Genomic DNA, 72089 nt, shown 5'->3' on the forward strand with positions numbered 1-72089 from the left:
TCTCAAAATATTCGACTCCTCCATTTTTTTACAGTCGTATGAAGAGAGAGAGAGAACGTATTTCCAAGAACGGCTGACTAAGTATGTGCCTAGTACGAAGGTCATTTCCTTAAGCCTCTTCCTTAAGCCTCTTCCTTTACCCTCTCAGTTCCTACATTTTTTCTCGTTTCATACACTTTTCAAATAATGAATGCTGATTGTTTTTACAGTTTTTGTGTTTGATCGCCACGACCATCATGAGTAAGAAACTTATTGTAATTTTAACTTCTTACGGATGGAAATTTAAGGTTTAATGTTCTGTCGACGAACAAGTCGTAAGATACAAAGCGTAAGTGTATAGTGAAGAGGTATGGCGAAGTAAATCTATTGAGTCATTTTCAAAGAAAGCATTTCGACTTTCGCTATAATTGATATCGGAAAATCACCAAACACTTAAACTTGGATTTATGGATGGAGATTTGAACTCCGTTCGCCCCGAGTGAGGGTACAGTGCTTTAACCACTGAGACACCTCTCTCGATAGGTTTATGTGCGGATAGCGATTTCCTTAACGGAATCCTTCTTTCACTCTTGTATTTAATACGCTAGTGACATTATCATCTCATCGTCATTGTTACAAGTACGAACTATGTAGAAGTTGTAATTATATTTTAGTAAATTAACTTTCCCAAAATGGCTCACTCCAGCCGTTCCAAATAAACGAAATTAAAATGTACGGTTTCTATGCCAAATAAACTGAACGTATCTAACCGCAGCTGAATGATAGAATCCTATGTTGAGATTTTCTTTAATTGAGAAGTGGGTCTTATCTTCCGTACGGTGTGTGATAAATCTGTGTTTGCTATTCCCAAACTTTCGTCGGCTGAGGATGTTGCTTGTTTTCTGTATTGATTCCTGTGGTTTATTTACGTTCACATGCTTGGATGGCTGCCAGAATTAGATCCGCTGTTTCTGAATGTGCTTCATGACAGATTAAAATTATGATCCGTACTCGAATGCCATTTAACATATACAGTGGATTACCTTTTCACATTTTTGCAGTACTAAGGCCGTTACAATGAATTGGAAGAATTTTGTATGGCATCATAAGATCGACTACCATGAAGAAAATCAGCTGCAAGGTATTTACCTATTGTACTTGTATGACCGTGTGCGAAAATTATTATAGACGGTTCACTTTCCTGGCGACCGCTAATTCATTGCTTTGCGGGTACGAGATTAACATCTCAGAATCTTGGGTGTTCATGATCAACTCTAAAAGGATAAGTGGACTGTCGAAAAATTGCTACTAATATTATCCTGGAACCTGTGTGAAGAGTTTGAATTGCGTTGTTAGAATATGGATGAAGTGTGGCCTACCAACTATAGTTGTTGCACTCCAGGCAACTGAAATGAAGCCTTTTTCATATTTATACTTCGTAAAGTGTAATGTTTGTTTGGTGTTTACTAATTATGCCCCTCTGTTGTACACATACGCTAGGTGTGCATTTATAACAGGCAGCAAATCATTAACTGGCCAAAATCAGTGTGTAGCGTGACAAAGTGATTTACATACACTTATGACATGGCTTTTCGTATTTTCGAATACATGTTGGTGTGTCGTAACGAGTTTTGTGTGTAAATACATGATGACTTTTTGAAGGCAGGAAGATTAGGGTTTAACGTCTTGTCGACGATTAGGTCATTAGAGACGGAGCACAGCCGCGCGGGATTGGCCGAGCGGTCACAGGCGCTGCAGTCATGGACTGTGCGGCTGGCCCCGGCGGAGGTTCGAGTACTCCCTCGGGCACGGGTGTGTGTATTTGTCCTTAGGGTAATTTAGGTTAAGTAGTGTGTAAGTTTAGGGATTGGTGACCTTAGCAGTTAAGTCCCATAAGATTTCACACATTTGAACATTTTTGACGGAGCACAAGCTCGCATTGATGACGAAAATTAATGGTCCTTTTCAAAGGAACCACGCCTGCCTTACGAAGATTTAGGAAACCGCGGAAAATCTATGTATGGATGTCCAGACGTTGATTTGAACCGCCGTCCTCCAGTGAGCCACGTCGCTTGGTATGACTTCGTGATACTGAAGCTAGTAGCATAATTTATTTAACAACAGTCCGATTGACTTAACGTGAAGATTTTTATCACCGAATGCTTCCGAACTGAATCTTTGGAAAGCTTTCAGATAACAACAAAATCGTCCACCCTTATGTTATGTATTTTAGACATTTAAGAAAGTTTAGTGCAAAAAGAAAAGAATTGATTTTTTATTGAAACTATGTGCTCGATTGGCTATGGCATAGAGAGGTAACCGATATTCATAAGGTTATCCGTAAATTTCTGTAGACTCAAGCGCTCAGCTGTAGAAGCGCCGTTGTTATTCATTCCATATATGTTACGGCACTGCGTAATGGCACATCGATTTAGAAAGCAGGTGTCGAGACTGAAGTCTGCTTCGTCCCAGACTCTTCCCGAAATACACTGATAGGGAAAAATAACAACACCGTAAAGTCATTACTGAAGAGTAGTTAAATTTCGGGAATACCTTCGTTTAAGTAACATATTTAAGTCATTTACATTACAAGATCACAGGTTAATGTAAGCGCGAGATAAGGCGTTGCAGATGTGAAATGCTGAACTGATGTAACTGTCAGAATGTTGAATGCAAGCATGCAAACTTGAAAGCATTGTGTTGTACAGGTGCCGGGTGTCAGTTTGTGGGACGGAGTTCCATGCCTGCTGCACTTGGTCGGTTAATACAGCGAAGATCAATACTGTTTGTGGTGTAACGAGTAGCAGGGGAAACTGGAATTGTGGCAAAACAACAAAAAAAAATCATCGAAAGATTACTTGATTAAACAGCGAATTTGAAAAGTTTGTTGTTACACTTCTGTTCCAATGACATCAAGAAGTGTGATCATGGGGGTGTCCTTGTTACTGATCACTATGGCCTCCATCACTCAAATATAACTGAGAGACAAATACAGATGTTTGCTGTCACATTTTAAATAGTTCTGCAGCGATATATGAAGTTTATATATAAGTTTGTACATATCTTAGGTCGGTTTAACTCGGAGTAATCTGCTTCCTGCTGCTACTGCTGAAGTCGTCGTCCCGGTCCATTTCATCTGCAAACTGGATCCAGTTACGTGAATTCCATGAAGTAACCCAGGTACCAAGTCGTTTTATAGTGGTTTGTTAATGACTAGCTGGGAGCCCTCCCCACATAACAGGCTACATAGTCATAAAACCATCGTAGTACAACAATTGGATTATTACACTGACGTGCAACACAGTGGTCGCGACTGTGAAATGTCTCCAACTGAACCTCCCCCGAGTCTTCTGCTCCCTCTATTTATGTGTTGTTAACAATGAAGTTAACGAAACTATCGTGCAAATTTATAAAATTAACAATTAAAAGTTCATTGTTATAGTGAATGACTACACACTAAACTTTTCGTATTTTAGGCCCAATTTGACGTATACAATTCAAAAGATATATTTGATATTGTAGAAAATAGTGAAAAACAATAATGCCAACCTAATGTTAGTTAATTATGGCTTAATGAGTGAATGCAAAATAATGCTAGCATATATTGGACGCACATGATATACAAGTAAACAAATGAAATAATACATTTTACGAAATTTAATGTATTATATGAAATCACTAATGTTGTACAGGTATATTACATACAATTGGAATTACGAAACTTTCAATAAATTGCCTCATCGGAGAGCATTTCACCAGGGTATCGAAAAAGGAATGTAAAACAAGGGGTTGTTTCATTTCAGTGGATGACGCTGGATCGGTCTATCCGATGACATGCCGTTGGATAGAAAGTTTTCTAACAGATAATGAGTAGTGTGTCGCCCTGAGCGGGGTTACTTCAACCGAAACAAGCGTAACTTAGGTGCGCCCCAGGGGAGCGTAATAGGTCCTCTGCTTTTTACGATTTACATAAACGATCTGGTTGATTGTATTGACAGCGGCCTTAGACTGTTTGCCGATGATGCTGCAGTCTACAGGAAAGTAGTGTCACACGAAAGTTATGAACAAATCAATGAGGATTTGCAGAAAATAAATGCGTGGTGTAATGACTGGCAGTTATCTCTCAATATTAGTAAGTGTAACCTACTGCGTATAACAAGACCAAAATACCCATTAATGTAAGAGTACAAAATAAATGCCCAGTCTTTGGAAGCGGTAACATCCGATAAGTATCTGGGTGTGACCATTCGAAATGATCTCAATTGGAATTAACAGCTTACACAAGTAACGGGCAAGGCGAACTCTAGATTGCGGCCGGCCGAAGTGGCCGTGCGGTTAAAGGCGCTGCAGCCTGGAACCGCGAGACCGCTACGGTCGCAGGTTCGAATCCTGCCTCGGGCATGGATGTTTGTGTGTCATTAGGTTAGTTAGGTTTAACTAGTTCTAAGTTCTAGGGGACTAATGACCTCAGCAGTTGAGTCCCATAGTGCTCAGAACCATTTGAACCATCTAGATTGCGGTTTATTGGTAGAATACTGAAGCGATGCAGTCCTTCAACAAAGGAAATTGCTTACAGTACGTTAGTTCGTCCAGTCTTAGAGTATTGTTCGTCTGTATGGGACCCTTACTAGTTGGGTCTGATTCAAGAGATTGAGAAGGTCCAAAGAAGAGCGGCAATATTCGTGACTGGTACATTTAGCCAGATAGACGACGCGCTATACGGAAGGGGCTGCCCACTAAATTCCGAAATCCGATCTTCGCCGAGGATGTAGAGCGTACATTATTACCACAACTTTCAAATCGAGCAATGATCATCATTCAGAGATAAGGGACATTAGAGCTCGTACTGAGGCGTTCACAGTCGTTTTTTCCCTCGTGCGATCCGCGAGTGGAACAGGGAGGGGGGAATATGACTTTGGCGCGAACTGTGTCCTCCGCCACACACCGCTTGGTAGCTAGCGGAGTATACATGTAGATGTAGATTTGTCGTCCGATGATTGTCCCATATGTGTTCGACTGAAGGTAGAAGCGGAGATCGATCAGACCAAGGCAACATGTCGACGCACTGTAGAGCGTGTTCGGCGATTGTTATCCCATTGGAAAACACCCCCTGGAATGCTGTTCATGCGTGGCAGCACAAGAAGTCGAATCACCAGACCGACGTACAGATTTGCAGTCAGGTTGCGTGGGATAATCACGAGAGTGCTCCTGCTATCATACGAAATCGCAGCCCAGACCATAACTGTGGTTTAGATCCAGTGGTGTAGCACGAAGACAGGTTGGTTTCAGGTCCTCAACTGGCCTCCTCCTAGCCAACATACGGCAATCACTGGCACAGCGGCAGAACAAGCTTTCATCATAAAACACAACAGAGCTCCACCCGGCCCTCCAGTGAGCTCTCGCTTGACATCACTGAAGTCGCAAATGGCGCTGGAATGCACGCCACAGGTCGTCTGTCTCGAACCTGTCCTTCAATTAGCCGGCCGGAGTGGCCGAGCGGTTCTAGGCACTACAGTCTGGAATCGCGCGACCGCTACGGTCGCAGGTTCGAATCCTGCCTCGGGCATGGATGTGTGTGATGTCGTTAGGTTAGTTACGTTTAAGTAGTTCTAAGTTCTAGGGGACTGATGACCTCAGATGTTAAGTCCCATAGTGCTCAGAGCCATTTGAACCGATCCGTTGTGTCACTGTGATGCTAACTGCCGCGCAAATTATTGCAGGTGCTGTACGATGCGCCAGCCATGCGCCTAACACGATGGTCTTTCCTCTCGTTAGTGCCAAATGGCAGTCCGGAGCCCGGTCCTCTTGCGACCGTACATTCTCGTGGCCGCCGCTGCCAGCAGTCACGTACAGTGGCTACATTCCTGCCAAGTCTTTTTGCTGTATCGTAGAAGGAACGTCCAGCTTCTCGTGGAACTATTCGTTGATAATGGCTTCCTTGTCGCCTTAAAGGCATTCTGACTAACATCAACTCATCACGTGCAATCTCAGACAACTAACGTTCACGAAGGTTACAGCGTGTATTTAAAGCAAACCTCGTTTGTATTCTCATCGGCCACTATCACCACTCTCATGCGATTTATCTTTCAGATGTAGAAACACGGCTACCAACTTTCATTTATGTCGCACAACTCCTCCTTGGTGTCGCGATTTTTTGCCGTCAGTCTATTTTTAGTTTTCCAATCATTTGCAAGAGAGTGTTGGGCCTTCAAATTGTCTATTTCCTGAAAGCTCCTGGCAGAGTAAAACTGTGTGTCGGACCTTAACTCGAACTCGGTACCTCTGCCTTTCGTGAGCAAATGCTCTGCCAACTGAGCTACCCAAGCACGACTCACGACCCGTCCTCACAGCTTTAATTCCGCCAGTACCTTGTCTCCTACCTTCCAAACTTGCCCGCGAAAGGCAAAGTCCCGAGTTCGAGTCTCGGTCCGGCACACAGTTTTAATCTGCCAGGAAGTTTCATATCAGCGCACACTCCGTTGCAGAGTAAAAATTTCATTCTGTCCATTTCCTGTATGAAAAAGAATACAAACACAACCAACATGCCGTATGCTCACAAAGAGAAATCACTGGTCGTGGAAACAATTCATTGTGGAGGTTAGAGCGGAACTGATGTATTTCCCGTCTTCGGATTCATGCGTATTTATTGTTGAACGGTGCTCACGATCGTTGTCATGAGCCCATACAGTTGTCTGCTCATTTTGCGATAAGCTAACCTGTTGCATGTCGCTCTCATGTTTCTCAGTGTCTTGCCGGTGTTCCTTGGCGCTCAAATCCTGACGCTATGGCAACTGACGTTTCCACTCAGGCGGAACGCAGCCTTATCACTGAACACTAATCTGGCACTGAATATGTCCTCTCGTAACAAGTTGTGCATTTCAGTGCGGGATGTACCGCGTTTTGGCTCGTCTGCTGGTCTCAAGGTACGGGCAAGCTGCAGTTGCAGGACTGACGATTTCGTAGATCACATAACTGGTACAGTGTGCTGTGGCAAAATTAATATTCGATCACCTTAGTTTAGATTGCACACGTATCGGATATTCTCCACTGTACCTGTTGACGTCCTAAGAATTTTTACGGGACGCAAACTCCCAGTGAATTACATTGCAACCAATGTGCGAACGCATTCTTTAAGCAGTAGACGCTTGTTGAATCGTGTTCTAAAGGAAGTCTGCACTGCTACAGCACATCATGTTTGATCTATCCTCCACCCCCCCCCCTCTTTACCCCCCCCCCCCCGCCCGCCAAAAAAAGTAGTCTCTTGCTGCATGGTTCTCGTGTTAGTAAACAATAAAACCACGCTTTCTGCGGCAAGTGCGTGAACTGGACAGACATGACGCTACCGGACAACAAAGCTACGAGGGTAGCAGAACAGTGTTAATCGTCTACACTATTACAGCCGTAATAAATCTGCTTTAATTTCCTATGTCTTTTTGAATAATCGGGTACGTTGCTGATGTTCCATATATGGTTTAAGGCGTCGAAAGTTTGTTTACGGCAAGCGGTAGTCTGTGAAAAAGGAGGGAGCGATAATTTTTCTGTGAGTTTCGTACCTCCCACCTCTTTATCTGCAGCGGTGTTGAAGAAATTGTTTTCTCCTAAAGTAACTACACATTCTTGCAACATTAGAGAGCTCTCGAAAAGATCACGTTATCGTAGTACTTGTTAATGTTAGAAGTGGTACTTTTTGTAAAAAAAGCCGGAAATGTCCAAAATGGCGGAATAGCGCCATGTCACTGCCGAGTTACTGGGAATGAAGCTTTTTCTCTAACGTTTTACCAGCGGTACAGATTTTCGACCTAAATGGTTCCCTTTTTGGAAAGGTATAACTTTAATCACTGTTGCTTAAATCTTTAAATAACGCGCGGAGTTGTGTCTTCGGCAGTCTGGCTACACTTGCGTGAATAATTAAGACTGTCAGCTTGGAGTAACGTGTTCACATAGTCATGGCTTTCTGGTATGATTCTCGGTCGTCTTTAGAGATGCCTATCAATTTGTCTATGTAGATCTGAAATAACTACGAAGACGAATTGAATCCCTCCCATCCCCCCCCCCCCCCCCCATCTCCCAACTGTCTTCCCCTCCCCCTCTCCTAACTACTACACGCCTGTCTGACGACAGCTGCTTTGCAGTGTCTATGACGATTCCCATACCAGGCTTCCTTGAATCTGTTTATTCAGTTGTCTTGGGTAGCCTCGTTTTCACATTTGTAAACTCTAACTAAAAGAAGGTATTATAAACAAATCGTACATGGCATTTGAGGCCTTTAGGTGGTAGTGGTGGTTGTGTTCGTGAGTATGTTTGAGGTTGTGGTTGTGCTGGTCATTGTGATTTTAAAGGGGTAAAATAATGACAGACGTTGGAGGATCGAGGATCGCGATTGGGTATTTTCAGACAGTAAAGCATTGGGCAGAATTGAATATTCCAGGCGATTAGAGTTCTTGGACTAGCAATGTGAGGCAAGTCTTTGGAAGCGCCTATTCACACAAGACCCCGCGGAGTTGCGCAGATTGCCTATACTCACTATCCCCCGTGTTCCTGCTGCATGTTGCACGGAACGGAAGGCAACTTGTGCGTGAGAGCGCATACCGTGGTACACGAACGCTGCCGATAAATGTTGAAGCGTCGACTCAAGTCTGTGCTGTCAAGTAGAAGACGTCCACAACTGCCACTTCGCAACTCCCGTAGCGCACTGACAAAGTAATTTCCAGAATAAAAAAGAAACAATAGGATAACTGGCTGGAAATAACGTGAGAGTGTTTCAACTGAACAGTAAAAACTGAAGCTGTATCTATTTTACGTCAGAAATAATTATCAGAACGGGAACAATACACCATTAAACGAAATACGCTGTACGTTAGAAAGAGTGTAGGATGCAGACGACGGTGGAGGAAATGAAGAAGAAAAACTGGGTTCTCAATGCTGCTGAGAAAGAGAAGTGGTGACGGCAGCGAGAATGTTCTGCTTCGTTAATTTCTGTTTCAGAACGTCCAGTAGGAATCGGTAATTATCCTTGTTAAATCTCAATTAATTGCGAAACGAGTATTCATCCTCTGAAAGGCGTTACTTTCGATAAAAGATCACGATTCACCTCTCCCCCTGTCTGCTTGTCCAGTTTTGTGAACCATAACGAACGTTTTCTTCTTTCCATATCGTTCACTGCCGTAGCGTATAATGCAGCGGCTGCAGCGAAAACAAGAATTCTTTCGTCACTCGACTTGCTATCTGCCTGTGCAGTACCGACGTGCCCTTCGTGGCGCGTCTGTTTTCCGGAAGAAACAGCTGCCTTCCCCACGGACGCGGTTGCCGCTACCGTGAATGACAGTACGCAGTTGTCTGTGATGTGTCTTAAGTGTTGTCCACTGTCGATAATTTGCGAATGGCTATCGGAGAGGGTGCATTACTCCTTACCCAGGGACTGGCAGTTATGCATTTAATGTATGGTAAAGCAGGGTTGTTGTTGTGGTCTTCAGTCCAGAGACTGGTTTGAAGTAGCTCTCCATGCTACTCTATCCTGTGCAAGCCCCTTCATCTCCCAGTACCTACTGCAACCTACATCCTTCTGAATCTGTTCATTGTATTCATCTCTTGGTCTCCGTCTACGATTTTTACCCTCCACGCTGCCCTCCAATACTAAATTGGTGATCCCTTCATGCCTCAGAACATGTCCTACCAACCGATCCCTTCTTCTAGTCAAGTTGTGCCACTTCTCCCCAATCCTATTCAATACCTCATTAGTTATGTGATCTACCCATCTAATCTTCAGCATTCTTCTGTAGCACCACATTTCGAAAGCTTCTATTCTCTTCTTGTCCAAACTATTTATCGTCCATGTTTCACTTCCATACATGGCTACACTCCATACAAATACTTTCAGAAACGACTTCCTGACACTTAAATCTATACTCGATGTTAACAAATTTCTCTTCTTCAGAAACGCTTTCCTTGCCATTGCCAGTCTACATTTTATATCCTCTCTACTTCGACCATCATCAGTTATTTTGCTCCCCAAATAGCAAAACTCCTTTACTATTTTAAGTGTCTCATTTCCTAATCTAATTCCCTCAGCTTCACCCGACTTAATTCGACTACATTCCATTATCCTCGTTTTGCTTTTGTTGATGTTCATCTTATACCCTCCTTTCAAGACACTATCCATTCCGTTCAACTGCTCTTCCAAGTCCTTTGCTGTCTCTGACAGAATTACAATGTCATCGGCGAACCTCAAAGTTTTTATTTCTTCTCCATGGATTTTAATACCTACTCCGAATTTTTCTTTTGTCTCCTTCACTGCTTGCTCAACATACAGATTGAATAACATCGGGGATAGACTACAACCCTGTCTCACTCCCTTCCCAACCACTGCTTCCCTTTCATATCCCTCGACTCTTATAAATGCCATCTGGTTTCGGTACAAATTGTAAATAGTCTTTCGCTCCCTGTATTTTACCCCTGCCACCTTCAGAATTTGAAAGAGAGTATTCCAGTCAACATTGTCAAAAGCTTTCTCTAAGTATACAAATTCTAGAAACGTAGGTTTGACTTTCCTTAATCTATTTTCTAAGATAAGGCGTAGGGTCAGTATTGCCTCACGTGTTCCAACATTTCTACGGAATCCAAACTGATCTTCCCTTGGTCGGCTTCTACCATTTTTTCCATTCGTCTGTAAAGAATTCGTGTCAGTATTTTGCAGTCTTGGCTTATTAAACTGAGTGGGCGATTGGGAGGTTAGGTGCTGTAGGCGGCGCAAAGGCAGTGGGCAGCGCCTGCTGCGGCTGCTGTGGGGACAGCGGCGTCAGCTCTGCGCGTGCCGCGACAGATAGGAGAGCGGGAGCCATGACTCGGCTGACACAGCGACTGCCTCACTGCTATGCAAAAACCGCGTTACGCAACCACCTGCTGCTTTCTCGGTACTTCTCAGTTTCCACTTAGTCGCGTAACAGCGAGGTTAGCCCACTAATGGGAAATGAACAGCGGGAAAACCCGAGTGACACAAATACCTTATGTAGAAAAAAAAGGTTGTCACCAACACAGTAACCTGAAGAAAAAATTAGTCACATCCTAGAGACATCAACCTCTACATCTACACTCGGCAAACCACCTGACGGTGTGCGGCGGAGGCTACTTTCTGGTACCACTGACTGATTCCCTCTTGCCGGCTGGTGTGGCCGAGCGGTTCTAAGCGCTTCAGTCCGCAACCGCGCTGCTGCTACGGTCGCCGGTTCGAATTTTGCCTCGGGCATGGATGTGTGCGATGTCATTAGGTTTAAGTAGTTCTAAGTCTAAAATGGTTCAAATGGCTCTGAGCACTATGGGACTCAACTGCTGAGGTTATTAGTCCCCTAGAACTTAGAACTAGTTAAACCTAACTAACCTAAGGACATCACAAATATCCATGCCCGAGGCAGGATTCGAACCTGCGACCGTAGCGGTCCTGCGGTTCCAGACTGCAGCGCCTTTAACCGCACGGCCACTTCGGCCGGCGGTTCTAAGTCTAGGGGCCTGATGATGATCTCAGATGTTAAGTCCCATAGTGCTCAGAGCCATTTGATACATTTGATTCGCTCTTCTCTCTTCCATTTGCGAATGGAGCGTGAAAAAGAATGATTGCGTTAGCCGTGATTTCTCGAGTTTCTTTGTTTTGCCCATACCACGGTACGTGTGTGGCAGGAAGTGGTATGTTGTCAGACACCTCATGGGACGTACCCTCTCGTAATTTCAATACTAAACCTCTCCGTGATTGTAACGAAACTTCTTTGTTACGTTACGTGGGGAGGCAGTGAAATTTTGGTGGGGCGAAATTTTTACCATCAAAAAGAGATTATTTGATTTAACCACAAAAACCTCAAAAATTATTCTTGTGTTCCATACACATTCCATACACATTCCAGAAACATGTGATCATGGGGGTGTTTCTTACTGATCACATTGGCCTCCACCACTCGAAGACTTACTTTGAGACAAATGTAAATGTTTACTGCTAGAACAGTTTCCAAAACATTACACTTTGATAATTAGTTCTGCAGTGACATATAGTTCAGTTGATTTCTTAGAAGTATCTTAGTTCGGTGTAACGCGGAGTAATCTGCTTCCTGCTGCCGCTGCTGTTGTTGCTGCTGAAATAGTCGTTGCCTCGGTCCATTTCATCTGCTAACTGGATCAAGTTTCGTGAATTCCATGAAATAAGCCAGGTACCAAATCGTTTTAAATTGGTTTATTTATGACAAACTGCACCACCTCTTCTTAGTGGGAGCCCACTCCACATAACAGGCTACATAGACACGATACTGTATTACAGCAATTAGATTATTGCACAGACGTACAATACAGTGGTTACGTCTCAAAACTCTGTCCAACTGACTTCTCTTGAGCCTTGTGCTCCTACTATTTATATGTTTCTTAACAATCAAGTCAACAAAACTACAGTGCAAATTTATTAAATTTACAATTAAAAGTTTAACAATTTTGTGAGTAACAATCCACAAAACCTTGCTAAATTTATGCTGACACAGGCGTATACAATAAAAAAAGACTTTTACATAGGATATACATCATATTATATAAAATACTGAAAGATAACAATGCTAACCTAAAGCTTCTGTGAAGTTAGGAAGGTAGGAGAGGAGGTACTGGCGGAAGTAAAGCTGTGAGGATGGGGCGTGAGTCGTGCTTGGGTAGCTCAGTTCGTAGAGCACTTCCCCGCGAAAGGCAAAGGTCCTGAGTTCGAGTCTCGGTCCGGCAGGTAGTTTCATGATCGAAGTCACTATTATAGAAATGGAAGTGGACGTAGATGAAAATTACATGGGAGGTATGATACTGTGACAAGAATTTGATAGATTACTGGAACACTTAAGTACTCGTAGAAACAAGGCCCCGTAAGTAGACGATTTTCGCTCAGAACTACTGACAGCCTGGGAGAGCTAGCCATGACGAAACTCTTTCCATCTGCTGTGCAAGATGTATGAGACAGACTTCAAGAACTATATAATACTTAAAATTCCAAGGAAAGCAGATGCTGACAGATGTGAATATTACCGAACTGTCATCTTAATAAATCTTGGTTGGAAATGGTAACACGGATTCTCTACAAAAGAATGGAAAAAACTGGTAGGAGTCGACCTCGGGAAAGGTCAGTTTCGATTCCGGAGAACTGTAGGAACCTGCGAGGCAGTATGAACCTACAACTTACCTTAAATATAGGTTGAAGAAAAGCAAGCCCACATTTATAGCATTTGTAGACTTATAGAAAGCTTTTGACAGTGTTAACTGGAATACACTCTTCGAAATTCTGAAGGGAGCAGGCGTAAAATACAGGGAGCGAAAGGGTATTTACAATTTGTACAGAAACCAGATGGCAGCTACAAGAGTCGAGCGGCATAAAAGGGAACCAATGGCTGAGAAGAGAATGAGACAAGGTTGTAGCCTGTCGCCAATGTTATTTAATCTGTACACTAAGCAAGCAGTAGAGGAAACCAAGGAAAAATTAGGAGCCGGAATTAAACTTCAGGGAGAATACATAAAAACCTTTGATGCCTGCCTACGACATGCAATTCTGTCAGACACACTAAAGGACTTGGAAAAGCAGTTGAACGGAGTGAACATTGTCTTGAAAGGAGGATATAAGATGAATATCAACAAAATCAAAACAAAGGTAATATAATGTAGTCGAATTAAATGAGGAGATGCTGAGGGAATTGGATTATGAAACGGATACTAAAAGTAGTAGAGAAGTTCTGTTACTTACGCAGCAAAATAACGGACGATGGCCGAAGTAGAGAGAACATAAAATGTAGACAAGCAATGGCAAGGAAATCGTTTCTGAAGAAAAGAAATTTGTTAATATCGAATATAGATCTAAGTGTGAGGAAGACTTTTGTGAAAGTATTTGGAAGTGAAACATGGACGAGTAACAGTTTACACAGGAAGAGAATAGAAACTTTGAAAGATGGTGCTGCAGAAGGATGCTGGAGATTTGGTGGGTAGCCCATTTAACTAATGAGAAGGTACTGAATAGAATTGGGGAGAAAAGATATGGGCAAGAAATTTGTGGCACAACTTGACAAGAAGAAGGGATCGCTTGCTAGGGCACATTCTATCAAGGCATCTCCAGTTTAGTGTTGGAGAGAAGAGGCGGGGGGGGGGGGGGTGATTAACATTTTGTCCAGTGAATACACCGTATTGAAATAAGTGTTTTACGTACTGTGTGCAGCAGGTAGCCTAGCCACCGCGACAGACTGCAGGCGTGAAGTATGATTTACAAATAGTGAAACCATAAATGTAACTGGCGGTTTTCGACGTACCGTACTATGCAACCACTACCGTATTAAGTCTACACCTGTGACTCAAAGAAGAAAAATTCTGAACAGACATTTAGGGCACATGTACAGAAACCCTCCACTGGAATAGGCTCAGTTTTATGTGCAGGTTACAGTCTTTCAAAATGTCCGTGATTATTGTATATGTTCTTGTTTTCTCTCTCTCTAGGATGGTCACAAGTAATAAAATTAGTGTTGCAGCTTGTATGGTCTCTTGCACATAGTGACTAACTGATCACGAGTCACTGAAACGAAAATGTCATTTTAAATCACCTTCTGGCAAGTTGAGGAGACTGACTCCTATTCTATTTAACTGCCTGGGGAAGTTACAGTGATACCGTAATATCAAGAACTGAGAGAACAGCCATAAACAGGAAATTTGGAGGGCTTCAGATCCAGGTTAACATTTGTAGTAACATATTTAGAATACAATAGTGTTCAAAATCTGAAATAATCATTTCAAAAACTGTAAAGATTAGTTCGTAACGACATGAGTCATTAGGGGATTTGGCTAGCTCTAACTACCAGATCTGTTGGCAGCGATATTGTACGCCCTCTACGACACGTTCGAAGAACTTTAATGGTAGTCGATCCTATTGTCGAGAAAGAACTGTTTCAAGGTCTGTATCAGTCCTCAACATTGGCTGATAGGTTGTAATTCGTCCTCCTTATCGCTCTGAAATGACTTCTGTACTCAAGGTTCATATTAGGAGACTTACGAGCCAGTCATGTGGCCTATACATTAACGAGCTAGAAAGTCATTCACAAGAAAAGCTTACTGTGGACGGAGATTATCGTACCGTAAACGAAGCCCGGATCAACTGCACCGCTGACATGTCCCGCAAGTGGTTTGCAGTACCACTTCTCTCTACCTCTGGGAGCTGAATGTTCCTCTGAACACGAATGAGTATGTGAAGCTCCATGCGTTCATCCAGCATGATGCCTTCCCACGCCGAGACCCAGTCACTTAACAACTGCCCCCTCCACGATGTTCCTGGCGTTTCTCCGCCAGCCCCTTCCTCCCACCGCCTTCCCCTCACACGAATGTCGAACCAGAATTATTCCGGAAACTGTTTCGGGATCCTTTCATGAGTCTGTGAAGAGAGCATTCCTCCTTTCAAAACTTAATGTCGAAGCACCGGAACGGTAGACTGCCATTTCAAATCCCTGTCTGGTAAACCAGGTTAGGTTTTCTATGATTTCCCTAAACCGCTTGAGTAAAGTACTGGGATGATTACCTTGAGATTTCCTTCCAGAACCCGAATCTATGTTCAGTTGATGTCATCGATGAGAAGTCAAAGGAATCTACTTGCTCTGTTGTAGAAGCAGAATTTATTAGACATGAATAAGGGGTTGTAAGTATAATGCACGACTTTACGATTTGCTTCATTCCCGTCCCTACTGGAAAGAGGAAAAAGTCCTTTCTTGTTCAGAGAGCACAATTCCGACTTGCGAAGGATACCTTTCTTCCCTCAAAAAGGTTGGTTACAAAATCCCATTCCGAAACTGATGGAACTGCTGAGTCCATCTTGCTTGCGGTCTCCCGACGGCTTGTCAACCTTCGGGTTAATAAAAGTTTACAGGGTTCGGTTTTAGGTCCTTTACTGTTCTTGATATACATTAATGACTTACCATTCCACATTGATGAAGATGCAAAGTTAGTTCTTTTTGCTGATTATACAAGTATAGTAATAACATCCAAAAACCAGGAACTAAGTGATGTAATTGTAAATGATGTTTTTCACAAAATTATTAAGTGGTTCTCAGCAAACGGTCTCTCTTTAAATTTTGATAAAACACAGTATATACAGCTCCGTACAGTAAATGGCACAACTCCAGTAATAAATATAGACTTTGAACAGAAGTCTGTAGCTAAGGTAGAATTTTCAAAATTTTTAGGTGTGTCCATTGATGAGACGTTAAACTGGAAGCAACACATTGATGGTCTGCTGAAACGTCTGAGTTTAGCTACGTATGCTATTAGGGTTATTGCAAATTTTGGTGATAAGAAACTCAGTAAATTAGCTTACTATGCCTACTTTCATTCACTGCTTTCGTATGGCATCATATTCTGGGGTAATTCATTGTTGAGTAGAAAAGTAGTCATTGCTCAAAAACGTGTAATCAGAATAACTGCTGGAGCCCACCCACGGTCATCCTGCAGTCATCTATTTAAGGATATAGGGATCCTCATAGTAACCTCACAGTATATATATTCACTTATGAAATTTGTTGTTAATAATCCAACCCAGCTCAAAAGTAATAGCAATGTGCATAGCTATAACACCAGGAGAAAGGATGATCTTCACTATGCAGGGTTAAATCTGACTTTGGCACAGAAAGGGGTAAATTATGCTGCCACAAAAGTCTTTGGTCACCTACCAAACAGCATCAAAAGTCTGACAGATAGCCAACCAACATTTAAAAATAAATTAAAAGAATTTATAGATGACAACTCCTTCTACTCATTGGCTGAATTTTTAGATATAAATTAAGGGGGAAAAAACAACAACAATTTAAACATTAGTGTCATGCAATATTTTGTGTAATGTAATATCTTGTACAGACATCTTTTATTAACCTGACACGTTCCACATCATTACGAAGTGTCGTATTCATGATTTATGGAACAAGTATTAATCTAATATAATCTTACTTGTCACGGGAAACAATCTTGCTTCATACGCTGTAAATGTGAACGCCGTTGCGTTTGGTCACTGTGTGCGTAATCATTGATTTTATTAAGATTAAGTTCCCTACGGCTATCATTTATCTCGGGAATGCCCTAAAAATATCATTCTTGATGTTTCTGTGCATCTCATATCTTGTTACCTTGCTGTCCAGGTCTCATTTCGATAAAACAGACAAGGTTAACAGACTAGAATAAGCATTCAGATTTTAAGATCTTTACTAATATGTTTCCCCAAAGTGCCCATTACGGCGTCCGTTCAGTTTGGATTCTATGTTAGTGTTAAATCTGTTGACAGATATGTTGCAAGTCCTATGTTCAGATGAAGTTACCTTTTACATTTATGCGTCATTAACCACTATTTTAGCGCTATATAAATACTTCCCGTGCGTAGCCATTGTTTCCGGAGTGCTGGTAGATATTTTCCGGTTTTGCATCGCTAGTACCGCATTTAGTTTCGTTGAATTACTGTTTCTTCTGAATCTGCTATTAGCAGCTGGTCGTCTGCGAAAAGTATAGTGGTAATGTCACAGTCCGTCCCCACCCATACTCCTTTTGAGTATGTCTCTTGCAACTCGTGTAGAGTCTCTCTTATAGTGGTTGACCCAGTCAAGATCTAGAGTTCGCAGTCTGATTGTTCAATAAAAGTTTTATATGTGTTGGTGCCAAAGTAGAACTCAGACTAGCGATTTAGAATGGTAAACGATGATCATCCGATCATAAAATACTGAGTCACATTAGGTAACACGTTTTGGGCAATATGTACCCAAGCTCTGTCAGCATTAACTCAGTCTTGCTCGTGTGTTGGTCAAACAATGAAGGTGACAAGCCATAATAACCTTGCTCCCAGTCGGCCGCGGTGGCCAAGCGCTTCTTGGCGCTTCAGTCCGGAACCGCGCGCGACTGCTACGCTCACAGGTTCGAATCCTGCCTCGGGCATGGATGGGTGCGATGTCCTTAGGTTAGGTAGGTTTAAGTAGCTCTAAGTTCTAGGGAACTGATGACGTCAGATGTTAAGTCCCATAGTGTTCAGAGCCATTTGAACCTTGCCACCAGCCCTCGACTGACAGATTGATAGACTGATTAGTTGCGACAGTCTTATTTATTGACACTTATAGTTTCGTAGAGCCATCTTCGTTGTCACTGGACCAGGTAGTACAAGAAATTACATCGGAAAATTTAATAATAAATAAAATTACATTTACACGAATCCTATGCAGTCGAGGTCCTGATTATATATTAGCGTAATGATCCATATATGTAACACAAGACTTTGCTTAATTTTTTTTTTTACCGGGCAATTTGAGGAATCTCATTTGTCGTGAGTGCTCAGTTTTCATCTTTCCATTTTCTTCCTTCCTCGAATAAGCTTAATATTTCGATCGCTAGTGTACCTGGCCATGTCGAAACTAGTGGACAGAATGGAAAAACATGTGTTTACCTCTAAGCCACTCCGATTTTTTTCTTTCACATCTGTTAGTAATTTGTGAGTAAGTTGCATGACGGTTCGGAGAGCAAGTTGAACTGTAGGTCCCGTGTTACTGGCCATGTAATTCAGTACAAGGAAAGAAAATCACCACCAGTAGAACCATCCCAAGTAGAGGGCAGGCGTACTTTTCTTATCTCCTGTTGCACAGCGCAAAGCGACATCCTTGTTTAGATACTCGGAATTGTTTGCGAAATGGGAAGCGTGATTGCACTACGTGCAGATATATGAGAAGGAAGTTTCATGTGGTATGTGTGACACGAGAGGGACGAATGACGAATAATTTGCACAGTGCTGTGACGTGCCAGCACCATATGGAGTTTTTCGCAAGAGTGGCCGCCAGGTGTCAGTAATTCCCAGCTGTGTTAAACGACGCTAATATCAGCAGCCGCCCGTGGCCTACTCTACACGCGTATCGTTCCACTGGCTCCTACCGTGGGTACTGGCACACCAAAACGGCGACAATACGTTTTCCAACGCTATTCTTTCACATCGTACGTTTTAATACGAGGGTCATTCGATAATTAAGGAGACAAATTGGTCTGGAGAAAAAAGCGTATATTTTAAAAAACAATACTTTTTCTATTTTCAACGTAGTCCCCTTGAACATTTATGTGCTTGTTCCAACGGGCTACAAGCTTTTTTATTCCGGCTGCAAAGAAAACTTTAGCTTGATGTTTGAACCAATTTCCCACAAACTTTTTCACGTCCTCTTTGTCCTGGTACTTCTTCCCACGTATTGCCTCCTTCAGTACACCAAACAAATGGAAGTCACTAGGTGCTAAATCAGGACTGTAAGGGGGACGAGGTAGTACTACCCAGCCCATTTTGTCGATGGTTTCACAGGTTAGTTTAGCAATGAGGACGTGCGTTGTCTAGCTGGAGAATTAAATGTCTCCTCTGAGATCCAGGACACCTCTCTCTCATGGCTGGCTTCACCTTGTTTAAAAAGCAAAACCGAGTGGTATTGGCTGTTCATTGTATGCTGCTCTTCGAGATAATCACAAAAACTAGACCTTGAGCATCCCAAAACAGCGTCAACATGACTTTTCCTGCTGATACTTCGATTTTGAATTTTTTCTTGACAGATGAGTTCGTGTGCTTCCACTCCGTGCATTGTCTTCTTGATCCTGGCTGATAAGAGTGAACCCAAGTTTCATCATTAGTTAAAATTTTGTTGAAGTGCTCACCTTCTCTTTCATAACGTTCCTAGCTCTGTGCACACTCTCAACCTTGTTTCCTTGAGTAGCCGCGTCAACTCCTTTGGGACACAATGTTTTGCGGTACTTCAGCTTGTTACAGATAATGTTAGGGTCTGTACCAGCACTAACTTGAACCTTATCAACTATCATTTCCACACTCACACGGCGGTCGGCACGAATCCCGTCATCAATTCGATTTTCAAGTGAGGGAGTTGAAGCTGCAACTGGTCGTCCAGAACGGCGTTCGTCAGTAACTGAGTCGCGTCCATTTTTGAACTGCTGTACCCATTTGTAAAAATTTGCATGATTCATACCACCTTCACCATAAACTGTAGACATTCTGCAGTGTATATTCACTGGTTTCTCGGCTTCAGCAAGTAAAAAACGAATAAGAAAACGTCGTTCAACTAATGTGGACGTTTCAAGCGGACTCGCCATCTTGAAATGTTTTTTAGAGGCTATAAACAAAACATCGTTGATACACCAGCTGATCAGGGCTCATCCCAGTGATGCCAACTTAAAGCCGTAAAAGTACCAAACTTGCCCTACTAATAGTTTTTTTTCCAGACCAATTTGTCTCCGTAATTATTGAATGACCTTCGTAGAACTTTGCGACCCCCCCCCTCTCCTCCCCCCTCACTCACACACACACACACACACACACACACACACACACACACACACACACACGCGTGCGCCCGCGTGTTGCTACTCCACTTGCTATGGTATATTTATCGACTGTCATTTTTGTTGCTGTTCTGAAGTTCAAGTTTTTAAGTTGATCCTGAGTTTACATAATTGTTTCCCTGTAAGTGTTTGACATGATAGACAGTCAACTGATTCGTCCTCCGGTGTTACCGCATCGTCTTGTAGGACACCATTACCTGTATTTTCTTGAAAACGAACTTCTAGCACTATTGAAAAAGTGTCCTTTGGGTGCAAAGATAGGTATGTTCTTCCAGCGCGACGGGATTCTGCACATTCTAGTCGTCCGGTGATACATCTACAGCCAACGGTACCCAGAAGATAGGTCGACAGAAACGGTCAACTTTCTTGGCCACCGATGTCCTCGGACCATACCCCTTTAGAGTGTTGCCTATGATGATGGTTGAAAGGCTAAATCTTCAAAGAAAAAGTAAACACAAGAGAAGATTTGACAGTTCGGCCTACGAATAGTGCTGCCTCCATAAAAGAACGTCAATACGACCTCAGAAGACTTGCACGCAGTGTTGTGAACAGAATTCGAAAGTGTACTGAAGTCGGGGGTAGAATTTATGAAAATCAGATTTGAATTCGGTTATTTGATTTTGCTTCATCCCTTCTGAGAGTATTTGTTTTTGTTACATTCTAACAGCTATAAGTCTGTGACAAAAATTGGGCGCAAATTGTATGGAATTTTTTATTGATTTAGTCTACACTACCACGTCCTAAAGTGTTTACTATTCCTCCTGAAACACCCTCTCTCTAGGTATGTGTGTGTATGCATACAGGGTGATTATACTAAATGGGGACATACTGCAAGAAAATATTCTTAAGATGACCCGTGCTGACGGTTCGTTGCCACAACACCATCGCGATTCTCCGTGGTCCGCTATTGTGAAGGTTGACGATACCGCCAGTGGCGGCTGCTGTGTTAGAGCTCAAGAGCGTGTGAACACCCTAACTTTTGACACCTTGCAGATTTATTAGTTATTTTTCTTTGAAAACTGTTAAATGTAACATAGATGCTGCAGTCTGAAAGATACACCACTTGAATCTATCTCACTACTGCTTCTCTAGATTCCGTGAAACTTGGCTTCAGGGTCGCGAGCACACCTTCCGTTGTGCACGTTTTAAGGAGCTTTTGCGCTTATGCTACTCTCGTGAGGGAAATTCCTTGCGGGCCAAATACACACCGATTTATATGAAGATGTCTGAAAGATGTCTGAAAGATGTCTGAAAGAACAGATACCATCGGTGACCATGCAGCTCGTTAGAATGAAATTACAATGAAATGAATACCCTTAGCTGCTTACAGGCGTTGATATAAGTCAACGGGGACAGTTGAAAATGTGTGCACCGACCGGGACTCGAACCCGAGGTCTCCTGCTTACATGACAGACGCTCTATCCATCTGAGCCACCAAGGACACACAGGATAGTGCGGCTGCAGGGACTTATCTCTGGCACGCCTCCCGTGAGACCCACATTTGCGTGAGACCTACATTCGCAACTTATTGTCCCGCACTATATTCATAGTGCCCCTGCCCATCATACTCATTACTCGCGGCTTTACTGCCGATTCCCGTAAGAGTTCGGCCACTGTATTGGAGAGGAGTTGACTCTTTTGATTTATTTATCGCTAAGGCACACAACTCGTTAAATTTCAGTCCTCCTTTCTGTTAAAGCTGTTTTTTGTATTTTTGAATTTGTGTCCCTGTACATTCTGACATAATAGTGATTGGACCTTGATAAAACTACAGTATCGGCGAATCGCATTTTGTGGTTCCCTGGTCCGTGTACTGCCGATTTATCCATATTGTCCAGACGGCGGTTGCTCTTGTGTTTTAAAGCCGGGTGTTAATGTTTATTTTAGGGAAGTTTCTGTATTGTAGACCTGGCAAGCGGTGGGCATAGACAGCATTCAACAATGTGTCAATACAAATGGGAGGAAAACTTTTCCTTTTCCTGGTTCTTTTCGGCAGAAGCTCCAGGTTCTTTAAGGTATTGTGCCCTGTTTATCTCTGTATCAGAATAGCCATTTATTCTCTAAGTAATTCTTAAATGATCGAGCTCTTCCTCCAAGGTTGTTTTAGACTTAAACTGTTTAGCTTGCTGAGCTTCGTCGAGTCATAAAACGGACTAATGAAGTTTTTATAGCCTCTGAGGAAGTCTCAAGCAGTAGGAGAGGAAACGGCATACACAGAAACGTTCCTAATGTTCATAAAAGTAAAATCATCGGCCGTGAAAGCGTGCATTGTATGATTGAGTGAAAACTGGTACGTACATAACTTTCTCAATTGTTTTCAGCATTTGGTAATAGGAGACAAATGCTGTGGGGCCAAGACAACAGTACGACATTATTTGTTGAGTTAGTCATTAGACCACAATCATCCTTTTCTTTTTGCTTGCAAATCTACCTCCTTTAACGTCGTGGCAAAATCTGTTTTTCGCATGCTAAACTTTATCAATCTCAGTCATTTTTACACGCTTCTGATCCTTCCGGTGTCGAAGTCTGCTTTTCCAGGTAGTCTTAAGAGATGCCACACTATATAGTCCGTCCCCTTCTGCTGATAAGACTTTTATTCCCGCGCCTATAGCTTTTGTACGTCGTAGCGTCCTTTATCTTTGCACTTAATTCCGCGTGGAACGAAACATACGCTCACCTGGCCCGACTGTTATAGCCTCGTGCGGAACCGAAGGTCCGTGTTAGGTGGGCATCGTAAACTGTTGCAAGAACTGTTGCCCTTCTACTTAGTTCTGTCTAACGATGCAGTTATGTTCATGTTCCCTTGTACATATCCTATTGGGAACGCGTTTCACATTAATATTATCTCCCATTTCTATAAGTAGCTTAAGTTTAGTACAAGGCGCTTCAGTCCGGTACCGCGCTGCTGCTACGGTCGCAGGTTCAAATCATGCCTCGGGAATGGATGTGTGTGATGTCCTTAGGTTTAAGTAGTTGCAAGTCTAGGGCACTGATGACCTCAGATGTTAACTCCCATAGTACTTAGAGACATTTGAACCATTTTTAAATTTAGTACACATTTTGAGTTCAACCGTACTGAACTCAAGGGCAAAATGATCCACAAGGAAGGTAAGCAAGGGATTCCTAAAACGCCTATGATGCGCATCCCAGTGAGCAGATTACGACTGCGTACGACACCGACGCCTGGCGAAGAAAATATGTCTGTCGGGCTTGCAGCTGGACCGAGGACTTCTCGACGGGCAGGATGACGCCATTTATTTCCGTGTTGAGAGTCATCCATGGACCCAGAAATGTGATCGGTTTCTGGATGATGGCCCTGCCTCTACTTTCGAAGCGGAACGACGACAATCAGGAACTAGTCGCTTGTTTCTCAGCGTGAAGGTCATCACTGTATCACGGTTCTGCGGACGACGGTATTAGCTAACCCGTTGCCCCATCAACTCATTCACATAGACGAAAGTAATGTTAGCGTAGGTCACATATGTAAAAATCCGCAACGGGTGCTCCTTGAAGAATATGACGTGTCCCAGTGTTTAAGATTAGGAATTGGTAGTGAGCCATCAGCTGCGATGGTACTATAAATGATCAACGAATGCAGCTGCATGCTTTAAGGATTTGGGTGGTCTTTGTCTCTTATTTTATATTTATTGCCATCAGGTACTGTAAATGCTTAAACTACATAACAAATCAGGAAGCGGCTGTTCAATCGTAGTAGTATATTGCCCTTTGTATACTACCCGCCTTAGATTCCAGGTGGCGGGAGCCGAGATTGTAAGCTACAAAGAGTAAATGTCTAAATAGATAAATGCCATCGCCGGGCACTGGTGCGCTCTGGATGCTGGGCTGGGCTGGACCAGGACACAGGTGGGGCAGATACTTAACCAAAGCGAGCCGGGCGCGCTGACTGGCGGTGCAGCTCGCGACCCACATACCAGCTTATTGCACTTCGGCGAAACCCGACAAGCTGCGCCTCCGCATTAAATTTCGCAACGTGGGCTCCAGCAGCAGGCGAAGTGAGCCTCAAGGCTCCCACGACACGAGCTGACATACTCCTGTCAAATTTTTTGCAACGAGGCGCGTTATTTGACTTGCGACCTCTGCCATACAATTCATTATTTGCCAAGTTACTGTTGTTGTGGTCTTCAGTCCGTACACTGGTTTGATGCAGCTCTCCGCAACATACATCCATTTGAATCTGTTTCACACACACCCTACATTACCGAAATTATGAATCCATGAAGCGTTAGGATGTACCCTGTCAATCCATCCCTTCTTTTAGTCAAGTTGTGCTACGAATTTGTTCCAAATTCGATTCAGTACCTCTACATTACTTATCCATTTTATTCAACTAATGTTCAGCATTCTTCTGCAACACCACATTTCAAAAGCTTCTATTCTCTTCGTGTCAGGGTTGTTTATTGTTCCCATTTCACACCCGAGATGAATACCTACAGAAAGACTTTCTAACAGGTAAATTTATATTCGATGTTAAATTCCTCTTTTCGAGAAATGCTTTTCTTGCTATTGCCAGTCCGCATTTTTATGTCCTCTCTGCTTCGGCTGTCAGTTATTTTGTTGCCCATATAGCAAAACTTATCTATTAATTTTACTGTCTCACTTCCTAATTTGTTTCCCTTAGTATCTCCTCACCTAACTCGACTACAATCGTTTACCCATGTTTTGTTGTTGTTCGTATTATAACTTCTTTTTCAAGATACTGTCCATTCCGTTCAACTACTTGTTCCAGTCCTTTTCCTTATCTGACAGACTTAGTGTCGTCAGCGAACCTAAAAGTAGTGGTTGCTGTTGAACCCTCTTCCCAAACTTTTCTTTGGTTTCCTTTACTGCTTGTGCAAATCGCACAACATCTGGGATAGGCCACAGCCGTGTGTTACTCCCTTCCCAACCATAGCTTACTTTCATTCTCTTTCGATTCTTGTAACTGCAGTCTGATTTCTTTACAAGTCGTAGAAAACCTTTCGCTCCCTGTATTTTCTCGCTACTTCTTCCTGAATTCCAAAGAAATGTATGTGTCTATAAAAATGGAATAGTCATTACCGACCATTAATTCCTTATCACAAAGTACTATGCTTGTCTACTACGATCTGTATGATTTTGCCCTGTAACGGTTTGAGCTGGGCAGGAGAGAGAAATGTTTGTAGACTGCGTCTCAGACAGGGTCTCGCCTCGCCTCGCCTCGCCAGGGGTGAGCTACGTCACGTCTCGTCACGCTTCTTGTGGCACGGGGCCGGCTACATTGTCCGCTAAGGCTCCGGCCACCGCCCTCCCTTGCAGCACGGCCTGTGGAAACTGTGAAAACTACTTGCAGCGACAGTTTAGGGCGCCCGGAGTGAGTATACCGTTATTTAGCAGTGTTCTTGCGTCTTTCACGGTCGTTTCACACAGCCTATCAACGACTTTGATGGAGGAATGGTGGCGCCACCTGCTAACATCGGAAGTTAACGTGTACTCTCCACGCTTACTCAGGTTATAGTAATGGATTCCGTGCATTTGTCTCTTCTCGGGCTTAATTTGATTTCGTAACTTGTTTTCGAGACACGTTGCAGTGTTTTCATGAGCTCTTTGATACGATATAAAGGCTCTTTGTACGGCTTTCTTAGATGTTGGCGATTTATGTAGGTATAAAATGCAACCATCTTCATCTCTTTCATCATCATCATCACCACCATCACCACCAGTGATCTGCCCTTGGAGAGGTATCCACATGTTGCTCTCCATGCAGTTCTGTCATTTGGTACCCACTTGTTTCCTATCCTTGTACTATCCACAATCTGGTATCTTCTGCGTCCTGTCCTTCTTTCATTCACCGTTCCGTCCATAGCATCCATCAGTAAACAACTTTCTCATCCAGAGTCCAATCCAGTAATGTTTCCTCTTCCGTATTATCTTTAAAATTTCTCTCTTCCTCACTCTTCTGAACACCACCTCATTTTTTACTTTTTTTACCCATTCTATCCCTTCCATCATCCTCCAAATCCACTTCTCAAATGTTTGTATTCTTCCTTCTTCCTCTTTCCTCAGTGTCCATCTCTCAGCTCCCTATAATGCCAAGCTCCACATGAAGCGCTTCGACAGTATCTTCTTCAGGTCGCAGCCCATACATCCACGTAGAGGCCGCCGCCTATTATTAAATACCTCCTTGGCAGTTGCCATAGGTGTTTTCATCTCCTTATTACATCTCATCTCGACTCCCAGATATTTGAAAACACTAACTTGTTCTATATCTTCCTTCCTAACTTTATAGTTGTTCTTTTTTTTCTACATCTACATCTACATGACTACTCTGCAATTCACATTTAAGTGCTTGGCAGAGGGTTCATCGAACCACAATCATACTATCTCTCTACCTTTCTGTTCGAGCTCTGATTTGTCTTATTTTATTTTGATGGTCATGCCTACCTATGTAGGTTGGGCTCAACAAAATATTTTCGCATTCGGAAGAGAAAGTTGGTGACTCAAATTTCGTAAATAGATCTAGCCGCGACGAAAAACGTCTTTGCTTCAATGACTTCCATCCCAATTCGCGTATCATATCTGCCAAACTCTCTCCCCTATTACGTGATAATACAAAACGAGTTGCCCTTTTTTGCACCCTTTCGATGTCCTCCGTCAATCCCACCTGGTAAGGATCCCACACCGCGCAGCAATATTCTAACAGAGGACGAACGAGTGTAGTGTAAGCTGTCTCTTTAGTGGACTTGTTGCATCTTCTAAGTGTCCTGCCAATGAAACGCAACCTTTGGCTCGCCTTCCCCACAATATTATCTATGTGGTCTTTCCAACTGAAGTTGTTCGTAATTTTAACACCCAGGTACTTAGTTGAATTGACAGCCTTGAGAATTGTACTATTTATCGAGTAATCGAATTCCAACGGATTTCTTTTGGAACTCATGTGGATCACCTCACACTTTTCGTTATTTAGCGTCAACTGCCACCTGCCACACCATACAGCAATCTTTTCTAAATCGCTTTGCAACTGATACTGGTCTTTGGATGACCTTACTAGACGGTAAATTACAGCATCATCTGCGAACAACCTAAGAGAACTGCTCAGATTGTCACCCAGGTCATTTATATAGATCAGGAACAGCAGAGGTCCCAGGACGCTTCCCTGGGGAACACCTGATATCACTTCAGTTTTACTCGATGATTTGCCGTCTATTACTACGAACTGCGACCTTCCTGACAGGAAATCACGAATCCACTCGCACAGCTGAGACTATACCCCATAGGCCCGCAGCTTAGAAGAACTCGCTTGTGAGGAACGGTGTCAAAAGCTTTCCGGAAATCTAGAAATACGGAATCAACTTGAGATCCCCTGTCGATAGCGGCCATTACTTCGTGCGAATAAAGAGCTAGCTGCGTTGCACAAGAACGATGTTTTCTGAAACCATGCTGATTACGTATCAATAGATGGTTCCCTTCGAGGTGATTCATAATGTTTGAATACAGTATATGCTCCAAAACCCTACTGCAAACCGACGTCAATGATATAGGTCTGTAGTTAGATGGATTACTCCTACTACCCTTCTTAAACACAGGTGCGACCTGGGCAATTTTCCAATCTGTAGGTACAGATCTATCGGTGAGCGAGCGGTTGTATATGAGTGCTAAGTAGGGAGCTATTGTATCAGCGTAATATGAAAGGAACCTAATCGGTATACAATCTGGACGTGAAGACTTGCCCGTATCAAGCGATTTGAGTTGCTTCGCAACCCGTAAGGTATCTACTTCTAAGAAACTCATGCTAGCAGCTGTTCGTGTTCCAAATTCTGGAATATTCCATTCATCTTCCCTGGTGAAGAAATTTCGGAAAACTGCGTTCAATAACAATTACAATTCGCGTGGGTTCGTGGACTAACTGCTCGAAATAATTTTCGGAGAAAACATTTAGGACAATCTCGGAAGATGTTTTCTGCCTACCACCGGTTTTGAACAAGTATGTTTGCCAACATATCGAGGGAAGGTTGAAGTCCCCACCTACTATAACCGTATGAGTGGGGTATTTATTTGTTACGAGACTCAAATTTTCTCTGAACTGTTCCGCAACTATATCATCGGAGTCTGGGGGTCTGTAGAAGGAGCCAATTATTAACTTAGTTCGGCTGTTAAGTATAACCTCCACCCATACCAACTTGCACGGAGTATCTACTTCGACTTCACTACAAGATAAACCACTACTGACAGACAAAAACACTACACCACCAATTCTGCCTAATCTATCTTTCCTGAACACCGTCTGAGACTTCGTAAAAATTTCTGCAGAACTTATTTCAGGTTTTAGCCAGCTTTCTGTACCTATAACGATTTCAGCTTCTGTGCTTTCTATTAGCGCTTGAAGCTCAGGGACTTTCCCAGCACAACTACAACAATTTACAACTACAATTCCGACTGTTCCTTGACCCAAGCACGTCCTGTATTTGCCATGCACCCTTTGAGTATGCAGCCCACCCCGTACTTTCCCGAGGCCTTCTAACCTAAAAAACCGCCCAGTCCACGCCACACAGCCTCCGCTACCCGCGTAGCCGCCAGCTGAGTGTAGTGAACTCCTGACCTATTCAGCGGAACCCGAAACCCAACCACCCTATGGCGCAAGTCAAGGAATCTGCGGGCAACACGGTCGCAAAACCGTCTGAGCCTCTGATTCAGACCCTCCATCCGGCTCTGCACCAAAGGTCCGCAGTCGGTTCTGTCAATGATGCTGCAGATCGTGATCTCTGCCTTCATCCCGCTAGCGAGACTGGCAGTCTTCACCAAATCAGATAGCCGCTGGAATCCAGAGAGAATTTCCTCAGATCCAAAGCGGCACACGTCATTAGTGCCGACATGTGCCACCACCTGCAGCTGGCTGCACCCTGTGCTCTTCATGGCATCTGGAAGGACCCTTTCCACATCAGAAATGACTCCACCCTGAATGCACACGGAGTGCACACTGGATTTCTTCCCCTCCTTAGCCGCCATATCGCTAAGGTGCCCCATTACGAGCCTAACATTGGAGCTCCCAACTACCAATAAGCCCACCCTCTGTGATTGCCCTGACCTTGAAGACAGAATCATCCTCTGAAACAGGGCAGGCAGCTGCATCTGGCTCAGCCAGAGACAGTGCCTGAAACCTGTTTGTCAGACGCACCGGGGAGGCTTTCTGATCAGCCTCCGGGGACGTCTTTCGCTGCCTGCCACGCCTTGGAACGACCTCCCAATCAACCACAGGCGAGGGCTCAGCCCCACTGCGGGCAGCAACCGGGGCAACCACAGCGGCAGACCGATCTGGGGACAGACGGGACGAGGTTGACATCCCCGTGATACCCAAGTCCGGCTCCCCACAGTGGTGCCCATGGGCATCAGCCTCAAGCTGCGCGACCGAAGTCAGCGCCGCTTGCAGCTGTGAGCGAAGGGATGCCAACTCAGCCCTCATCCGAACACAGCAATCACAGTCCCTGTCCATTCTAATCGATGTTGAACAACAATTACTGAAACACGAGTCAGTGCCTAGATAACGCAAGGGAAACACGCAAAGAATGTATTAACTAACCTGTACAAATGCCTAACGACTGCGCTACAATCTGCCTGAATTTACGATTACAGTAACTAAAACTCGAAATTACACCTCCTACACGAAACTCACACGCAATTTAAGTAAGAATCTACGAAGTAAACACTAAAGCGCGATGCTACAACTCTCAAATACTATAATACGCCCGAAATTTATGAATTAAACAATGCAAGTACCCAAAAACACGCAAAGAAATTAAGAATTAAACTATGTAACAAATAAGTAAGCTAGGAGTATACGACTTGCTGCTGCAGCTGCTTATCCAACGGCGGCAGGGAGCACACTTATCTCCAAATATTTTGTATTTTTCTTATTAATTCTGATTCAGAATTCCTCACAGGTCGTATTTAATAAATTCGTGTCATACTTCTTTCGCTCTCTGCCAATAACACCGTATCATCCGCAAAACGAGTACATACTAACTTCCTACTACCAACCCGCACTCCTCTATTTTGTTTCAAACATTTCTGAATAACGGGTTCCAAATATATGTCAAGCAGTATTGGGGAAAGATAGCAACCTTGCCTCCCTCCTCTTCCAGTTGTGCTTTCCTGTGTCATCTCAGTCCAAATCTGTACTCGTATTTTGTGTTGTAGGTGTAGGTTTTTAATCAACTTTCTATCCCTCCAGTCGATACCATTCTTCCTTAGAATGTCCATTAATGTATTCCACTCTACTTTGTCAAAGCTTCCTCGAAGTCAATGAAAAAAGTGTAAATTTATCGTCCTCTTTCAGTGTATCTCTCATCTATAATTCTCAGCAGTTCAATTGCATCTCTTGTACCTTTCCTTCTTCTAAACCCATAGTGCTCCTCTGCCATACTTTTTTCCAGTCTGCCGTAAAGTCTTCTATTTATCACCCTTAATAAAACTTTTGCTGCATTATAAACCAAACTCATAGTTCTACAATCGTCGCATGTCTTGGCATTCCTTTTCTTCTCAGTCGGTATTATTACTGCCGACAGAAAGTTATCCGGCTATTAACTTTTCTCATACCTCTTATTACACAGATATGTTAACCCTTTCTCGCGACTAGTCCCAAGGCTCTTAAACAACTCTGGTGTTATTTATTGCATCAACTTCACTTGCTTTATGATGCTTCATCCCTTTCTACTTCTCCTTCCAAGAGGCAGCATTCTTTGTCGTCTTCTATAACTCTCGTCTTCTCTTCTAATTCATTATCCTTTGGTTTTTGATCAGCCTCATATCGGCAGGCACTCTGCATATTCTTGCCACCTTCCCGGCACTTCCTCCAGTTTATGAACCGTAGTGCCATCCCTTCTTTCCATTCCCGTACTTGTCTTGCTTTTCTTTGCTTCAAAGACTAGATCAGCAGCTAATCTATGCATCATTTCATATTTTCCATCTTTCTCTAGTTTGTCTATTTCTTTACATCTCTCTTCCATCCGTGTTTTCCTTGCCTGTTCTGTTTCTCTTCATAATTGGGTATTCAGCTTCCTGTGCATTCTTTTTCCTTCATCTCTTCCTGCTGTCTTCTATTTTCTTCTTTCTTCCATCTTACCCAGCATTGTCTTTGTTTCCTATTCTTTCCTTATTCTTTAGAACTTCCTCATCCCTACAACTTCTTCTGCAGATTCATTAAGGTTTTGTCTCATCCTCTTCTATTTCTCGTTTGCACTTTCTTCATTGGGCTCTCCATCCCAAGTTGACATAGATGTGTTTTCCAACTCAGCATCCTTATCTTTTTCCTCTAGTCTCTCTAGGTCAAATTTCTCTTTTGGTTTTCTTCCTATCACTCTCTTCAACCTTATTTGCAAGTCTGCCAAGGTACGCTCTGGCAGTCTTTAGGCAGTGGTTGTACCTATTCTGAATTACGATATAATCTACTTCGTATCTGTCATCGTTCAACCTAGATAGCCTTGTATATCGTCGTCTTCTGTGCTGTTCAAACAAAGTGTTTCCAATCACAAGAGAATTTTCTTAATGCAGTCACTTTTTGAATGTGATTCGTATTTATTGTACCATTAAATAGTTTCCGAGCCACTGCAGACTCATCATCAGGTGCAGCTGTTAGAGGAATTGTATATTTCGCACCATGTGTAGCTAAACGTGCGGTCATGGTTCTAGCGGAACTAACGGAAATTTAGCCAACTTAATGTCTACGAAACGAAAAAGTCGTTATTTTAGGATACTTACAGAGCACTCGTAACAGGGAATGATTTTTCCTTTTCGTAAACGTATCGTTAACTAAATTTCCACTATTTACGCCAACTCCACGACCCTAGCGTCCAGCAGGATTTGGTCCGAGATATAATATCCGGGTAAGACCTCCGTCTGATGATAAGCCTGCAGCGGCTCGAAAACTACTGAATGGTACAATAAAGACACATGAAATTCGAAAATCATCTGGTTGTATTTCACACCTACATGAATCTACAGTTTAAATCACAGTTGCAGTTAGTCATCTACAGTGGATATAATGTATTGTTTAACATGTTTGAGTGTATACCGGCTGAACCAGAACTCCATCGACAAACGTTCAGAGGTGGTAGTATGGACCAAAACAAGAAAAAAAAAATCTTGTTTAGTGAAAGATATGTGAAAGAGATACGTCGTAAAAGCCACTGTACCAAGTAAGCGCAATAGTTAGCGCACCTGCCTAATGAGCTGGGGACCCCGTTCGAATCCCGGTTTTGGTAGAAATTTTCATTCGTCGCTTCAATCTGCATATATACATCATAGATGTTTGAGACAGGAAAGGTCTCTGGAACCGTTTAGTTTCATGTAATAAACTTTAACATTGCTTGTCCTTCAGTGCTGGTATTATATTCCGACTTTTTGTATTGCGGCTGATGTCTCATAACCGTACTTTCACCGTTCGATACTGGGCTAAGACAAATTACGTCGTGGTGACGTTCCGCTAGTGACACTCTGCTGTTTGACTGCTATCTCTTTCCGCTGACGTCTAATGTGAATCAATCTTTGTTAGGAGCTTTGGGGGGGGGGGGGGGGGGGTTGCGGCCGGAATCTACGCACTCTAGATGTGCGAGACAAACTCATTGGTCCGAAGATTAAGTACGGAAAGTATATGGCCGATCGTAAAAATTGGCGTCGCTGCTGCACTTACGAAATCAGTCCAAATAATGACCAGCGATACTGTGTAAAAATTGTCAGTGCACCTGTAACACTAATGAAAATGCCCTCTAGCAATGTATAATAATTAGTTTCAGAACGATTCCGATATCCGGCCACTGGACTGGAATAAGTACAGTAGCTCATACACCGCCTCTAGCTGGCTCCTAGCAACTTCGGCTGACAACCAAACGCCACAGTCAGCGTTTCCACCTTATTGCCTCGAATTAGACCTCACCTTCAGAAACGCCAGCTCAGTCTAGCTGAAGACTGCACGCTCTGATATGAGGCCGCTGCCGAGCGAGCACGACCACGCTCTCTAAACAGCCAGTCTTGCCCATAAAAACAGGAAGATGAGTAAGCAGAATTCCGCGCCCGCGCACAGGAACGCGCTTTCGAATTCTTGTACACTCGTAGCCTTCACCCCAGAGGACACACCGAGGTGGTCTGGCGGCCGACTCCTAGCAGCTCCACAAAATTTCGGGGAGTCAGCTCCAGAAGCAAAATGCAGGCAACTTGGTTAACCATTTCGTGCCCCTTCGCAAATTGCCTGTAAAACTTAATAAACAGAGACTATTGCATAACAGATTTAAGACAAAGCATAGGACTACAGATAGACAGATGCTGAATGAAAAGCGTTTCGCTGTCAAGATAGCAATGCCTGAAGCCTTCAGTGACTACCGTAGCCGAATATTCTAATGAAATTTCACAGAACACGAATAAATTCTGGTCTTGCGTAAAGGCTGTTTGTGGCACCCAAGTTAATGTCCAGTCATTTGCAGATGACACAGGAACTGACAATGAGGGTAGCAAAGCGAAAGCTGAAATGCTTAACTCTGCTTTCAAATGTTCCTTTACAAGGAAAAACCAGGAGAACTGCCAGAATTTAATCCTCGTACCACTGAAAAGTAGTAAAATCAGTATTAGCGTCAGTGGTGTTGAGAAACAGCTGAAATCGTTAGAAGTGAACAATGGAATCCCTATCAAATTCTTTATTGATTTTGCGGCTTCAAACTATAATCTATCGTAGATCCCTCGAACGTAAAACGTAGCAGGAAGAAAGCACAAGTCACACACCCGTGTTCAAGAAGGGGAATAGAAGTGATCCACAAAAACACCAACCAATATCCTTGACATCCATTTGTGGTAGAATCTTAAAACATATTCTGAGCTCAAACATAATAGGGCATCTTGAATAGAAAGAACTCCTCAAGACCAACGAGTATGGATTCTGAAAACCGTTCGTGTGAAACGCAACTCGCATTTTCTTCACATGACATACTGAAAGCGTGGATCAAGGTAGGCAAGTAGATGCAGTATTTCTTGATTTCCGCAAAGCATTTGACTCAGTACCACAGCTGTGCTTATTGTCAAAAGTTCGATCATATGGAGTACCAAGCGAAATTTGTGACTAGACTGAGAAATTTTTGATGAGGACGATGCAGGATGTTATCTTGGAGGGAGAGTCATTGTCAGATGTAGAAGTAACTTTGGGTGTGCCCCAGGCAAGTGTGTTGATATCCTTGCTCTTCATGCTGTGTGTTACTGATCTCACGGTCAAAATTAATAGTAACCTCAGACTTTTTTTCAGATGGCGCAGTTATCTCTAATGAAGTATTGTCGGAAAGAAGGTGCATAAATATTCAGTCAGATCTTGATAAGATTTCAATGTGGTGCAGAGATTGGCAACTTGCTTTAAATGTTCAGAAATGTAAAATTTTGCTCTTCACAAAACTAAAAATGACTATAATATCAATGAGTCACTGTTGGATAGGGTCAACTCATACAAGTATCCGGGTGTAACAGTTTTTAGGGATATGAAATGGAATGATCACATAGGTTCGGTTGTGGGTAAAGCAGGTGGTAGCTCTCGGTTTATTGGTAGAATACTGGAGAAGTGCAATAAGTAAAAAAAAAAATATTGCGTACAGATCACAAAATCACTCGTGCGACCCATCCTAGACTGCTGCTCAAGTGTGTGGGACCTGTACCAGATAGGACTAACAGGGGACATTGACATGTACAGAGAAGGATCCTTGAAGGCAGACATAAACTATCCTGAAAAAGTCTATTACCAAAGTTTCAAGAACTGGCTTCAAATGATTACTCTAGGGACATACTACAACCACTACGTATTGCTCACATAGGCATCGTGAGGATAAAAGCACTCCGTCGTCAGGCCACAAGTGGCCCATCAGGACCATCCGACCGTCGTGTCATGCTCAGCTGAGTATGCGGATGGGAGGGGCGTGTGGTCAGCACACCGTTCTCTCGGTCGTTATGATGGTTTTCTTTGACCGGAGCCGCTACTGTTCGATAGAGTAGCTCCTCAGTTGGCATCACGAGGCTGAGTGCACCCCGATCGTGAGAATAAGATTCGAATAATTACAGCACGCACAGAGGAATTCAGTCAATCATTCTTGCCGCGCTCCGCACGTGAAGGGAAAGGGAGGAAACCCTAATAATCGGTACAATGGAAAGTACATTCTGCCATGCACTTCGTGATTTGTGGAGTATGGATGTCGATGTAAATGTAGATTGCTGCTTCGTGCTCAGACTTCAAAATTTGTTTCAGACACGTGCTGGACAATCAGCATCCTGGGAAAGTTACTATCCTTTAATGCAGCATCAGCCGGCCGAAGTGGCCGTACGGTTAAAGGCGCTGCAGTCTGGAACCGCAAGGCCGCTACGGTCGCAGGTTCGAATCCTGCCTCGGGCATGGATGTTTGTGATGTCCTTAGGTTAGTTAGGTTTAACTAGTTCTAAGTTCTAGGGGACTAATGACCTCAGCAGTTGAGTCCCATAGTGCTCAGAGCCATTTGAACCAATGCAGCATCGTAGGTCACCCCACGATCATTTAGGGCGGCTACGGAAAAGACCGACGTATCATCTCACAATGTTCCAGCCTTTATACTCTCGTTGTTAACTGTCTTGTGTATCTCCTCTTCCTCTGTTGTCGTAAACTTGGATGTGGTGTGGAACGAGAAATTCAATTTAAATTTCTCAGAACGGAGTTCAGATTGTAATAATTATATATTGTTACCGACCGTCTTCTCCTCAATAATCGAGCTTCAGAGAACACTGATAAAAAGTAAAGTTCTCCGTTCTGACGCTAGATGGGCCAGTCGAGCCCGACACACCGGCGTGTCTTCCTCTTCCGAATGGCGTCATTGGATGCAGTGTGGAGAGCACAGCACGCTGCTCTCGCGGTCTTTGTACGGTTTGTCGACCTTGGTGCCGCTACTACTCGGTCGAGTATATCAGTTGGCTTCGAGAGGCTGACTACACCCATTGCGGTCCTCTCACAAAGGGAATATCCCTGGCAGTACAGGTTGTCGAACCCGGGTCCTCCGCGTGGCAGTCAGTTGCGCCGACCGCTCAGCTATGGGAGCGGACAGAAACAGTATACGAATATGCACTACCTATAACTGATCGATCTGATCAGGAATTAAATCAAATAAATGGCTCTAAGTACTATGGGACTTAACATCTGAGGTCATCAGTCCCCTAGACTTAGAACTACGTAAACCTAACTAACCTAAGGACATCACATACATCCATGCCCGAGGCAGGATTCGAACCTGCGACCGTAGCAGTCGCGCGGTTCCGGACTGAAGCGCCTAGAACCGCTCGTCCACCGCGGCCGGCTTTAAATCAAATCTTGGACCATTTTACGCGACCAACTACTATTTCAGAAAACTTCTTTATCATCTGCAGACGAATCATTTCAAAGTCTAAGTCTTGCGACCTACCCGTGTGACCAATTACCACCACAGCCCGCCATCGACTTGGTCGACCGACTGCCACTCTCCGCGGCGTTCAGCAGGGGCAGAGATGAATCTTTTATTTGTGTTCACAACTCGCCAACGCTATTGCCCGCTAGACTCGTATGCACACATCACGGACGAGGTGTGACAACAGCACCCTTAAATCTTCAGATTGAACAAAGCCCTCTTTATCCAAGTAACGGCAACCCGTTCTAGCGTCCATACGAGCCAAAAGGGCAATCCCAACGGGTCAGCCATGGATGATATGTTACATTTCGACAATTATCAACCGTCTGCATGTTTCCTACTTAAACCTTACGTTTATTCACGTCCTTCGTTATTTTTGATGTATATGACGCTTCAGTATTGGTTGGGCGCGGGTAAATAAGGTGTCGAGTCCCTAAAAGTCAACGTGATAAAAGATGAACTTGAGTCCCAGTGTAGCACTTGCCACGTCACACTACTTACATTGCGCGTTAGGCATTTCTGAACGCTATACGCTGATACCACTTCATGGTACTGTATCCCCATTGATTTTGATCTCACTGACTCAATTTCCTTGAAGCAACCTTAATTCGATTCGTACGTATCTCTTGACATGTTAAGCGAAGCTCCTCCAACAAATCTTTTCCCTAATGCTGCTGTTCCCAGGAGCCACGTAGAATAACCTTTGCTTGCAGTGCTCTGAAATCGTAGGTGGAAAAATCTCTGATAATGAGATTTTCACTCAGGCTTGGAGGGTTGATCGAATTGTCTGTTGCGACTGTTCTCGAAAACCAGGTGATCCGAGTTACATTCCACATCTGGCACAAATTTTCATTCGTTACTTCAAAACACACGCACTAATTATTTACACAAGAATGGAAAAATTGGTAGAAGCCAACATCGGGTAAGATCAGTTTATATTCTGGAAAAATTTAGGAACACGCCAGGGAGACTCTACGACTTATGTTAGAACATAACCTGTAGAAAGACAGACCTACATTTATAGCATTTGTGAATTTAGAGAAAACGTTTGAGAATGACTGCCATACAAACTGTAATATTCTGAACATAGCAGGTACAAAATACCGGAAGTGTGCAGTCATAAGAGTCCAGAGGACATAAAAGGGAAGCCTTGGCTGAGAAGGAAAAATGAAATGTCGTGTGACGAGGGCTCCCGTCGGGTAGACCGTTCGCCTAGTGCAAGTCTTTCGATTTGACGCCACTTCGGCGACTTGCGCGTCGATGGGGATGATATTATGATGATTAGGACAACACAACACCCAGTCCCTGAGCGGAGAAAATCTCCGACCCAGCCGGGAATCGAACCCGGGCCCTTAGGATTGACCGTCTGTCGCGCTGACCACTCAGCTACCGGGAGCGGACGGCTGAGAAGGAAATGAGGCAGGGTTGTAGCCTGTTCCCGATCTTATTCTGTCTGCAGAGTGAGCAAGCAGTAAAGGAAACCAAGGAGAAATTTGGAAAGCGAATTAAAGTTCAGGGAGAAGAAATAAAAATTTCATTGTTGGCCGACGACAATGTAAGCCTATCAGAGTGGCAAAGGACTTGGAAGATCAATTGAACGAAATGGTCACTGTCTTGAAAAGACGATATGAGCATTAACAAAAGCAAAAGAAGGCTACTGGAATACAGTCGAATTAAATGAAGCTATACTGGGGAATTAGATTAGGAAATGAGACACTTAAAGTAGTGGATGAGTTTATCTGTCTGGGCAGCAAAGTAACAGATGATGTCCGAAGCAGAGAGGATACAAAGTGCGAACTGACTATAACAAAAAAAGTAGTTGTGAAAAATAATATATTTTTCACATCTAAGATAAATTTTAAGTTCTCTCGGTAGCGTAGCCCTGCATGGAATGAAACAAGTACGATAAACAGTTCAGACAAGAAGCAAATAGGGGCTTCTGAAATTTAGCGCTACACAAGGATGCTGAATGTGATAAATCTGATAATTAACTTGCGGTACAGTTTAATTAAAGAAGTGATCGCCTTGCAGGACACGTTCTTAGGCACTAAGGTATCGTCAGTTTCTGAGAGGAGGAAAATGTGTGGGTGGTCGGATGGGGGACGGTTAAAAATTGATAGAGGAAAACAAAGGTTTGACTACAATAAGCAAGTTCAAGGTAATGTAGTGTGTATGAGTTATGCAGAGATGAAAAGGCTTGCAGACAGTTGACTATTGTGGAGAGTTGCATCAAACCAACCTTCGAACCGAAGAAGAAGAAGAAGAAGAAGAATAGCAGCACACGGGACTCGCATTCGGGAGGACGACGGTTCAAACCTGCGTCCGGCCGTCCTGATTTAGGTTTTCCGTGATTTCCCTAAATCGCTTCAGGCAAATGCCGCGATGGTTCCTTTGAAAGGGCACGGACCGACTTCCTTCCCCATCATTCCCTAATCTGATGGGGCCGATGGCCTCGCTGTTTGGTCCCCTCCCCCAAATCAACCAACAGTGGCATTAATAGCATTCCAGAGTGTTTGTTTCAGATGGTAGTCGCTGTTAGTTTGCCGGCCAAGCAGTGCCCCGTAGCGCTGGTCGGAGAGAAACGCGCCCCCTCGCTATCTGTCGGAAGAAGCACGTGTGCAGACTCTGCCCCGCCGTTGAGCTGACTGATTTACGGCAGCGCACGCGTCTTAAGGTCGCCCCAGACCCTCAGCCGACCGGACTACAGCGGCGCAGAACTGTCTGCGGCTACAGCTCTAACTGCAGGGTGTGTGGCGGAGGGTGCATAGGGAACCTCTCTCGTTCCCATCGCCCCTGTCTGTTCTCGGATAGATCGCGGCAAGAACGGAATTTACTGGATAACGTAGAAAGCTTTGTGAGACTTCTCACCGACAGTTCAGTTGCATGCAGAGAGACGCTGTAAAAATTCTAGGTAAGAACATCAAACGTAACGTATTGCGCATAAGGTGGAGGACACATCCATTAATGTATGACTAAGCGATTGCGGAACAGTCACTGCAAGTACTCATATCCATTAAAAATTTGGAAATGTGCGGCGGGGTGATTTAAAGTGATACGTATCATGATGAAACAGACCGCTTCACTTGGGGGTTAAATATTTATTTCTGACCAACTAGTTTCGCGGCGTTAGAGCCACGTCTTCAGAGATGCATCTGTATGTAAACAAGAGCAAAACGTATAAGGATCCTGTTTGGGTTAAAAAGTAGTAGAGGTACACACGAAACTATACAGAAGAATTATGCACCAATATTTATTTCATAGTTTATTTCAAACGATAACCAGTAGATGACCCAACATTCTTTGTCCAATTGTGATAAAAATGTTGCCGGCCGGAGTGGTTCAAAAAATGTTCAAATGGCTCTGAGCACTGTGGGACTTAACTTCTGAGGTCATCAGTCCGTTAGAACTTAGAACTACTTAAACCTAACCAACCTAAGGACATCACACACATCCATGCCCGAGGCAGGATTCGAACCTGCGACCGTAGCGGTCGCGCGGTTCCAGACTGTAGCACCTAGAACCGCTCGGCCATTCTGGCCGGCACACCAAGAAGAAATGCAGATGATAAACGGGTATTCATTGGATAAATATATTATACTAGAACTGACATGTGATTACATTTTCACGCAATTTGGGTGCATTGACCCTGAGAAATCAGTACCCAGAACAACCACCTCTGGCCTTAATAACGGCCTTAATAACGGGCTTGATAAGCCTGCCCATTGAGTCAAACAGAGCTTGGATGGCGTGTACATGTGCAGCTACCCATGCAGCTTCAACACGATACCACAGTTCATCAAGGTCGTATTGTGACAAGCAAGTTGCTCGGCCACCATTGACCAGATGTTTTCAATTGGTGAGAGATCTGGAGAATGTGCTGGCCAGGGCAGCAGTCGAACATTTTCTGTATCCAGAAAGGCCCGTACAGGACCTGCAACATGCGGTCGTGCACTATACTGCGGAAATGTAGGATTTCGTACCGTGCAGATGGTTGTTGTCTTGCAGACGTCTCCATCTGTTGACTCAGGGATCGAGACGTGGCTGCACGATCCGTTACAGCCATGCGGATAAGATGCCTGTCATCTCGACTGCTAGTGATACGAGGCCGTTGGGATCCAGCACGGCGTTCCGTATTACCCTCCTGAACCCATCGATTCCATATTCTGCTAACAGTTATTGTATCTCGACCAACGCGAGCAGGAATGTCGCGATACGATAAACCGCAATCGCGATAGGCTACAATCCGACCTTTATCGAAGTCGGAAACGTGATGGTACCGTATTTCTCCTCCGTACACGAGGCATCTCAACAACGTTTCACCAGGCAACGCCGGTCAACTGCTGTTTGTGTATGAGAAATCGGCTGGAAATTTTCCTCATGTCAGCACGTTGTAGGTGTCGCCACCGGCGCCAACCTTGGGTGAATGCTCTGAAAAGCTAATCATTTGCTTATCACAACATCTTCTTCCTGTCTTCTTCGTGTCTGTAGCACGTCATCTTCGTGGCGTAGCAATTTTAATGGCCAGTAGTGTAGAAATAAAAGAAATGTAAACCAAATAACTGAACAGAAATAATAAAGTATTTTTATTAAATTTAGAAATTAAGAAAGCTTTCGCTACAGCTGACGAGATTCGAACCCTGCTATCTTTTATATATCACGTTTATTGTCAAATCGCTGCGCTACAACACTACACTGTGTTATGTTTCTGTGTTTATGACTTCGATTGCGCAGTCGCAACGATGAACTGCAGTATTCAAGAATTTAGCTTCACGCTTGCCTAATACAAGCCGATCTCTGTGGTTACAATAACTGTGTGTGAGAGACGGTGAATCGCGTCTAGTGCTGAAGGTTCCAGTAGTGTTCGTTTAGTGCTGTGTATGAAACGTGTGTGTTTCATTAGCATCACTGTGTGTGTGTGTGTGTGTGTGTGTGTGTGTGTGTGTGTGTGTGTGTGTGTTGGGGGGTGGGGGTGTTATCATGTGTGATGAAATACGAAATAAAAGAGCCAGATCCGGGATTTGAGACGCAACCACATCAAGAAAGAAAGTCGGACAAGGAAATATTGTGGCAGTTTGCTAACGGCGAACGGTTCGGGCGTCACTTGAGTGCTCTGACTGGACGGAACCAACACCATAGCGTGAAGTGTCAACTTTCAAGAAATTTTATTCGGACTATAGTTGTGTGCTGACAAGAGAGGTCGGGGTAATGGATGAGGAACGTACACCTGCGTGGTCCAGGGGTGCTCGATTAGAAGGGGACCCCCACACCCCGAGGGCAGTCCAGCTGCACGAATGGTACGGAGCCGAGTCCTAGCGGCACAGAGAGGAAAACTCCCAGGACGCCGCCACCAGGCACCGCTGACAGCACAGCCTGACATCAGCAGGCCGGCAAAAAGGAGGCGCACCAGAAGCAAACAGGGGAGCGGCCGCCACGCTTCCACAGTCTCAAAAATGACACCGTTCCAGAATTTTATCCACGACGCGGTGCCGCTCTACTTCAGTCCACCATTGCCCTTCTTTTAACAGCATTTTATCTTCCAAAGTTCGCTATCGGCGCATTATTAATTCGTAAACTGCTCTAGGTCTCTGTAGTAGACAGGGATTATAACCAAAATCACCAACACGTTTCTTTTGCCGTCCTTCGTATACATGGGGGAAATTGAACTCTTCCAACAAAATTTCCCAGGTTGTTCAGGAATATCTTCCAAGGATTTCGGTTTAAAGGCTCCAGGGTCCCCAACGGCTCGTTACAGAGTAAGAAAAACGTACGTACGTCATCGATTCGTTGCTCTAATTACGTTTGTTTCTTTGAAAACATCTGTTACGATATAACCAGTATTTTCCACTCTAGCACCGAAAGACCCTGTTAACAGCAGGCAGATGCAGAAGTACTGTGCGGTGGCTGCCGTCGGTGCGGGAAAGGCGCATCGTAGCGTCGTCGTACTGCTCTTCATTACGTTTACGGAACCCGTACACAAGGTGCATATCGGACAACTCTTCGTCTGTACACCTATCTATACTGCTGTGTATCACTGGTAACATATAACTAGCACTGCCGCAAAAACAAACCCGAGATAGTACTGAGCAATACTAAGCGCAACACCGAGGGCGAAGAGTGAAATGAGCCTTATTGTTACCAACAGCGTTTATCTTAAATCAATGGAACACGTTTATTTCCAAACAAGGCAAACAGCGCACACCGTCCACATTTACGCTGTTGCGCGGGTATTTTCAGTGCAACACAGATTCAAAGACAAATGTGGGTAAGAAACTCTGACGAGGCGCCAGAAACCACCGCTCATTTGCACCTAAATACACAGTAAGTATCCCTGATCGGCTTCTAAAATATTTCCAGTAAGTTCTGGTTCACCCAGTCAGTACAAATGACGGCTTCCCCATGCATATTGAACGCCGCCTACAAAACGTACCGGTAATTTTCTAACAAAAATTCCTCTATCGGTTTTTTGTTTGACATTAATTGTTAATTACACTGTTGGTCAAAGTTATACGAATGAGCTGTGGACACTACCTGTGGCCAGATGTGGGAACAGACTGACTTCCTGGTTCGTGTTGACAGCGTGCAGCGGATACACACAAGGGAAAGTATTTCCCGGCCACGATAGTATTGCATTTGGCCTCCTTTGGGCGTTATTGCAAACAGGCGGTGACGTTAAAGTAAACAAGTACAGAGGAGACTAAGGCAAGCACATCGCACTGTGAATGATTTCAAGACAATTGTTCATATACTATGAAGTGGTTCAGTGAAAGGGTTTCCGAAGTTATTCTGGCCACATGACGGGAATTAGGAGACTTCGAACGCTAAATGCTTGTTGGAACTAGACGCATGGGACAATCAATCTGTGAAATCGGTTGGGAATTCAGTATTACGCGATCCGCAGTGGGAAGAGTGTGCAGATAATACCAAATGTTTGGCATTACGTCTCATCACGGACTACGCAGCGGCCGACGGCCTTCACGTAACGACCGAGAGCAGCGGCGTTTGCTTAGAGTTGTCAGTGCTAACAGACAAACAACACTGCGTGAAATACATGCAGAAATTGTCTGACGTACGACTAACGTATGCTTTAGGACAGTGCGGCGAAATTTGGCGTTAATGGGCTATGGTAGCAGACGACCGACACGAGTGCTTTTGCCAATAGCACGACATCGTCTGCAGCGCCTCTCCTGGGCTCGTGACCATATTGGTTGGCCCATAGACGACTGGAACATCATGACCTAGTCAGATGAGTGCCGATTTCAGTTGGTAAAGAGCTGATGACAGGGTTCAAGTGTAGCGCAGACACTACGAAGCCGTGGACCAAAGTTCTCAACAACGAGCCGTGTAAGCTGGTGGTGGTTCCATAATGGTGTGAGCTGAGTTTACATTTAATGGACTGGGTCCTTCGGCCCAACTGAACCGCTCATTGACTAGGAATGGTTATGTTCGGCTACTTGGAGACTATTTGCAGCCATTCGTGGACATCCTGTCCCCAAACAACGATGGAATTTTTATAGATGATGATGCTCCATGCCACCGAGCCGCATTTATTCACGACTGGTTTGACGAACATTCAGGATAACTTGAGTGAATTGTTTGGCCACCCAGATCACCCGACATGGATCCCATCGAACATAATCGATCGGCAACACTTTCGCACTTTGGACCGCTATAGGGGCAGCATGGCTCAATATTTCTGCAGGAGACTTCAAACTACTTATTAAGTCCATACCACGTAGAGTTGCTGGATTATGCCTGGCTGAAGGAGGTCCGACACGATATTAGGAGTTACCGCATTACTTTTGTCACCTCAGTCTACATCTCCTTGAAACCGCTTATTGCAATTTGATCTCCCTCTGCAGTTTCTACCCACTATCTCACAGGTCTCTTCATTGCGACAGAACTATTCTTAGATGTGACAGGGTGTGTCCTATCAACCTACCCCTTCTTTTAGTAGAGTTGCACAAAGCATTTCTTCTCTAGCCAATTCGATTTAGTACATCGTCATTAGATACTTGATATACGCATCTAATTTTCAACACTTCTCTAACACGACAGTTCAAAAGAGTCTATACTGCTCTTGTATGTTGCTTATTGCCTTCATTTCATTTCCGTGGCTACGACAAAGACAAATATTCTTAGTAGAGACTTCCGAACAGTTAAATTTATATTCAATGTTGAAAGGTTTCTCCTTTTCAGAAATACTACTGACAGTCTGCATTTTAGATCCTATCTACTTTTGATGTGCAAATAGCAAAACTCGTCTCCTGTTTTTATTACCTCGTTCCTAATTTAATTCCTTCAGCTTCATCGGATTTAACTCGGCAACATTCCATTACCTTTGTTTTACTTTTGTTGATAATCATCTTATTACCATTCCATTCAACATTTCTTCTAAGTGATTTTTCTTCTCTGACGGAATTACAATGTCATCAGCTAACGTCAAAGTTTTTACAGCTTGCTCAATGTACACAGTGAGTAACGTGAGGGATAGGCTGCATCCCTCTTTTAGTCCCTTCTTAATTACTGCGCCCCTGCACCAGACTGGGTACACATGTATTGACAGCCGGTAGAAAAAGTAGTGAGGAGATAAGGCACCTGTAGAATCGCGATGGGGTAACCATGGCAAGGAATGTCTGGTGTGATGTGCTGGCGTGAAAGAGAGCAAAACAGAAGTTGTGCATCAAAAACTCTCATGATCCAGAAAGAGCTCTGGATGAGGCCACCGACAATTATTGCTGATGTCTGTGTACGGTCCCTTTTTCGTACCAGTGCGTTCTCTTACGAGTGGCTATTTAATTGTTTTTACTGCAGCTTTCTACTAATCACGAAGTATAGGCATTCCAGAATGGCCATTCACCACCAGACGCACTGCTCCGCTGAGGTTTAGGAGACCTTCACTCTTCTGCGAAGGTCTGCTTCCACTTAGCCCAGTACCCGGAGCTGTCTCCTGGTGGATGCCGTCACGCTCTTACGCAAAGCGTCTAAGCCGTCCCGAGACTCCTCAGCAGATCCAAAACACGCGACCCGGAGGATTGGGCAGCACTTCAAGTGCTCGCCGGAGACCTTGGTGGCGGCTGTGCGCTCCCGCTGACTCACCTGTATCCGCCGGCTTATCTCTCCACGCCGTTGCTTCCACACGCTTGTTTGCTTTCGAGATGATGTGGGAGAACAATTGCCGCGACAAACCCGACGCCTCCTGCGTCGACTCGTTCTGTGTTAAGTGCCGAAGATTATGTGAGCACTGTCGCTTAATGAACAAAAGTGAGCGTACAGAAATCAGGCCATCTTTGTGACTGGACCGAGGAGTTCCTAGTAAGTGGAACATAGCATGTCACTCGTAACACACACAAGTTTTCAGATGCTGAGGTAACTTTGGGCACCCCAAAGGTGTGTTATATTTCCAGATAGGCACGGGTAGGGATATCCCCAGATACATGCAGTAATAGTTGTAAAAACTTGCTCGGATGCACATTTTCATGTTTACACGTGCGTTTATCCCCAATAATAATAACTTTATGGTTAAACATACAGGCTACAGTCAATATTGTTAAACAACATTCATCAGAATGTGTTGCTTGCAACCGCTGAATGTGATTGCACGAAGCAGTGCTTGTTACTGTGAGAAGTGTGACCTTTTGACATCATTCAGTAATATCATGTATTAGTGTGCACATGGTAAAAGGTAAAGGATCTGTGAGACTAACATTTAATTACTAGATTTTTACCTACAGTGTCGCCCTCATTTCGCATATAGTACATATATTACTCACATCTCCCATCTCCTCCTCCTCCTCCCCCCCCCTTCTCTCTCTCTCTCTCTCTCTCTCTCAAATTTTCCTCTCCCATCTGTTTGTATCCTCCTCCTCACTCTCGTTTTCCAACACCTCTTTCTCCTATTTCTGTCCATCCCCTCTTTCTCAGTCCACCACCTCCTCCCCCTCCTCACTATCCAACTCCTCCCTCTCTGCTCAGCTATGTCAAACCGCACCTATAGTCCTTGGAACGCATTCCAATACTTCGCACACAGCGCACCTGTCAAGCAGTGCAGTCTAGATGTCAGGGGTTATTAAACCTTCTCAGCGCCATCCCCACCTGTATGAGAGCAAGGTGGTTCTTACCATCACAGTACTTCTTCCCAAACAATATGTAATATGTGTACCAAATTCCGTTGAAATCGATCCTGTTGTCTAGGAGGATATGTGGAACATACACCCAAGTACTTATGTCAATTTTTACATGTGTACATGTATGATATGCAACATGTGATTTGTGTGTGTCCATCTTCTTTGTAACTTTAGACTTTTATCTTGTTTTGTGTGTAGAGGAGATGACCAGAAACAGTTTGGATGGCTGTCTGCGGGGACGTGTTCAATGCAGTGGTCGATTGTAAGTGTCTTTGGAAAGCATTTGGATTACTAAGAGACATTGACTACTGGTGCAGGAGCAGTGGTATTTTAACAGTCTCGCTGGTCAAATCGGATCTGGTGACCCATATTTAGACTAATAATATGTGTGTAGCTTTGTACAGAATTAATTCGGGCCGACAACGAACGTTTCTGGGAAAGTCTGCGGAGCGGTGAGTCGCGTATAGTTTGTCTCGCTCAGTACACGTCGCCAAGAGTGCGCGCATTCTGGCCATAGCCCCGACTGGGTCTTCTCCAGACGCTGCGGAAGCTCCGAGGAACGAAGGAAACGACAGTTTCAAGTAATTTGAACAGAGTGTTGTTATTTAGTGGAATGTACCGAGGATATGCCCGACTACGTTGTTTTAAAATGTTCTTATCATCCGAAATGTAAATCACAAGGTCCATTAGAAGAAATATAGAAAAGCGGATGTGAAATTTCTTCTCAGCAAAAGCCTTGAACATAAAAATGGAACAATAATGTTTCCCCTCGCTCTCGGATATAGAAAGAAATGAGTTTAATTTTATATGTGAATGATACTCAAATACAGATTGATTCCGTATTGATGATACAGACTTCCAGGGATGATGGAGAAGGATAAATGTATCAATTTGAAGTAAGGGACCCTGATTCGGCAAAGACGAGTCGATAGTTATAGGCCAAAATCGTTCACATACCTCTAAACCTCATAAATCTACTTTAAGAGCTACGATCACGCGTTTAGTAGAGAGACGAACAAGTTCTCATAGGTCTTACGGTATCCACTTTAGAGCCCATGTTTACTTTTTTTCTTGTTTTGGACCTTACTGCCAGTCGACCACCTCCTAAAATATGGAAAGCAAGGAGAATGCAGTAGGAGAGGTCCACTGTCGGAGATATCAGAACGATTTTCGGTTATAACTTTCGACTCGGTCGTTTGCGGACCAGTCTTTTTGCGCAAACTGATATATTTACTCTTTTCCATCATCCCTGAAATTTTAACGTAATCATAGAATCACCCTGTGCAATCAGAGGTGCTGCTTTACCGAACGGGATAAAGTGGTTAACAAAACCTTACAATCTGCGGATGCGATTTGGACACTTTCGGATGCGGAAAGCATTTCTTCTACGCGTGCAAACCTCTAGTTACTGGACCACAGCTGCTCCCAATGTGTTTGAATGGCTTAGTAGATGACGTCTTAGATTCCTTGAGGCTGTTGAACGATGCTGCTGTTGCATACAGGGAAGTGACAGTATTAGAAAACTGTAGCAGATTGCAGGAATACATGGAAAGTATAGAGTATTGGTTCGGTGACTGGTAGTTCACCCTATCCGTAAACATAACGCACCGCGTTTAAATAGCCGGACACACCCATTACTGTTTAATTGCGCGTAAACCAATCAATCATTGGAAACAGTCAGGTTTACTGAATATCTGAGAGTATGATACGGAGCGATTTAAAGTGCACCGACGACGCGAGCCTAATTAGTAGAATCCTCAGGACACGAAGTTCAACCGCGAAGGAGGTAGCTTACGAAGCCTGATTCGTCAAATTCCCTAGTACCGCTTCTGAGTCTGACCCTTACGACATAGGATTGATGCAGGGAACAGACAGAATCCAACGAAGAACAGCGCGTTTAATTATTGGTTCGTTTAATAGGCGCTAAATATTACGGAGATGCTCGTCCAACTTCGATGGCAGACACTAAAAGAGTGCTGTGTTAGATTATGATGAGGTGTACTGTTAAAATTTAGAGAGCGCAAGATCGTAGAAGAGTCAACAAGTAAATTGCTTTCTCCTACGTACAGGGTGTCTCATATATCTCCACCTAAATAACTTTTTGCTCAGGTAGACGTTATTTAACTACCATGGAGACACGACTAACATGACTGCCTTCCTTGAAACTTCGTAAACACGAAGATACGAACAGCACTAAGTCTTTTTTAAACAGTAGCCTTTACTTTTTATTCAGTGAGCCAGTTCCTCTCTTCGAGATCTGTTTAAAAACTTACATAGTGTGCCACTCACGCCAACAGGACGTTACTAAAAAAACGTGTCACATTACTGATTAGCCTCTTCTATACCAGCGCACAGTACAGGTATCTGGAGTAACGTAACTCGTCCCCTTGCTGGAGATGACAGTAAACAAATCGAAGCTCATTACTGCAATTATTGTTCTGCTAACTTACATTCTCCATAGATAAGTAGCATTTCTACCTTCTCTTCCGTAGTATATATTATATTCGCACAATGCTTGAGTTGAAGATGGTTGGCTGAATGACAGTGCGTGTTTTCCTTGTGTTTACTGTCCAGTCGAACAGGTGGACGAATTGGGTTATTTCGGGTTGTGCGCTAGTACGGTAGACTCTAAGTACATTTTCTGCTGTCTTTTTGATAGTTTTGAGCAGGTCTTGATCAGAGGAAATGTATCACCGAAAAAAAGATGCTTAAGGCTTTTCATATCTTCGTAACGAACTATTTTAGAAGAATGCAGTTACGCTCGTTAACGTCGCCTCTGGTATCTAAACAACGTTTGTCTGATACATTTTTTATTTCACATCTGGACAGCAAAATTATGTAGGGTGTTGAGGAAAAAATAGGTCAACTAAGTCTATCACGAAAAGACGGTGGAACTAAAATGAAATTCGAGCTCACTCGAAGGTCTTCCGACAGTCGTTTCTCACGAGCACAATTCGTGACTGCAACAGGAAAAGGGTGTAATGACAATTATACCCTGCGGTAGACAGTGGAAGGTAGCCTGCGGAGTACATAGATTCAGATGATGGGCTGAACGTTGCCTGATCGGTCGACCTCTTTGAACTGTCCCATCAACCTACGTGTCGTATACTTGTTCCGTCTATCTTGTATCGCTTACGTTGTTCGTATGTCCAAGCCATCTTAACACCCTGCCATCCGTTGACACCACAGTGGTTTCGTGAGCACGGTGACAGCACTTCAGTATCTTTTGCGTTCTGTTGGTGTTTTGTGGAGGTAACAATAAGTTACACACGTCAACAAGTTTTTTGTTTTTATAAGTACTTGTGCCCTTTCATGGCAGTCGAAAGAGAAGATACGATTATTTACGATGAATTCGCGGAGCAGAACTTGGAGGTTGCCACTATATCGCGTACGTCTCATCATGATCCGGTTGACAGACTTCCCTGTCACATAAAACACCACCAACTTATAGGCCTACGTATTTCCTAAACGAATAACGAAAACGAAGAAAATGCCACGTATGTTCCAAAAACAAAAACAAAAAAAGGACAACAAACTTAATGTGCAAGTGTTGTGGAGTTGCGTTACATCTTGGAGACTGCTTTGCTGCATATCATATGAAAGAGAAATACTAAGTACGAAAGACAATGCAAATAAACAGATCTATGAAACAAACAAATTTTGTGTTTATTTACGTATGTATGTCTTCGGAATTTCATGAAAGTAGGGGAACAGGATGGAGAACTTACGAGAACGATGAGATTAGTAAAACGTAATAATTTATAATCTCCAGATAATGTCAAGAACGGCCGGTGACAAGCCAAGTAATCCGAATTAGCGCTGCCGGCGCCAAGCGAATAAATTTGTACGACACGTGCGGACGGCAAAGTGTTAATACACCTTTCTCAGTACTCGACACTAAATCTTCTTTCACTCCACAATGCTCCCTAATATCAACTTAATAAACTTCATTTAAAGTTATAAGACTTAGTTAAACTTCAGGTTCGTTGAATAAAACATGACATAATATATAATAACGATATTCTTTATTGATAAAATTAAATTGTAAGGTATTTATAAAATTAAATAATGACAATGACTGCCAAAAATTAGTGTGAACAATGGCTTTGCATATTCGTGGAAGGCTTGAGTTAGTCAGGTTTGTATATTGTTTTTAATTTTACGAGCGATTCCAGGTTCTCATCGACAGGACAACTTTTTAATTTACTCTTGGTGTAAGGTTCGTATTTGAAAATGGTTGCTCGTATGAATAGGCGCGAATAAGTAAAGAACAGCAAACGCTAACTTCGGTTCAAGGCATTCGCCCGCCACACCAACCATGTTTGTAAAAATAGAAATAAGAAAACCAGTCGTGTCTAGCAGTACTTTTATTTGTTATTACGCAAGGTTGTATTTCTTTGTCAGTGTCATCGTCTGTTCACTTACTTCCAATTCAGAATTATTATTAAATCGCCTTCCAAATTGTCCCTTGTTAGTTCATTAAAACATAATTATCTTTCTTCGCTAAATCGCTCGCTTTTTTCCACATTTCAAGAGAAACTGCTCCACATCCTTCAGCGGAATACATATCCCTTCAGGTACTTTATTTAGTGTCAACTTCAGCACGTTAAAAATTATCACTCGCCACCAGTTTCGACGATACTGCGACAGTCAGCAAAGGCGATGTGCATGACAGCAGATGCACGTGGTCTAAGTCACCTACATCCCTGTCTAGCGCGCCGGTCGGAAACCGACTTGCGTCCATGTTTCATTCGCACTGTCCGTGCGAGCTCGCACGTTTATTTTCTAGAAGAGCCGCTCTCAAGGGGCCAAAGAGCCGCATGTGGTTCGCGAGCCGCGGTTTGCCGACCACTGCGCTACGCGAACGTTTGGGCATCGAAGCAAAGTCTGGCGATCGAGAACTTTATTTCACCTACCCTGCTCCCTGTGCTGCCGAAACTGGCGGTGAAATTTTCTTCCACCGCCAAGATTTGAACCCGCTGCCTCCGAGTCGGGCACCGCTGCACGGCGACTTCGGCTGCAGAGGCGGCGGGCGAAGTGACGTGTGGGCGCTGTGCCAGTTTGTGGCGAATCCGCGTTGTTTCTTTCCGGCTTAGTTTTCGCTGTTGGGCGAGTGCGCTGCTCTGGTCGCGGATGTGGCCCATCCGGGCGGCAATTTTTGAAAACGGCAGCGATAGCGACGTAGCAGGGCAGCGGGCACATCCGGCTGGCGGAGCTATCTGCGGAAGGCGACGACGCCGGCGCCGGCGCGTGGGACCGCGCACGCGCAGATACGTCGGCCGCGTCCGCGGAAAGCTCGCAAAAGCGTCACAGCTCGGCGCGTTTCCGCTCTGTCCTCCGCGCCCACCTTCCGGGTCCAAGGGCCCGCTCATTCTGCCGTATTCGCGCAATCTTATGTTGCAGGATTGTCCACTATGTAAGTGTGGGGGGGCTTGTTTTTGCTTGCTTATTCGTGAATTGAGCACAACTGTGTGAGGTGAAATGACAAGTGTAATGTCGCAATATTTCTCACCAAATTACAGCTTTTCACACAGTTTACAACTCGCCAACATAAAAACAGTGCAATGGGTAACGCATCTTGCCAACATCAAAAAGTGAAATAATTTATACACAACAGTGTTAAATATTAACTATCTGAAAGAACAGTAATCTTAATTGAAACTTTCTTTACATTAATCCTAAGCTCAATAATATGAAAGTTTAATTGGACGTTTCTTTACAAAATTGCTCCTACACATATGATGTTGGCCAGTACTACGAAAATTGTCCGATTCCGGTTCAAAGTTTGGTACTATTTAGGATGACAATGAAGTCTACGGTGGATGGTTAGTTAAGTGACAAATTTGAGCGCAAGATTACCCAAAGCTGCTCGAGTTTACAGTGGATGCAAACTGGTGAACCAACAAAGTTTACGCCTCTGCCCACGCAGTATTTACCTTAAGCTGCGGTGAGCTGTCGTCAGCTAGTCAGCTCTCTTCCGTTGAAATTCCCATAAAACTAATCTGGCCTTTGCTGAACTTTCCAGCAGAAACTTTCCCTATGTTTCTCGTTATGCGAGAAAACATGTACTCAGCCCCAGTCTTACTATGTGGCGATATACACGCTCATGGTGGGAGCAGCGTGCATATTATAGTTTCCTCTCAGTTCTCGCAAGAATAATTAACTGATTTGGCTGGTTCGTTTCGCCACAGTTGGATCTAAACGTTGCTACAGCTAATTTTAGCTGGAGCGCAGCCGCTGTGAACGCAGTGTCCACACCAATTTCTTCTCTGCGTCATACGGAGCGTTAAGCGCTCTGTTCTGCACTTGACGCCAGTTCAGAGAAGAGTTCCACTCAAAATTTCTCTCTTGTCCTACTCGTGACAGAACTGCCTCCCTCCACTTGGGTTCCTTTTTCACGTCACGGCTTTTTTCGACCAATAGGAGCGTTCCTTTTATTTTGTAGAAACACCCTCTACCAATTGCAACGTCCCTTCTGTCAAACTGCGTCGAAACTTCAGTATTTTTCTCCTTCCTAGTGCGTTTCCGCCAATCGGACGTTTTGTGCGCGTTCTAGACGCCTAAAGTACATTGACTTTTCCGTGTGTCGCACTTACTGGACGAAAATGCGTCACTTGCTCTTGCTTGTATCCCGTTGGAATTTCGAAACGCAGTTTTCTAAAGCTTCTTCTCTGCTCTTGTACCGATGCCCTCGCTACAGGCGGCCCTCCAGCTTGAATCGCCTGGCCCGGTGTCGCTGTCTTCTTTCCTGCCACCCCTTTACATGGTTGCCGGCGTAACTGCCGCAGCGCGGTTTCGCTAAGCCGTTGTGGACCTGGCTTTTTAAAACTAAAAGCGACTCGACTAGCGTTCCCTGTTCTACATTCCGCACAAAGACGTGCATTGTATAGGAGTGGTGTGTTAATTACCATTGATTGACTGTCATCCCTTTTTGCATTACATATTGATAGGCAAATGTTCTCATAACTGTAGGTTTACGTTAGGTGTCATATTCACCTTCTCATTGCGATTTGTAAAGGTCTCATGTAAGGTGCGAATCTGGTCATTTATTCTGCCACCTTACAACTAAACGTACCTTTGGAAGCCGCCTACTTACGGAAATTATTCTAAGAGAGCCGCATTGTTAAGGTACTAATATAGAAGGTACTAATATAGAAGGTGCTAATAAGAATTCACAATTCAAATTGCGATGGTGAGGGCAATGGAGATGGCGATAAATTTAGTGAAATAGTTTTGAAAAAGGCAGAGCCTGTGGTAACATAACCTTGTGTAACTTGGTATACCCTGTTGTACAATATTGATCCATTGGTTAGAGTTCTTAACACGAGCCGTGTGGAGTAGCCGCGCGTCCTAGGCATCTTGTCACGGTTCATGCGGTTACACCCGCCAGAGGTTAGAGTCCTCCCTCGGGCAAGGGGGTGTGTATTGTCCTTAGCGTAAGTTAGTTTAAGTTGGATTATGTAGTGTGTAAGCTTAGGGACCGATGACCTCAGCAGTTTGGACCCATAAGATCTTACCACAAATTTCCATTTTTTTCTTAACTCGAAAACTTAACAGCAGAAATCGAAAGAATTTGAGATACACACTGAAAGAATATTAACAGGTTAGTCTCGCAAACTACGAGCGATGTGAGGGAACTCATATGGAAATTGTTATATGTGTAGCCTATCCCACCTTTTTTCAGTTTTTACGTAGAGCAGGCTGTGAAGAAAAGCAAGGAGAAATATGGAAATGGAATTAAAACTGAGGGCGTCGAAATACACTCCTGGAAATGGAAAAAAGAACACATTGACACCATTGTGTCAGACCCACCATACTTGCTCCGGACACTGCGAGAGGGCTGTACAAGCAATGATCACACGCACGGCACAGCGGACACACCAGGAACCGCGGTGTTGGCCGTCGAATGGCGCTAGCCGCGCAGCATTTGTGCACCGCCGCCGTCAGTGTCAGCCAGTTTGCCGTGGCATACGGAGCTCCATCGCAGTCTTTAACACTGGTAGCATGCCGCGACAGCGTGGACGTGAACCGTATGTGCAGTTGACGGACTTTGAGCGAGGGCGTATAGTGGGCATGCGGGAGGCCGGGTGGACGTACCGCCGAATTGCTCAACACGTGGGGCGTGATGTCTCCACAGTACATCGATGTTGTCGCCAGTGGTCGGCGGAAGGTGCACGTGCCCGTCGACCTGGGACCGGACCGCAGCGACGCACGGATGCACGCCAAGACCGTAGGATGCTACGCAGTGCCGTAGGGGACCGCACCGCCACTTCCCAGCAAATTAGGGACACTGTTGCTCCTGGGGTATCGGCGAGGACCATTCGCAACCGTCTCCATGAAGCTGGGCTACGGTCCCGCACACCGTTAGGCCGTCTTCCGCTCACGCCCCAACATCGTGCAGCCCGCCTCCAGTGGTGTCGCGACAGGCGTGAATGGAGGGACGAATGGAGACGTGTCGTCTTCAGCGATGAGAGTCGCTTCTGCCTTGGTGCCAATGATGGTCGTATGCGTGTTTGGCGCCGTGCAGGTGAGCGCCACAATCAGGACTGCATACGACCGAGGCACACAGGGCCAACACCCGGCATCATGGTGTGGGGAGCGATCTCCTACACTGGCCGTACACCACTGGTGATCGTCGAGGGGACACTGAATAGTGCACGGTACATCCAAACCGTCATCCAACCCATCGTTCTACCATTCCTAGACCGGCAAGGGAACTTGCTGTTCCAACAGGACAATGCACGTCCGCATGTGTCCCGTGCCACCCAACGTGCTCTAGAAGGTGTAAGTCAACTACCCTGGCCAGCAAGATCTCCGGATCTGTCCCCCATTGAGCATGTTTGGGACTGGATGAAGCGTCGTCTCACGCGGTCTGCACGTCCAGCACGAACGCTGGTCCAACTGAGGCGCCAGGTGGAAATGGCATGGCAAGCCGTTCCACAGGACTACATCCAGCATCTCTACGATCGTCTCCATGGGAGAATAGCAGCCTGCATTGCTGCGAAAGGTGGATATACACTGTACTAGTGCCGACATTGTGCATGCTCTGTTGGCTGTGTCTGTGTGCCTGTGGTTCTGTCAGTGTGATCATGTGATGTATCTGACCCCAGGAATGTGTCAATAAAGTTTCCCCTTCCTGGGACAATGAATTCACGGTGTTCTTATTTCAATTTCCAGGAGTGTAGAAGCTTTGAAGTTTGCCGACGACATTGTAATTCTGTTAGAGACGGCAAAGGACTTCCAGGATGATTTGAACGTAATGGATAGGGTCTTCAAAAGACTTTATGAAATCAGTTTCAACAAAAGCTATAACAATTGTGACTGAGAGTAGTATAATTGAATCGGGTGATAGTGATGGAATTTATATTAGGAAATGAGACAGCGAAATTATACGATGAGTTTTGCTATTTGGGCATCAAAATAACGTAATGGATGATGTAGACAGGTTATTAACGTTGACTGGCAATAGCAAGAAAAGGATTTCCAAGAATGGTAAATATATTGACGTTGAAAATTAATTTAAGTGTCTGCAAGTCTTTTCTGAAAGTATTTATCTGGACTGTAGTTGTGTGCAGAAGTGAAACTTGGACTATAAACTGGAAAGGCGAGGAGAGAATAGAAACTTATGAAATGCAGTGCTTTAGAAGAGTGCGAGAGATCAGACGGTTAGATTTCTTTAGCAGCACTTGCCGTTGCTCTTTTGTAGATTTGCGCTCTACCAAAACTATGGTCCGGTAGTTTTGGTGCAGTACATAGTGACGTAGTAAATGGTAGGATTACCGGTAGTACTGGTAGAGTTCGCGTTGTTTTTTCGTTTGTTTGGTTGCCTGTTCAGCACATAATCAGGACCGCACATTATCCGAATGTTAGTCCATTTTGTTTTTACATCATTACAGAATATAAGTTACCTTATATAAGTAATAAAAATTACTTGGTCGCGTAACTTTAGCCCTTTTATATAACCGCGGCAAAAAACTTTTGATGCAAGTACAGTTTACATGCACAAACATAAAAAACACACACAAACAATTATTGTTCTTATTTTGTACTCAGCAGAACGTTCATCATCGTGATCAAAGGCAAGAGTTTCCAGTTAAAGATAAATGCCAAAGTTGTATGTCAATAGCAGAAACATGTTTATGTAAGTTCGACGAAAAACTGAAGCGACGAATTCGTGGAGAGCGATTAATTCATGCAGAATATATTCAGTATCAGTGGTTAACAGGATGAAGGAATCAAACAAATAAAACGGTTAGTCTCCACAAAAAATAGTAAGAAAAGTTACGGCAGAATGTAAATAATATAGGTGTAAATGAGACCACTCACCAAACAGCAGTGGCATTGAGTCGTCGAGAGGCAATCTCCCCTCCACACACACACACACACACACACACACACACACACACAAAAGTAATTGATTTTATTTTGTGTGTGCTGTTAATGATGCACTTTATTTTATGCTTGGTTTGTTCACACAAGAGAAGCTCGTTTTGTATTATCGCGAAATAGGGGAGAGTATGCCTCGAATATGATACGTGAATTGGGGTGGTAATCCTTAAAACAAAGGCCTTCTCGTGAAATTTCAGTCGCCAACTTTCTCCTTCGATTGCGAAAATATTCTGTTGGTGTCCACTTACATAGAGTGAAACGATCATTGTGAATAAAATAAGAAATCAGAGCTCGCACAGAAAGATGTAACTGATCATTTTTCCCGCTCGCCATTCGAGAGTGGAATGGTTGAGAAGCTTTGAGGTGGTTCGATGAACCCTCTGCCAAGCACTTAATTGTGAATTGCAGAGCAATCATGCAGGTATAGATGTTCGATATATTTTTGTATTGCGGTTTTTTAATTTTACCTTTTTGTCTAGGAATTTTCGTTTTTTTAGCGCTATATGATAAATCTGTATGGTATTATTTATTTTTACTACAACAACCCTCTGTTTCTCGTTACAAATCATTAGTTTTCGAGTAAAATCTGAATTAAGCATTTTAAGCAACAGACAAGAGGATATAGACCAAAAAAATGTTCCGTAGGTTAGACGGACGTTTATACATCCTCATTCAGTTTTTAAGACGGTTTGCATCTGCCGGTGTTTAGGGGAATCTATTAAGACACTGATCGCATATGTAAAGAAAGCTATAGTTACGAGGTAATGCCTGGTAGGTATGCAACAAACCTAATGTACAGGTAACGTGGGCACGACCTTAACTGACGATAGCCACCAGGAAAACTACCGTAATCTGTGCTTGCTTGTGGTAGTCTATGGTGGCGTACAGTAGTTTTACAACTCTACTCAGTTGTCGTCTAGAGCCATTGCGGTTAGTGAATATGAATTCGTTTATCATCGAACAACGCCTTGTCTTCGTCAAAGGTATTACAACTGCAAGGGAAGTTCTTTCCAGACACTTTTCGTGTAGTGTGCAATTTTCGGTCGGTGACACATTCTCCATTCAACCACAATGGAAAATTTGAGGAAAGTTGATTAGTTGCAGTTCTTAAGACGCCACAGTGACGTCATAACCCCCCTCCCCATATCCGACAGCGATGCTCGATGACGTAGCTGTCCAGTTGAGAGTGCGCCCCATCACCGAAGATGACATCCACATTTTGGTTTTCCAACGCCCAGATGGTCGATTCGCCATACTTATTACGTCAGTTGAACTTGGCGCTGGTGTAGATTATCATACTAGTACTTAAGCATTCGCTGCATGGGGCTCCTTGAAATGTTCAGTTTCTTTTGATCGAATTTGAATCGAAGTTCGGGATCTTTGGGATATACCCTCATTTATTCTTCAGACATTTGAAATTACCGAATGCTTTAGGCTCATATTACGTACGAAATGGTCCGCTTTTTATGAAAATTAAATACTCAATGAGCTAAATGAAAAGTTTTCCATTCCACTTATCTTGTAATGATACCTTTACCTCTTGTGAAAGCTGAACATCATCTGTAATAAACTCATATCTAACAACTACTAATGATCTTCAACTTGGGAGAAAGGTTTTCTTTTTCCTTGAAGAAACATGTTAGATACAGTATTCGGAGCAATCTGTCTAGAAAAGTGTCTACTGACACAACTCACTAGGCAAAATGAAGATACACACACGTCACTGCAAAGTTTTTCCGTGAAAGATTTTGGTCTGCTTTGGCATTCGAGCGAGTATAGCTGATTATTTCTAGAATTATCTGCATATATGCGGATGGTGAAAATATAAGCTATTTACAGCGTATAAAGGCAACAAGAAGGTTGCTCGTGAGCGGCTTTGTCAGGTCGATAAGACATGTGTGTAACCCGCGGACCGCGTTATGGCGTCACACGCTCCGTAACATTTTCTTGGCATAGTTGTAGTGTTCGTAGTTGGCCATTGGCATCATCGGACTTGTTGTTGTTCTCCTCAGTTCAAATACAGATCTGGCCCAGCACTGAATATTAGCCTGCCTTGCGCAAGTGTCTTCATGTATCTTCTACTGCAATGTACCTCACCAAAACCAGCTTAGTATGGTCAACCCGTAGACTTCATTACAATTTTTTGCCGCCCCCCCCTTTCCCTCCCTTCTGTACCCATACACTCTTTCCTCTGTAAACAAATTGACGATTCCTTGAGGATTCAGGATGTATCTTAGCAACTGATCGCTTCTGTTATGTTTTACCGTAAATTTCTTTTTTCCCCACTTATATTAAGTAGCTCATCGTTACTTACTCGATCTACCCATCTAACCCACAGCACTTTTCTGTAACACTACATTTCAATTGATTCCACCGTTTTCTTCACTTCTTCTTAATAAAAATATTTATTTTTCAGAAAAGCGTTTTCTGTTCTTACCAGTCTGCATTTTATATTCTCTCTGCTTCCACCACTTTCAGTTATTCTTCCCAAACAATAGAACTCTTAAGCCCTCTTTAGTGTGTGATTTACTGATCTGATTCCCTCAGCATCACCTCAAAAATTGGTTCAAATGGCTCTGAGCACTATGGGACTCAACTGCTGTGGTTGTCAGTCCCCTAGAACTTAGAACTACTTAAACCTAACTAACCTAAGGACAGCACACACATCCATGCCCGAGGCAGGATTCGAACCTGCGACCGTAGCAGTCGCACGGTTCCGGACTGCGCGCCTAGAACCGCGAGACCACCGCGGCCGGCGCATCACCTCATTTAAGTAGGCTACTCTCCAGTATTCTTGATTTCCTTTTTTTTGTACTTCATCTTATACCCTGTTTTCAAGACACTATCCATTCCGTTCTAATGGTCATCCAATTCCTTTACTCTCGCACTGTTGCGAATCATTCTTAAAATTTTTAATTTTTCTTCCTGACCTGTAATTCCTGTCGCATGAGATAACAGCAGTGGGGCAGTAGAATGGACGATATATTTAATGAGATAATTTTGAGAAAAGACGAGTCTGTGGTAAGACAACACCTTGTAACTTTTAACGCTCTATTTTACAGTATTGGTCCATTGTTTAGAGTTCTTAACATGAAGACTTGACAGCAGAAATCAAACGAATTTGAGATACACACTGAAAGAATATTAACAGATTAGTCTGGAAACAGATTAGTGATGGTGAGGGAAGTCGCATGGAAATTGTTGTAATTGAGCCTATCCCACATTTTTTCGATTTTTACGTAAAGCAAGCTGTGAAGGAAAGCGAGGAGAAAGATATAATTGGAATTAAATCTGAGGGCGTAGAAATAGAAATTTTTAGGTTTGCAGACGGCATTATAATTCTGTCAGTGACGGCATAGGTCTTCGAGAATGATTTGAACGGAATGGACAGGGTCTTCAAAAGACGTTACGAAATCAGTATCAACAAAAGCTATAACAATTTTGATTGAGAGTAGTATAATTGAATCAGATGCTGTTGATGGAATTTACACTGCTGGCCACCGTAAATGCAACACCCTGAAGGAAGCATCCGAATCAAGTGAAATTTAAACCATGGGTTTGCAGCGATGAGATATGCAACTGATTAGAATTTCAACGCAGACGCACATCACGCGCGCCTGTGGCGCCACCTCATAGCGCCATTTAAGGCTTGGCGATTTCGACGAGTGTACGTTCGGCACGTGTGTTTACCTTGTGGTTGTTTCACAAGACGATCAGTTATGCCTCGTAGACAACAGCGAACATCTTTTGATCAAGTATCCGAGTTCGACAGAGGAAGGATAGTGGCTTACCGAGATTGTGGATTATCATACAGAGAAATCGCTAGTCGTGTTGGACGAAACCAAACAACTGTAATGCGGATATGTGACCGTTGGATGCAGGAGGGTACGACGGACCGACGTGGTCGATCGCATTCACCTCGGTGCACCACTGCACGTGCTGATAGGCAAATTGTGCGCATGGCAGTGACGGATCGCTCAGTGACATCCCGAACCATAGCACAGCACATTGCGTCTGTAACGCATCATCCAGTGTCTGCGCGTACCATTCGACGCCGTTTACAGCAGAGTGGTCTGTCCGCAAGACGTCCATTGCTTCGTCTACCATTGCCGCAAAACCACAGACGTCTCCGTCGCCAATGGTGTGATGACAGACGGATGTGGACGGCAGAATGGAATGACGTTGTCTTTACTGACGAGGCACGCTTCTGTCTGCAGCACCACGATGGTCGGATTCGAGTGTGGAGACACCGTGGAGAGAGGATGCTGGACAGCTGCCTTATGCACCGCCACACTGGTCTTGCACCGGGTATTATGGTATGGGGCGGTATTGGATATTACTCTCGCACGCCTCTAGTACGCATTGCCGGTACTTTAAATAGCCGGCGCTACATATCCGAGGTGCTGGAGCCAGTTGTCCTTCCTTACCTTCAGGGCTCGGCCACAGCCATATTTCAACAGGATAATGCGCGACCACACGTGGCACGCATTGTCCAAAGGTTCTTCGTCAATAACCAGATTGAATTGCTTCCCTGGCCGGCTCGCTCTCCGGATCTTTCGCCGATAGAAAACATGTGGTCCATGGTTGCTCAACGAGTGACCCAGATTACATCCCCAGCTGCCACACCAGATGATCTTTGGCAACGTGTGGAAGCTGCTTGGGCTGCTGTACCCCAGGAACACATCCAACGTCTCTTTGACTCAATGCCGAGACGTGTGGCAGCGGTGATCTCCAACAATGGCGGCTACTCTGGCTACTGATTCTGGCAGGAACCACATGTCACAGACGTCTGTAAACGTAATCATTTGATACTTGGTCAGCATGTTATCTACAAAATAAATCTTGTTGTGCTACCTCTTGTCTTTCTTGGTGTTGCATTTACGGTGGCCAGCAGTGTATATTAGGAAATCAGTCAGTTAAGTTATTCCGTGATTTTTGCTATTTGGCATCAAAATAACACGATGGATGATGTTGACAGCACGTAAAATGTAGACTGACAATAGCAAGAAAAGGATTTCTGAAAACTATAAATACATTAATGTTGAAAATAAATAAATTTGAATGACAGAAAGTCTTTCTGAAAGTATTTGCCAGAAGTGTAGTGCTGTACAGAAATGAAACTTCGACGATAAAGTGGAAAGGCAAGGAGAGAATAGAAACTTACGAAATGTAGTGCTATAGAAGAGTGGTGAAAGATTAGATGGGTAAGTTAAATAGGTATTGAGGATGTACTGAATCGAATTGGAGAGAAAAGGAATACATTACTCAACTAGATTGAAATAGGTTCTTAGGGATGAAGGTGGTGGTGGTGGTGGTGGTGGTGGTGGTAGTAGTAGTAATGCAGAGATCAAGAGATTTGTAGTTGCCACCTTTCAGCTGCAAAGCGCAAACAGGTTGCAGGCGAAAACATAGTTCTCTACGTAGCTGCGACAATAGGGAGGCGTTGCCGTAGAGACGATAAAAAACCGCGTTACGTCACAGGTTGAGGTTAGGCGCGCGAAACATCTGCGCCGGCCCACTGAGACAGGACCGAGTGCTACAACAATAATTTACACGCGCTCCATACTCGAAGGGGACAGGGAGTATTGGATCGAACCACCTTCAGAGGTGCGATATACAGTGGCTTAGAGATAATGCTGACGTGATAAGGGATGGAGAATGGAACTACCCAGGGAATGGCTGATGGAAGCGTGACAATATTTTGAGGAAGACGGGGCAAAGCTAATTGAGGGGAATGGGTACCCGTCCGTACCAGCGTGGGCAGGGCGACACTTGGTCCCGGGCTTCGCAGATCGTGTTCGCAGCTAAGCCGATACGGAGCCGGGAAGCCCCAGCAGCTCAGCAAGCTCACGCACCGCTAGGGACGCCGCACGCGCCTTCCGAGCTTAATGGTGGCCGTTTCGTAGTTACCTGCGGGACTTTGCTGCCAACATTTTTATGTCAGAAATGTGAACACACACAGAGGCAGCAGATTTATGTTAACTTTTTAAAGTAATCCTTAATGATTTGACGTGACACATAGAAACAGTTAGGACATTAATTTTGTGAATAAGAGTCCTTGAAGTGTCTTCTGTGTTTCAGTTTTTGCTTCGTATGCGTATTTCGGAGCGGAAGCTGTATGATGAAAGTTGTTAGTGTAATGCGCTAGATTCTTTAAGCTGAAAAATGTAAATAATAGTACATGCTCACTTTCGATCATTAGTTCCTGATATCGATGTCCTCAATTTGGGATGTAGTGCCAACAGTGTAATTTTGGTCGTAATTGTTGGTCAATATTTAGAGATATGACAGGAACGCCCGTTTGAAGCAAACTTCATATCGTCATATTATACCCTGTTCCAAGTAATTTCCGAGATAGCGCACGTTAAGCGTCACTTTTTTACGTTTTGCTCGAATACCTCGTAAACCGCGATCTCTAACGAAAACATGCCGCAGTCAAAGTTGAACTATATTAAATTTTCCACGAAAATTGTCCTGTTCATTTTTTCTCTGTGTATAATAGTTCGCGTGAAGAGAGAGAGAATATTGAAAATCTTGCGTGACGTGCATGCTCTGTAGGGTAGGTGGTTTTTGTAGGCGAATTTGAGATAGTTCCCGACATGGTAGACCACAAGTGTCCTATATGAAAGTGCTCATGACGACTTCCTCTACATTACTGTCATACGTTGTAAACAATGACGAAGTACTTGAAGAATAAAGAAAATAAACAAATATACGTTAGACGTGTTGTATCTCGGAAACCGATCGGAATAGGCCATACGTCAATATGAAGTTTTTTTTTTGCCTCAAATGGTCGTTCCTGTCATATCCCTGAATATTGACCATTCCTCCTGGGTCACCCTGTATAGAACTCGCATTGTCGGATACGTTACGTTAGGTGGTGTGTAGATCCGAAGTGTTTGCCACAGGACAGAAAGAAATGGAATTCGGCGCCTGTTAGAACTGGGAGACCATGAAGGCGGCATGCAACTGACTTCCGATTCGGTATTGCAGAGCCTATGTAGTTTAGAAGTACGATGGAATGTTCCTTCGGACATGCATGCATGGCCGTGAGTCGTGCTCGGGTAGCGTAATGGTAGGGCGACCGCTCACAATTAATCGAGAAATCCGGATTCGAGTTCGGGTTCGACGCAGATTTTCATTGCCGTAAGGAAAAAGAAAGGAAGAAGAAATAAAAACTTTGAGGTTCACCGATGACATTGTAATTCTGTCAGAGACAGCAAAGGACTTCGAAGAGCAGTTGAACGGAATGGACAGTGTCTTGAAAGGAGGATATAAGATGAACATCAACAAAAGCAAAACGAGGATAATGGAGTGTAGTCTAATTAAATCGGGTGATGCTGAGGGAATTAGATTAGGTAATGAGACACTTAAAGTAGTAAATCAGTCTTGCTATTTGGGGAGCAAAATAACTGATAATGGTCGAAGTAGAGAGGATATGCAATGGCAAGGAAATCTTTTCTGAAGAAGAGAAATTTGTTAACATCGAGTATAGATTTAAATGTCAGGAAGTCGTTTCTGAAAGTATTTGTATGGAGTGTAGCCATGTATGGAAATGAAACGTGGACGATAAATAGTTTAGACAAGGATAGAATACAAGTTTTCGAAATGTGGTGCTACAGAAGAATGCAGAAGATGAGATGGGTAGATCACATAACTAATGAGGAGGTATTGAATAGGATTGGGGAAAAGAGGAGTTTGTGGCACAACTTGACAAGAGGAAGGGACCGGTTGGTAGGACATGTTCTGACACGTCAGGGGATCACAAATTTAGCATTGGAGGACAGCGTGGAGAGTGAAAATCGTAGAGGGAGACCAAGAGATGAATACACTAAGCAGATTCAGAAGGATGTAGGTTGCAGTAGGTACTGGGAGATGAAGCAGTTTGCACAGGATAGGGTAGCATGGAGAGCTGCATCAAACCAGTCTCAGGACTGAAGATGGCATCAAACCAGTCTCAGGACTGAAGAACACAACAACAACAACAACAACAAATGTCCGAATACGACATCGGCAGGATCGTTGCCTTTCGGGACTATGGTATATCTTTCCGCGATATTGCTGGTCGCATTGATCGGGATCCCGCGCCTGTCGTACGAATATGGAATCGACCGGTTCAGGAGGGCTGTACTCGACACAGTGCAGGCTCTCAAAGCCCCCCCCCCCCCCACGTGACTTGCGCCCAAAAGGGCATACATATTGTTCTCTCGGCCGTGTAGGACAGGTGAACCACGTCGTGCATCTAGAGCCAGGAAATGGGCTTATTTGAAGATACCGGTGTGACGGCGGAGGGTGTCGATTAGAGCTCAGAAATGAGCTCCGGGTACTCGCTTTAAACTGTCCACTGAGTTCCGTGGCGTCATTTCCGAACCCGCCGTCTCCTTGTGCACTTACTCGACTCGTGAGCCTCCGCTACAACCCACTCGTCACCTGAGAGTCGGCTACAAGTGGACTCGACTCGCTCTGAAAGGAGAGCGAGTAAATGAGCTCGCAAGTACAATAGTAGACCGGCGGCATTCCCGCCATTTACGCAAACGTTCTGAAAGCTATTTCCGCCATTAAACTGTCAATTACTAGTCATTTAATTCACGCAGTCTTGATTTCGCCTTTATAACCATTCTCAGTACAGGCGGAATCGTCACAAAACGTCCGACCTGGCTAAATGACAGAAGCAAGTTATATACCAATATAATGATCGGTTAGCAATCAATATTGTTCTGTTTATATTTACATTTACATAGATAAAACTTTTTCGAAGACTGCCGCAAATTTTTATTTTAATACTCAATGTCTATACAGATGATGTCTGGCAATTACGTTGACATATAAACACTTTCGAGGCGTTGCCGAGTCGGTAACGACAGCAGGCCCTAACAGATAACATGACATGAGGATGAAATGCAGTCTCTAAATGGTTATTAATTATAAAAATAAATTATAGAAATGAATGATAAGCTACACAACTGGCTGTTTGCCCATAAACGCAAGTTGCCGCGTCTAAATAAATACAGAAATAGCGCGCTTTTTTGTCGCAGGGATATAACAGTGACGTTGCTCTGTGCCCAGTTTCCGTTTGACGCAGGATATGTTTTTACCATGATGGAGATGCAGATTACATAAAAGGATACAACCATTTTGTTTGCATTAGAGTAAATTTCTATGTTTCTCGCCTGAAGCGTGGGTTATAGCATGAAACTTATTCCATATAGCACTCCTCTAATAGGGCAAATTCGCAGTTGTGTACTTTGTATCAGTTACTTTCGTCTTACTCTCTCGACTGTCTCACAAAACACAGCTTTGTTAAAGGCCATCTGATCCCTAAAGCTAAACTCCGCCCGAACAGGCCATGAAGATCCAACAGTACCGACCGATCGCCGTGTCATTCTCAGCTCAAAGGAGTCACTGGATGCGGATATGGAGGGGCACGTGGTGAGCACAGCACTCTCCCAGCCGTATGTCAGTTTACGAGACTGGAGCCGCTACTTCTCAATAAAGTAGTCCTCAGTTTGCATCACAATGGCTGAGTGCATCCGGCTTGCCAACAACGCTCGGCAGACCGGCAGACCCATCCAAGTGCTCGCCCAGCCCGGCAGCGCTTAACTTCGGTGATCTGACGGGAACCGGTGTTACCACTGCGGCAACGCCGTTGCCCATCTGATGCCTGCCATCAGTCATTTCGCCTCGTCACTGCTAGTTTACAATAGCAAGATCGTGTACTCATCTTTCGTACTACCAAAAAATCACGGTTAGCCTTACACGTCTGCGTGCTTTAGTAAAACGGATCGAGTCGAGGAGCATGAAGCGACGGCAGCGCCACAGTTCTCTGACTCGTCAAACTCGCGGAACTACAGCCGGAACGAAGGAAGCCCGGTAACAATGATGTAAGAGTGGCGCCTTGACGTGTGAAGGAAGTAAGCCGAACATTAGACTCGTACTCGCTCCGTTTCTGATCCCTAGTGTCAATGGGTATACAAAATGATCACTTCTGGTTCCCAAAATTGCAGATTTTCAGCATCGTGACTTTGCTGACGTGTTAAGGCTAGTGCCTCGGAGCTCTTTAAACAAGACACAGCTTGCACGTTGACCGTGCTATTCGGATATTCCCCGATACAAAGGCTGTTCGGCTGCTGCGCTGGCCAGCGTGTTCTCCTGGTGTGTCACCCACTGGAAACATCTGGTCACGTTTTGACTGACACACGCCACAACTCGCCAGCCACTGGAGCGGTTGATGAACTCCGGCATGGAATGGCGTACCCGTATCTGTCACCAGTGCTTATTTCAATCTCTGCTGATCCATTGTGGACGCAGGTTAGCGGCTGGTCAAATATTTACCAAGGAAGAGCGCCAAACAGTCGTATATTTTGAGGAATTATTTTATTTTATTTTGAGAACCAGTTTCGCTATTTCAGTATGCCATTTTCAGGCCCCATATCCACTTCATGTACAGACATTCATACTCTACGTGATGATCAAAAATACTCGAACATCTGGCTGCGTCGTTTCACATTTACCGGCGTCATGTGTGGCTTACGAGCAGCCGCTCGACCATGAAATCAGAGTTTTCTCACCTCCCGCCTAACTGAGTACATGCAGTGGATCCTGATGCAGTCTGGAATTGCTCTGTGATGGTCTGGATAGATGTCTGCGAATTGCACATTACGACCCTGTTCAACGGTCGGCGGTCTCTGTCAGTCAGCAGACGAGGTCGGCCTGTACGCTTTTGTGCTGTACGTGTCCCTTCACGTTTCCGCTTCACTATCATATCGGAAATAGTGGACCTAGGGATGTTTAGGAGTGTGGAAATCTCTCGCGCAGACGTACGACACAAGTGACACCCAATCACCTGAAAGCGTTCGAAGTCCATGAGTTCCGCGGAGCACCCCATTCTGCTTTCTCACGATGTGTAAATGACTACTGACGTCGCTGATATGGAGTACCTGGCAGTAGATCGCAGCACAATGCACCTAAGATGAGAAACATATATTTTTGGGGGTGTCCGGATACTTGTGATTAAATAGTGTATGTACTGATATTAGCATACTGGAGCCATCAGTATCTGGATACCGAATTCAGGGAAAGGCATTGCTGTTGTTCTACAGCTCCGTGTTCACACCATCTGAGTCCTCGGAACTCTTTTCTTTAAGACTTGAAGGGACCTCTTTTCGGACTCTGACGTACAGTCAAAAGACTGTCACCGTCATGTTAAAGGCCCTACCAGCTGAGGCCTTCAGCCTAGCTGCCAAGATTGTGAACGTCGACTCCACCGGTTATAGCTGCCGAGGGAAACTGCCTTGAAGGGGATAATAGTGTTGTTTGAAGAAAATAAAAACTTTGGCGGATCACACACCTCGTATGTTGCGTCAGTAGACGGGGAGAGGAACAAGGTGAAAAGGGCTTGATATAAACGGAGTTGAACGACGTGCACACAAAAGGTGTTGTGATGTGACTTCCGGCCTCGTACAGTGGCCGGGCGGTGACCTCTGGGGGTGGAGCCGCGGGCCGCGGAAGTTACACAAACCGGCGGCCTGTCTCGGCAGCTCCACGTCCGCTCCCCGTGTTAATGGGTTCCGCCGTTGCCAACAGCGGAATCTGCTGCGTCAATTCCTCTCTTTTGAGAGCGAGACTGGGAAATGCGTGCGTACATGTGTGTGTGCGTGCGCATTCGTGAAAGTTCCAGAGCCCCCAACTCCGTACAGAGCGGGAACTCTTGTTTTTTCCCCTGCTTCTTTATCACGGTTGGGACTGTAAGTAAAGGATGTTTGACGAGCTACGCAAGCGCTGTGTCCGGGGTTGCGGGGGAACCAGTGCCAGAGGCGCAGGCGCATACGGGGCTGCATACGGTTCGGCGCGCTCCCCAGACTCTGGCGTGAGCCGTATCGGTTTTTGCAGAACTACACGAGATAGGAGCGGCCTTGGAAGGAAGTGCGACAAAATCTACGCGACATTCAGCACTTTTAGCTCAGCGTGTCAGTGGAATCTGCTGTACGCAAGCTGAAACTGATGCCTTGCAACGTAACAGTGGTGCACCTCGTAATACTGTCACGCAAGCATACGACGTGTACGAAGTCCTGTGCGTAAAAACAACCGTAGGCCACTGAAAAAAGGTTGGTGTATATTGTGCACATACCCATCATAAGTTATTGTTGGATTGAAAAAGACCGGTCTAATTATTCGCGTTACACTAATTACATAATTCTCTTTTTTACATCGTGCGGAGGGTCTTGATTTGTCTGCTTTCGATTTTTAGAGCTCCAACGTATTTCTTTTGTGAGCTCACGTCATCACAAGAAAAATATTATTTTAAGGTCTCCTGTAAAGTGTGAGTACTACCGAACTATCTGTTTAATAAGTGATGGTCGCAAAATACTAACACACACTCTTTTCAGAAGAATCGAAAAACTGGTTAAAGTCGACCTCGGATAAGATCAGTTTGGATTCCGGAGAAATGTAGAAACATGCGAAGCTATACTGACCCTTCGACTTACCTTACAAGGGGGTTAAGGAAGGGCAAATCCATGGTTAAAGCATTTGTAGACTTAGAGAAACCTTCATACAGTGTTGACTGGAATACACTCTCTGAAATTCTGAAGGTATCAGGGATAAAATACAGGAAGCGAAGGACTATTCACTACTTCTGTAGTAAATAGTTTCTAGCATTTGTAGACTTAGAGAAAGCTTTTGACAATGTTGACTGGAATACTCTCTTTCAAATTCTAAAGGTGGCAGGGGTAAAATACAGGGAGCGAAAGGCTGTTTACAATTTGTACAGAAACCAGACGGCAGTTATAATAATCGAGTGGCATAAAAGGGAAGCAGTGGTTGAGAAGGGAGTAAGACAGGCTTTCAGCCTATCGTCCGTGTTATTCAATCTGTGCATTAAGCAAGCAGTAAAGGAAACCAAGACAAATTTGGAGCAGGAACTAAAATTCAGGGAGAAGAAATAAAATCTTTGAGATTTGCCGACAACATTGTATTTCTGTCGGAGATAGCCGAGGACTGGGAAGAGCAGATGCGCGGAATGGACAGTCTTGAAGGTAACGCTGACGGGATTAGATTAGGAAAGGAGACAGTTAAAGTAGTGGATAAGTTCTGCTATTTGGATAGCAAAATAACTTATGATGGCCGCAGTAGAAAGCATATAAAATGTAATCGGGCAATGGCAAGAATAGCGTTTTTTGAAGAAAAGAAGTTCGTTAACATCGGATACGGATTTTTAAGTGACAGAAAGTCTTTTCTGGGAGTATTTGTCTGGAGTGTAGCCATGTATGGAATTGATACATGGACGATAAACAGTTTAGACGAGAAGAGAACAGAAGCTTTTGACATCTGGTGCTACAGAAGAATACTGTGGGTTGGATGGGTGGATCACGTAACCAATGTGGAGGTACTGAATAGTAACGGGAAGAAAAGAAATTTGTGGCGCAACTTCACTAAAACAAGGGTTCGGTACACACATTCTGAGACATCAAGGAATCGCCACAACATAGTATCGGAGGGAAATGTTATGTGTGTGCGGGGGGGGGGGGGAATTTTAGAGGAAGAATAGGTGACGAGCACAGTAAGCAGATTCAGAAGGATGTAGGTTACAATAGTTGTTCAGAGATGAAGAGCTTTCTCAGGATACAGTAGCATGGAGAGCTGCGTCAAACCAGTCTTCGGACTGAATACCACCACCACCACCGACAGCAGCAATATCATCAACAACAACTGTAAACCTCCACATTAAGCACAGACTACAATAGCCAATCTCAGTATCGACGTCTAGCAACAATAACTGGATTAGTCCGTCGGTAAGCTGACGTTAAGTTGTAAGGTTTCGGTTTGAGTCAGTGAGTTGATGCTGCTGAAATTGTGAACGGTGCAACAATTTTCTCGGACGTCCTTCCAATGTCTCTCCCAAGTCGTGTAAAGCTGTTCTTAGATGAAAATTAGGAGACGAAGCATTAGGCAAGAACACCAAAGAAAGTAAGACGAGGCTAATGGAGTGTAGTTGAATTAAATCAGGTGTTAGTCAGGATTAGATAATGAGACACTGAATGTAGTGGACGAGTTTTGTCATTTTGACAGCAAACTAATAAACGACAGTTGAAGTTTAGAGGATGTGAATCGCATACTAGCAATAACAAGAGTGAGTTTCTGAAAACGAGAAATCTGTTAGCATCAAATATACATTTAAATGTCAAGTAGTCTTTTCTGGAGGCATTTGTTAAAGTGTAGTTCTGTACGGAAATGAAAAGTGGATGATAAGCAGTTCAGAGAAGAAGAGAATAGAAGCTTTTAAAATATGATATTACAGGAGAATGCTGAAGATTAGATGGGAAGACTGGATAAATGCTGAAGACGTGCTGAATCTAATTCGAGAGAACATATTTTATAGCAACTTGGCTAAAAGACAGGATGATTGATAGGCACCAAAGAATAATCGATTTGGCAATGGAGGGTAGTAGAGGGGTAAAAATTGTAGAGGCGGACCAAGGCTAGAACATAGTAAATAGGTTCAAGTGGATGGAGGCTGGAGTTGTTTTCCTGAGATAAAGATGCTTGCTCAGTATAGGCAAGCATGGAGAGCTGCATCAAAGCAGTGTTTCAGCTGAAGGAGGAAGACGACGACGACGACGACGACGACGACGAGTAAAGTTCTTGATTCGACTTTTGTGATGTAGGCGCCATCCTATAATGCTTCCGTTCCGTTTTTCGCTGCTGTTACTTGTCAGATGTCAGTATGTGAGGACAGTTTGGTAGCTTTTTCATGTGGCAGAGGGTACGAGTGGTTTGCCTCTTGCTCTGCTGTGCTGGGGCGGCTCCTCGCAGGCTCCCG

Source organism: Schistocerca nitens, chromosome 1 (genome assembly GCF_023898315.1).
Source record: "Schistocerca nitens isolate TAMUIC-IGC-003100 chromosome 1, iqSchNite1.1, whole genome shotgun sequence".
Taxonomy (NCBI): Eukaryota; Metazoa; Arthropoda; class Insecta; order Orthoptera; family Acrididae; genus Schistocerca; species Schistocerca nitens.